The 71,397-nt window shown below is 47.4% G+C and overlaps 3 long non-coding RNA genes across 4 annotated transcripts; 2 read left to right on the forward strand and 1 right to left on the reverse strand.

Annotated features, from left to right (window-relative positions):
* Nucleotides 1-17,547: 17,547 nt before the first annotated feature.
* Nucleotides 17,548-22,171, reverse strand: LOC107968233 (uncharacterized). The gene is made up of 4 exons (XR_001709289.4): nucleotides 22,073-22,171; nucleotides 21,729-21,881; nucleotides 19,084-21,053; nucleotides 17,548-17,916 (listed from the first exon to the last, which is right to left on the reverse strand). It is a non-coding gene; the product is annotated as an uncharacterized LOC107968233 (long non-coding RNA).
* A 27-nt stretch (nucleotides 22,172-22,198) lies between these two features.
* Nucleotides 22,199-49,330, forward strand: LOC134808312 (uncharacterized). Of its 2 annotated transcripts, XR_010151003.1 has the most exons (3): nucleotides 22,199-22,389; nucleotides 23,921-24,060; nucleotides 25,519-25,831. It is a non-coding gene; the product is annotated as an uncharacterized LOC134808312 (long non-coding RNA). The 2 variants fall into 2 exon arrangements; XR_010151004.1 differs by lacking the exons at nucleotides 22,199-22,389; nucleotides 25,519-25,831 and adding an exon at nucleotides 49,177-49,330 and having other exon boundaries at nucleotides 23,972-24,060.
* Nucleotides 49,331-53,264: 3,934 nt separating this feature from the next.
* Nucleotides 53,265-56,921, forward strand: LOC134808313 (uncharacterized). Its single transcript, XR_010151005.1, has 2 exons — nucleotides 53,265-54,017; nucleotides 56,695-56,921. It is a non-coding gene; the product is annotated as an uncharacterized LOC134808313 (long non-coding RNA).
* Nucleotides 56,922-71,397: the final 14,476 nt, after the last annotated feature.

A 71,397-nucleotide genomic window follows, 5' to 3' on the forward strand; every position in this document is an offset into this window, starting at 1 on the left:
GAAGCACCACACAATGGAAGGGTTAACAGTTACTGAGCCTCAGCCTCAGGACGTGCCAGGCACTGCACTCAGTGCTTCAGATTGAGACCACCTTTGCAAAATTATGACTGAGACAGTGAAAGAGATCTAACTTAACTGACTCCATCTTGCTTCTAACCTTCAAACCGTCCTTGTTTATTCCTGGGCATAGGTTGAACTAACTTTGGGAGAAACTTAGTTTATAGCTTATAGTTTAAACAAAGACGGTAACAGCCCTTTCTCAAAGCAGACCTCCTTCTTGCCTAGGGACTAGATTGCCTTTGTAGGACTAACATTAGCCACAAGATTAGAAATTATGGTTTAGGAGTCATGCAGCTGGAGGTTACAAGATACTGACCCTCCACAAATTGCTCCTAAGATCAGTGCTTGAGATATTTTGCAGACCTTGCATTTGATGGATCAGCTGTCACCACTCAAATCAATAAATTGGCTCACCTGATCTTGTGGCCCGCACCAGGAACTGACTTAGCATGAGAAGACAGCTTCGACTCCCTATGATTTCCGCCTTGACCAATCAGCACCCCTGACTCACTGGCTTCCCCCCACCCACCAAGTTATTCTTAAAAACTCTGCTCCCCTAATGCTCAGGGACACTGATTTGAGTAATAACAAAACTCCGGTCTCCCGCACAGCTGGCTCTGCATTAATTACTCTTTCTCTATTGCAATTCCCCTGTCTTGATAAATCGGCTCTGTCTAGGCAGTGGTCAAAGTGAACCCCTTGGGTGGGTACAAGATAGGAAGTCATTTCATCCCCACCATGACTGTATCAGTCACCTAAGGCTGTATAACAAATGCCACAGACCAGTGGCTTAAAAACAGAAAGTTATTTTCTCATAGTTCTGGACGCCGGACTTTTAAGATCAAGGTGTCAGTAGGGTTGGTATCTCCTGAGGCCTCTCTCCTTGGCTTGCAGAATGGTCTTCTTCCCCCTGTGTCTTCACAAGGCGCAATCTCTGCTTACTGCAACCTCCACCTCCCGGGTTCAAGCGATTCTTCTGCCTCAGCCTTCTGAGTAGCTGGGACTACAAGCGCACACCACCGTGCCTGGCTAATTTTTGTATTTTTAGTAGAGACGGGGTTTCACTATATTGGCCAGGCTGGTCTCGAATTCCTCACCTCGTGATCCACCCACCTTGGCCTCCCAAAGTGCTGGGTTTACAGGCGTGAGCCACCACGCCCAGCCTAATCTCCTCTTCTAAGGACACCAGTCACATTGAATTAAGGCCACCCTAATGACCTCATTGTAACAAAATCTCCTCTGTAAAGACCCAATCTCCAAACACAATCGCATTCTGAGGTCCTGGGGGTTAGGGATTCCATATAGAAATTTGGGGATGGGGATGTAATTCAGTCATAACAACCTAGCAATAATAATACCACTGCTACTATCATCCTCATTGACAGGCGAGGATATTGAGGCACAGAGAGGGTAAGCTGCCAGGGCCCACGGGGAGGAAGAATCAGACCTGATCCAGACCTGGACGTGTGGCTCTGAGCCTGCGCATCACTCACAGTGCCCTGCTGCCAGGAAATGAGGGGAACTCATGGGGAGCCCGCGGGCTGGATGGGGAGGTCAGACCAAGGAAGAAGGAACACTGCATTTCACCTGGCTAACGACTGCAAAGAGCCCAGATAGTGAGTGGGTTGGGGAGCTCAGAGGAAGGGGCAGCAGGGCGGTCCCCTCCCTCCTTCCATGAAGACTTACTGCTCTCAGCCAGGCTTCTGCAGGACAGGGAGTGGCATGCCCAGGCTGGGGCTGGGGGTCCCCACTTGCTGCACCCCAGCATTCCCGGTCCTGTTCCCAGTCCTTTTCCAGAAACATTAGGGAAGGCAGGGAGCAAGGGGGGCCTATTAGGGGACAACCTTGAACCTCAAGTTCTATTGATATGAATTTGCAGCTTTACCCATGCAAATTACTCGACACGCACCTTCCCGGTGATCTCACTTGAGACACTGAGGTGGAAGGCAGTAGGCCTGCAGCAAAGAAATCGTGATTTGGTTTTTCTTTTTAATATTCATATTCTCAGCACAGCCCCTATGACTCTTCTGTCCTGTCTTTGTCTCCTTCTTCATCACTGTCCCAGGCTCTTGCTGTGTCTCCCTGGATGATCCAGTATTTCCCTACAGGCTCTGTCTGTCTGTCTCTCTGGGTTACCATTTCTTCCTCTGTCTCTGCCTCTCCCTCCGTTTTGTTTTTTTGTTTTTTTGTTTTTTTTTGACAGAGCCTTGCTCTGTCACCCAGGCTGGAGTGCACTGGCGTGATCTGGGTTCACTACAACCTTCATCTCCCAGGTTCAAGCGATTCTTCTGCCTCAGCCTCCTGAGTAGCTGGGACCACCAGCGCCCACCACCATGCCTGGCTAATTTTAGTATTTTTAGTAGAGACGAAGTTTCGCCATGCTGGCCAGGCTGGTCTGGAACTCCTAACCTCAAGTGATCTGCCTGCCTCGGCCTCCCAAAGTGCTGGGATTGACATGCGTGAGCCACCGCGCTGGCCTGCTTCTTCCTCCTTTGTTGCTAATAGGAGCAGAGCCTGGCTGCTCTGAATTCACAGTTGCCACCCCATTGCTAATTGTACCACTCAGACCAAGAGACCAAAATCACACTGGAAAACGCTTTCTTGTGCAAACTTCAGAGTGAGCCCCCCTTTCCCATTATTCTCCCCTACTCTTGCCCTAGGAACGGGAGGGGGCTGTTAGAAGCTGGTTTCTCTATGGGAAGCACTAACAGTGCCCTGGCAGCCACTGGGGGCCTTGAGTGTCAATTCCTGCCCTGGGGTCCATTCAATTCCAGAGGGAGCCAAAATATCCACACTGGGCAGAGCAGGGGATCGCCCTAACACTAAGACACAACACTATTTCCCTGTAGCATTCACAGGATCTTCCTAGCTGTGCTGTGAGGGAGGCCAATACCGTCCTCATTTTATAGGTTGGGAAACTGAGGGACAGAATGGCAAGCGAAGTGACTCGACAGAGGTCACACGGCCAGTTCACAGCAGTCAAGACTCAAATCCAGATCTTTTGATCCCAACTCCAGTGCTTCTTCCCTGAGACCTCTTGAGATGGAAACTTCAGGAAAATAAACGAACATTGGTGGAGAGAGACAAAGAGGAGGAGGATGCTTAGAATTCTGTTTCCTCGGCCGGGTGGCTCACACCTGTAATCCTGGCACTTTGGGATGCCAAGGTGGGCGGGTCACCTGAGGTCAGGAGTTTGATACCATCCTGGCCAACATGGAGAAACTCTGTCTCTGCTAAAAATACAAAAGTTAGCTGGGCGTGGTGGCGCGTGCCTGTAATCCCAGCTACTCGGGAGGCTGAGGCAGGAGAATCGTGTGAATCTGGCGGGTGGAGGTTGCAGTGAGCCGAGACTGCACCACTGCACTCCAGCCTGGGCGACAGAGCGAGACTCCGTCTCAAAAGAAAAAAAGTCTGGGCCAGGCGCGGTGGCTCACGCCTATAATCCCAACACTTTGGGAGGCTGAGGCAGGCAGATCACCTGAGGTCAGGAGTTTGAGACCAGCCCAGCCAACATGGTGAAACCCCATCTCTACTAAAAATACAAAAATGAGCCAGGCATGGTGGTGGGTGCCTTTAATCCCAGCTACTCAGAAGGCTGAGGCAGGAGAATTGCTTGAACCCAGGAGGCAGATGTTGCTGTGAGCCAAGATCGTGCCATTGCACTCCAGCCTGGGCAACAAGAACAAGACTCTGTCTCAAAAAAAAAAAAAAAAAGATTTCTGTTTCCCACATAGCCACCTCCTCTATTTCTTTGGGTTAACATGAAGAAAAGTAGCAGTGGCCTACTCCCAGAAGGGTGTAGGGTCCCCAAGGCAGGAGGGGCGGGGGAGCAGCTGGTGGGTGAACCCCTCACACTGCCCCGAATCCCATGGGGCTGGGGCAGGGCCTGTGGGCTCGGAGAGAGCTGGAGCCAGCAAGCCAGATGGCCCGTCTGCGGGCGACTGTTTATTTCCCCTTTGGCATCGCAGGGATCCTAATCCAGTCTTTTTTTTTTTTTTTTTTTGAGAGAAGTCTCTCTCTTGTCCCCCAGGCTTGAGCGCAATGGCTCAATCTCAGCTCACTGCAACCTCTGCCTCCCAGGTTCAAACGATTCTCCTGCCTCTGCCTCCCAAGTAGCTGGGATTAAGGCACCTGCCACCACGCCCGGCTAATTTTTGTATTTTTTTTTAGTAAAGACGGGGTTTCACCATGTTGGTCAGGCTGGTCTCAAACTCCTGACCTCAGGTGATCCACCCGCCTTGGCCTCCCAAAGTGCTGGTATTATAGGTGTGAGCCACCATGCCTGGCCGATCCTAATCCAGTCTTGATTAAAGGTTTTGGTCTGCTGCTGGGTGGGCAAAGGGGAGTGAAGGGAAATTAGAAGGAATGGTAAAGAGGGGGCAGCACCCTGGGCCCCCAAAGCCACATGGTAGTAGTGTGGCAATGAGTGTGGACGCCCTAAAGAGGGTCTGGGAGACCCTCAACAGTTGGAGCTGTAGGGGCCTCTCTCTTCACTGTCAGCTCTGAAAGATCAGGCAGGGATTTTTATGTAGGGAGCTGAGGCTGGTGGGCTCAGCGGGTAACGGAGTGGGGTGGGAGGCACTAGTCCATTGCTATCCATTCTGGGGATCCACCTGTGGTTTAAGGAAGCAGATCCACCTCATCCGGCCTCTCTCGCAGGCTGCCTAACTCCAGGTCTATCATTCTTGTTGCGCAGTACATAGCCTACACTCCTCTACGTGGCTGCCTTGTCTGGGAAGAAGAGGCACCTGATTTTGAGGCAAACACAGCCCAACTGATCTTTGCTCTGGAGCCTAAAGGCTGGTCTCGGTCCACTTTAGTGAAGAACTTATTTTCAGGTTGAACTAGCACATACTCAGCTCCTTTTATGTGCCAAGCTCACAGTAGGTGATCTTTCTTATCAGAACCTCCCGTCTCCCAGTGCAATTTCTGCTACTTTTTTTTTTTTTTTTTTAAACAATCTTGCTCTGTAGCCCAGGCTGGAGTGCAGTGGTGTGATCTTGGCTCACTGCACCCTCCACCTCCCAGGTTCAAGCAATTCTTGTGCCTCAGCCTCCCGAGTCACGGGAGGATTACAAGTGTGTGATTACAGCTGGGATTACAGACATGTGCCACCACACCCAGCTAATTTTCGTACTTTTTAGTAGAGACAGGGTTTCAACCATGTTGGCCAGTCTGGTTTCCAACTCCTGATCTCAAGAGATCCACCTGCCTCAGCCTTCCAAAGTGCTGGGATTACAGGCATGAGCCACCGTACCTGGCCTCTGCTACATTTTTGAGTTGGAAAGAAATTTACTTGCTTTATTGATGGAATGACCATATTTATATTCTCAATGGCAGATGGTGCATTTACAAAATTTATGTCAGTTTTGCAGTCACGTCTGGCTTGCAATGTCCTCTCTTTGTCCCTTTGAGAATGGTTGGGACATTTGGATTGGTACCCAAGACCCTCTGTGTGGCCCTGTTGATGTCCCTTCTCACCCTGGTGACTCCCTGGCTTCTAAGCAGTCACTCAAAGGGTCTCTGGGCCCTTGGCTCTTAGCCAGCCTAGGAGGAACCAATGATTCCAGGAGGTTCTCTAGCATCAGGGGCTAGGGCTAGGGCTGGAGACTTGGTGGGTACCCAAGTGAGAAAGTACCCCCAGCCCATCCCCACTTCTTTAAGGGAGACCTTGCCCTCTGAATTTCAGCTGAGATTTGGGACTCTCCTCCCTACTCATGTCTGCTTGCTGGAGTTGCCTATGAAGCTGGAAAGGCTGTGGGCCTTCTCATCAGAACTGGGTTCAGCTGTTGCTTTTCTTGCTTACTAGCTGTGGACCTTTGATAAGTTTCTTGCTGTCTGTTTTTGCATATGTGAGATGGGATTACAATGCATGCTATATTATAGCTTGAGGTTTACAGGAAGTAAAAAGCATCTTTTCACTAGGCACGGTGATTCATGCCTGTAATTCCAGCACTTTGGGAGGTCGAGGCAGGTGAGTCACTTGAGCTCAGGAGTCTGAGACCAGCCTGGGCAACATGGCAAGAATTTACATTTAAAAAATTTTAAAAATTTGCCTCTACAAAAATTTAAAAAATTTGCTGGGCGTGGTGGCGTGCGTCAGTGGTCCCAGCTACTGAGCCCAGGAGTTTGAGGCTGCAGTGAGTTGTGGTCATACCACTGCACTCCAGCCTGGGCAACAAAGTGAGACCCTTTCTCAAAAAAAAAAAAAAAAAAAAAAGATATCTTTTCCTTTCCTGAGTACCTACTGTTAACCTGGCCTGTGAGCACTTGGCATTTGTTAGGTCTTGTGACTTGTACCTGGCACAAAGTAGGTCCCCACTATTTGCTGAATGAATGAATGAATGAATGGGTTGGTGTCATGGGTGTACAATCTAGGCAGTCATATCAGAAGGGACCTGCACTTGGTTTAATGCTTTGTTTTCACCATCTTGAAATGTTTTAATAATTTTTGAATGAGGGGCTGCACATTTTCATTTTGCTTTGGGCCCTGCAAATTATGTAGCCAGTCCTGCCTCTTCATCTTATCCAGTGGACCATATCTAATTCTACCACATCATACCCATTCTACAGATGCATAAACCGAAGCTTGGAGCGGTGAAATGCACAAAAGTACTCAACCTCTAAATTGCAGACCCAGGCCCAGACATGGACCTTCATAAATGGAGCCCATTTCACTGGGGTGGTGGCCGTGTTTCTGTGGCCTGCCTGGGCTGGGCCCGTGAGTGGACAGGTTACGGCTCAACAGACTCAGTGGCCTTTCCCCTCTGGCTCTTAGAGGCCAGGGACTTGGAGGATCTCACCAGTCTATCACAAAACTTTCAGTTTTTAACGAAGCAGTGAAAATGGCCTTCTGTCTGCCTCTTTGTTTCTTTCTTATTCTGGAAGACAAGTGAGAAGGAAATGGGAAAGAAACAAAGAAGAACAAATGTTATGGAAAGTTAGTGGCACCTCCCTCCTCAGCCTGAGCCAGGCCACAGGGACAAAGGCGAATGTCAGAGAAGAGCAGCACCCCCACCCCTAACCCCAGGCCTGGGGCCTCTGGGTGGCTGAGTGTCCACAGCTCTCTGACCAGTGCTGAAAATGAAAACTCAGGACAAGCTGATCCCCACTGCCCAGAACAAAGAGAGGCTGGTGCATCTTAGTCACTGCTAATTTCTGGCAAATTACTGGGCTTGGGAGCAGGACTGCTCGTAAAGTTCCTGGTTCACCAAGCTGGAGGCAATTTATTCAAAGGGAAATAAGGCTGCATCTGCTGAGGGAACGAGGAGACAAGGGAGCCTCTTGCACGCTTGTAATGTCTGAGCCAGATCTTAGATTCACCTGCAGCAGGCCCAGCCCTTTCCCCAGCCTGGTTTTTATGCCTTTGGAGAGGTTTGCAGAAGGATGCTCAGAGGGCTGATGGGAGCTCGGGAGGGTGTGTGTGCGTTCTTTAAAAAATAATAAAGCCCTCGTCCACGCCTGAGGCTGAGCGCATCTGAAAGGAGTCGTGGGTGGGAGGAAATTGCAAATGTTTTTTTTTTCAGCCTGAGATGGAAGGCGTTGGAACTGGTTCCCAAGGAGAGGGAATGCCCTGTGGGCTCTTAATTCCAAGGTGGCTGGATTCGCACACACACTCCAGGTGCTCAAGGCAAGAAGGGAGCATTGGGTTCCAGGAGGGCATATATCTCGGGGCTGGAACCCTTGGGAGGGTAGGGGGAGACAGGGAAGAGGAGATGTCTTTGCCTTCTTAGGCCTCAGTTTGCCCCGCTGTAAAATGGGACATGGGAGGCTGGACTACAATGGTTCCTTTTAGTGTGGACATTCTGGATTCTGAACCTGGAGAAAAAGGACAGGTGAGAAGAGGAGGTTCTTCCTGAGCCCTAATATGTGGACAGCACTTCAGTTTACAAGACTCTTTAAATCCATCATCCATTCTTTTCTTTTTCACCATCATCATCATGGCAGACATACAGAAGAGGACATACACAAATGGAAAGTGTATGAATAACTGTAATTGTAATAATCATAAGGAAAACACCTGTGTAACCAACAACCCAGGTCAAGCTTGAATGACAGATGATACCAGCCTCCCCAGGTGGCCCTCCTCACTCACACTCCCTCTGTCTCCTGGGTACTCACTGCTTTACTTTCATGAAGATCATTTCCTTTTCATTTTTTAAAATTTATTTTATTTTATATTTTGTTTTGAGACAGAGTCTCACTTTGTCACCCAGGCTGGAGTGCAGTGGCGTAATCTCGGCTCATTGCAACCTTCGCCTCCCAGGTTTGAGTGATTCTCCTGCCTCAGCCTTCTGAGTAGCTGGGATTATAGGCATGCCACACTACGCCCAGATAATTTTTGTATTTTTAGTACAGACGGGGTTTTACCATATTGGCCAGGCTGGTCTCCAACTCTTGACCTCAAGTGATCCACCCGCCTTGGCCTCCCAAAGTGCTGGGATTACAGGTGTGAGTCACTGTGCCTGGCCCATTTCCTTTTTTAAAAATGATTTTGCTATGTATGCATCCTTAAATAATAAAGTTTAGTGTTGCCTATTCCTGAACTGTATATAAATGGACTCATATAATATGTGTTATTTGTGTTCAGCTTCTTTTACTCAAAGTCACGGTTGTGACATTTGGCTGTTACACAGATGAAAAAATGAGGTCCCAGAGAAGATAAACGACACATTAAAGGTCACATAACTAGTCATGGCAAAGCTGGACATGAGCCATGCCTTCTGCCCACTCCACTACCCCGAGTGACCAGCTGTTGGTGGTGACTTCCATTTCCAGCAATATGGTGGACTAGATAGCCTGAGAACAGGAGAGATGGTCCCTGTGGCTGAGCCGAGATCACAGGCCCCAGATGGGGAGCCTCTATCCCCTGTGCTTCATGGTAGGGTGCCATACCTGGAATCATCTCCCCACTGAGACAAAAAACATGACAGGGAGGTAATTCCCCAAAAGGAAATGGGAGTGAATTAGAAAGGGGATGGATGCTGGACAGCCAAAAACAACATGTCCCTTTATTTGTCCTGTGCAAATGAAGGACAGTCATTTTTAATTTTTCCTGTCTCACTTCTTAATATACAAGTTAGGACAAAGTGTCAGAATCAACCCCTAAGAACACGTCAGGCATCCTCGTCTCTCAGATCAACAGTTAGCAAATGAAGCTGATGGAAACATTGATTTTCTGAATTTCTTCTCCAAGCTTTGAATTTTCTCCTCACTCTTGCTCATGAAGCTGACACAAAACTAACAAAAAATCATGGCATTTTATGGCAGCTGGATGCCCGCAGGGCCAACTTTTCCAGCTTCTGCTTGGACAATTGTTCTTTCATGTTACCTCTGCCTTTGCCTGGACCCTCAACTTCATGCCAGAGACCTCCCCAGTCTTGAACAACACCTTGAAAAGCACTATTAATCAAACAGCTTCCAACAGGGGCATAAACTGGTTTCCTCATATCCTCTTAAGTGGAGCCCCTGGCAAGTCATTTACATCCTAGCATGCAGAGAGGGTCAGGTTTTCAGAAGAAATTAGCAGTTGGGATGAGATTTGTGGGGAGGGAGAGATTCTTGTCTGAAGAGGGGAGATAGGAAGGGAGAGGAAATGAATATCTGAACAAATTGGACTGGTAGAGCCTGGGGTGTGGGAATGGCAGCCTAGAAATCACAACATGGGGGTCAAAGTGTTTGGGGAGGGGGCAGGGTGGGCAGAATAATGGCTTGGCCCAGCCCCTGGGATAGGGCAGGTCCTCCAGGGTGCTCCTGACATAGCCTCTTCCAGGAGGGCACAGAGCTTTCTCCAGGGACCCCCCAGCCTCAGATGGAGCAGCAGGCACTGGACTGGATGTTGGGGAGCCCTGGAGACATGTGTGGCGCTGCTGTAAATATGCTCATGTCTTAGGTCATTTGAGGCTTACAACCACCCAGCACATTTTATTGGCATCATTATTTTATCTTGAAAGAGAACAGTGCTGTTCCCTTTTGACAGGTGGGAAAATAGAGGCACAACGATGCTTGAAGCTGCCCCGTGGCAGAGCCAGGATGTGAAACTCTGGCCACCTGACTTAATTTTTTTAAAAAGATTAAAAAATGAGGGGATGGGACTGGGCGATATCCACGGTCCTTTCCCATTCCACCATCCGAGTGGCTGATGGTCTTGTCTATTGGCTTTCTTGCAGTCTAGGGTCACATAGGGCAATGAAACAAACCTTACAAAAAAACAAGCTGCTTTGTAAAAGATGAGCCTGTCAGGCTAACCCGATTTCCTTCCTTGAGATCATGAGATTATGAGAGAACAGCCAGGCTGGGGGCACATCCTGCCTGGTGGCCTGTGGAGTGCGGATGTAAGCAAAGGGTCCCAGGAAGCTCCCCTGTGTTTTGTGCCTCTCTGAACCAAGCATATGCTGCCTCCTACCTCTAATGCTGGGGGAGCTCACCCTACCTCTCCAGGACACACCACCCACTGCCCAGCCCAGTGCCTGGCCAGCGCACACCATCAGAAACGTCAGTGAGAGGACTGAAGACAGGCCTCTGCCATCCTCTCGCCATTGGGCAATACCAGGTCTGCATAAGGTGGGGTCCACCCACACAGAGTCAAGTAACCCAATGCTTTCATTGGCCTGATTTAACCCTGGAGACTGCTTAAGCAGAAAAGCAAAGACAAGTCATAGAGGGTGGCACGGAAGAGCCGCCCAGTCATGCTGGAAACAAACAAGGCCCTGGGGTGAGAGAGAGGAAAAGGTGGCACCAGCTCTGGGGTTAAGCTCTGAGTGTCAGGATTGAAGTTATGGTAGCGCTTGGAGCCCTTGGGCTTCCCCGTTCCCTGGACAGATGACACTGTCAGCTTGGGAGGAGCCTGCCCAAGTCCACGTAGCTCATGGGAGGGTGGAGCGACAGTTCAGGCAGAATCTCTGGAACCAAGTCTAGTGCTCATTCCGCCTGCCCACATGCCTTCTCATCTGGTACCGGTGCAGGAAGCCATACCCTCCGCGACACTGGTTCCAGCACCCAGGAGGCCCCAACTGCAATGCCAGAACAGGAGACTCAGAAACAGGAAAGTAAGCTTGTCCCATTTTGCAAGGGAACCTTCTATGATGACTCAACAGCAGCTGCATCCCCTGAGTTCTCAGAACTCCTCCATCCAGAAACAGAGCGCCCAGGAGTAGGACCGGCTTGGCAGCTCTCTGTGCCTCTCCAGGCCAGGGGGACATGCCTGGTCATGGCCTCAGGTGCCTCGGCTAGCAGGCCCCACCTTGGCAGCCTGTGTTGTCTCTCCCGGGAGTGGATGTTTCCTAAGTGCTCCACTCACTCTCCCAGTTCCCCTGACACAGTGACACAAGTGGAATGCTCATTACACATGCATGACAGTGCTCATGACACAGGTGAGTTCATTTACATTTCACAATAACTCACTGAGGCTGATGGGGTATTGCACAATAGCATTTTACCAGTGAGGACTCTAAGGCATAGCAAGGCTAAGTGCCCTGCCTGTATTAGTTAAGCACAACTAGTAAGCGGCAAAGCCAGGATTGCAAACCCAGACAGCCTGGTTCTCAAGTCCATGACCCCAACAACTGCACTGTAAAGGAAATGAAGGAAATGAGCTTTCCCAGAGCGAGGTTCCCTCCTCCTTTCTCCTTTCTGTGGTAATTTCACTCACTCAGGCCTGCTTGCTTGCTTGCTCTTTTCTTTTCTCTTTCTTTCTTTCTTCCTTCCTTCCTTCCTTTCTTTCTTTCTTTCTTTTTCCTTCCTTCCTTCCTTGGTTTTTTGTTTGTTTGTTTGTTTTGTTTTGAGCCAGGGTCTCTCTCTGTCACCTAGGCTGGAGTACAATAGGTCAAACACAGTCCATGGCAGCCTTGACCTCCTGGGCTCAAACAATCCTCTCACCTCAGCCTCCTGGGTAGCAGAGACCCACAGGTGTAAGTCACCACAATCGGCTTATCATTATTTTCTAATTTTTGTAGAGATGTGGTCTCCCTATGTTGCCCGGGCTGGTCCCGAACTCTTGGGCTCAGATGATTCTCCCACCTCAGCCTCCCAAGGTGCTGGGATTACAGGGATGAGCCACCATGTTGGTCACCATTTCTTTTTAAGAAACCACCCCTCTTCCATCCCATGAGATCAGTGGGCGGGCACAATGCTCAGGCTGGACCAATCAGACTCTCTGGGTGCCTGTCACTTAGGCTGAATGACAAAGAAGCCTGAAGTCCCCCTCCCAGTGGTGCCCTCCAAAACCGCACTTCTGACAAAGTTTTCTGAAACTGCCTTTGTTTCTTCAGCTTTTCTTTAACTTCTATAACCTATCCAGTTTGTTCCTAATAAATGGCACTTTTTCCTCGCTTGTGAGCCAACATTAGGTTCTACAATTCAAGAACCCTATGGATATGACCATCACAGAAGTGATTTGCCTTTCATTTTGTATACTTGATTTATTTTTTAATTTTTAATTTTTGTGGGTACATAGTAGGTATATATATTTATGGATACATGAGATGTTTTGATACAGGCATGCAGGGCATAACAATCACAGCATGGAAAACAGACTATCCATTCCCTCAAGTATTTATTATCCTTTGTGTTACAAACATCCAGTTATACTCTTCTAGTTTTTGTTTTTTTAAGACAGAGTCTCACTGTGTCACCCAGGCTGGAGTGCAGTGGTGCGATCTCAGCCACCACAACCTCTGCCTCCCGGGTTCATGTGATTCTCGTGCCTCAGCCTCCTGAGTAGCTGGGATTACAGGCATGCACCACTATGCCCGGATAATTTTTGTTTTTTTAGTAGAGATGAGGTTGTACCATGTTGCCAGGCTGGTCTCGAACTCCTGACCTCAAGGGATCCACCTGTCTCGGCCTCCCAAAGTGCTGGGATTATAGGCGTGAGCCACCACGCCCGGCCTCTTCTAGGTATTTTTAAATGTACAATTAAATTATTTTGACTATAATTACCTTGTTGTGTGGTCAAATACTAGGTCTTATTTATTCTATCTATTTTTTTTGTACCCAACATTTCATATGCTCTAGTGGGCACCAAACATGTGTCCAAACAGGTCTAGATTCAAATGCAGATTCTGCCACTCATTAGCTGTTGTAATCTTGATGAAGCAACCTCACCTCTTCCAGCTTCAGATTCTTCATCTGAAAAATGAAGATACAACCTGGTTGTACCATTATAAGGAATATTCCAGGAAGAGAAAGAGCAGGTGCAGAGAAATAGAAGTACGAGAGTGTTTGCCTCAGGCCACAGTGGCAGGTTTCATGAATGGCTCCCACTCTTCAGCCCTCCCTCTGTGCACACCCTTTGCCATGTAACTTTGCAGTGCCCTCCTTATTGTAGGTGGGAGGTACTTCCCTACCTCTTGATTTTGAGATTTAACCTTAGCCACGTGTTTTGGTCAACGGGGTGATAGCAGATATGGCTCAAGCAGAGACTTGCAAAGGGCTTGCAGGACTGAGTTTCCTCTCTTGTGCCACTATCATTGCCTTCAGGTGGACATACCCAGGATAGCCCACTGGTCCCAGCAGGAGGCGGGAGATGCATGGAACAGGGGCATCCCCAACTGACTCAGCCTAAGGCAGCTGATCACCTAGATCAAAGCTCATTAGAGATGAGGAGAACCAGTCAAGCTCAGCCTGAATCAGCCAACACCCAGCTGACTGACAGACATGTGAGGAATGAGGAATGATTGCTATTTTGAGCCACAGAGATTTGGGATAGTTCATTATGGAACAACTGCTAACAGGTACATAAATTGGTACCCAGAAGTGTGGTGCTGCCATAACAAAACTTAAAATATGCAGCACTGGTTTTTTAGGACTGGGTGGTAGGAATGAGTAAACTATTAGGGGAGGCAGGAAAAATAGCAAAGAAACTGCAATTGGAGGTGGAAGAAGAGGCAACCCCATTGTGTAATAGGGAATTATTAGCTAAAATTGTTGTCTTTAGTAACTTATTGGGAAATAAGTGTATCTAATGAACTCTTGGTCTTGGGCAAAAATATTTCTAGGCAGAATACTGAAAGCATCCTTTGGCTTTTATGGTTGTGTTTGATAAGGTACTGCAAAAAAAAGAGATGACTTCAGAAAATAACTGCCTAGTTTGAAAGTAGTATTAGAAAGAATATAGAAAAGGCCCAGTGCGGTCGCTCACACCTGTAATTCCAGAACTTTGAGAGGCAGAGGTGGGCAGATCACCTGAGGTCAGGAGATCAAGTCTAACCAACATGGCAAAACCCCATCTCTACTAAAAATACAAAAATTAGCTGGGCATGGCGGCGCTTGCCTGTAATCCCAGCTACTCGGGAGGCTGAGGCACGAGAATCACTCGAACCTGGGAGGCAGAGGTGGCAGTGAGCTGAGATTGCACCACTGCACTCCAGCCTGGGCAACAGAGTGAGGCTCTGTCTCACAAAAAAGCAATATAGAGAATTTTGAATGTGTTCTGTTGATATGAGTTTTAGTACATGGGGTAGAACGGAATTCAAGATATAGGGAACCCATCAAGTTTTTAGAGTGTTATGTTGGCAAAAGGACTCCCAGCCTGCATGAAAAAATACCAAGGCTGTTTAAAATGCAAAAAGACCTCTGGGTAGGAAGCAGTCTGAAAAGACTGCCTAAAGGATGTGTTTTACAATGCCTTCAGAAGTGACTAAGGAGGGTGATAGAAAAGGAAGAACATCACAGAGGCTGGAGCAGGAGCCATGCAGAAAATGGAGATGAACCTCTCTCTGGATGGAAATCTGGGAGCTAATCAGGGAATATTACCTACCACCAGGACAAAGGCAACTGGAAACATTTTCCTAGCAGGATTTCAGAATTGCTATGGACCAGTGACGGCTATGGGCCTCTGTTTCTTCCCCTGTTTGAGTGGCAATGTTTACTGCAGGTAAGGTGGATAACTTACCCATAGATCTCTGGATTACGAGGAGCTGCATCTGAACCTGATGAGACCATGAGAAAGTGGATTTTGGCTCGATGCCATTGGTTGCTTAGGGGTTGTTTTGGAGTCTTGTGATGGGAAAAAATGAATTTTGCATACTGGAAGGACCTGGATAATTGGGGTCATGGGCATGGAGTGTGGTAGTTTGATGACATTAACAGACGCAATTCTTCACCTTTCCCTATAACTATGTCCTTTGCCATGTAACTTTGCAGTGCCCCCCTATGGTGGGCAGGGGGCAGTTCCTCACGCTTTGATTTAGCCTCAGTCATGTGACCTGCTTTGGCCAATGGGATGTTAACAAACATGACACAGCACTTGCATGATGGAGCTTGTCCCCTTGCACCTCTGACATCACCATAAGAAGAATATGCTCAGGCTAGTGTCGTGATCTATGGAGCAGGACAAAAGCAGTAGAACCACCTCAAGCTGGCTAGCTGCAGACATATGCATGAGTCCATAAACCCCTGAAGAACCACCAAACCAACCCAGCGTAAGTCAGCCGACCCCCAGCCGATGCACAGACACATAAAAAACAAAAAATACATGACTGCTGGTTTAAGCAACGGAGTTTTTTTGTTTGTTTGTTGTTGTTTGTTTTCTTTTTTGAGACAGGGTTTCACTCTGTCGCCAAGGCTGGAGTGCAGTGACATGATCTCAGCTGACTGTAACCTCCACCTCCCGGGTTGAAGCGATTCTCGTGCCTCGGCCTCCTGAGTAGCTTGGATTACAGACGTGTGCCACCACACTTGGCTAATTTTTGTATTTTTAGTAGAGATGGGGTTTCACCATGTTGGCCAGGCTGCTCTTGAACTCCTGACCTCAAGTGATCCGCCCACCTAGGCCTCCCAAAGTGCTGCGATTACAGGTGTGAGCCACTGGTCCTGGCCTAAGCAACGGAGGTTTAAAGTGATTTTTAATGCAGCAGTTCTAACTGATATAGACACAAAGTAGAATTTTTCTCCACGTGAGGCTGCTAGCCACACACAAAGATGAAATGAACTCCTTTGTCGTGTAAGAATCTCTCCAACGCTGATCACTATAATAGTAACAAAAGCTGCCACTTATTGAACTCTCATTGTTGGGCTCTGTGAGAAGTGCCACGTATATATTATCTCGTCAAATTCTTGCAACAGCCTTAAGAAGCGGGTATGATTATTTCCATTTTACAGATAAAAAAAAAAAAAAAAAGCCCTAAGGCTCAGAGAGGTTAAGAAACAAGGCCAAGGTCACGTAGCGAATAAGTGGTAGAGTTTGGATTCAAGTACAGGCTGGTCTACCTCCCAAAGCTATGCCAGAGAGGTGGCACAGGCACTGTTGTTAATGGGGTTTCTTGGGAATAAGTGGCCCCATTCTTCAGGTCAAACTATGGGTCACACAGCACTTGTTGGTTTTGTTTTTCCAGTATAATTTAATATAAGAAACTTACAGTATTCAATATAACAATTAAACACTTGCCCAGTCCGAGTCCCCTTTACTCCCCGATGCCATTCCCTCTGTTTTGGAGAACTGAAAAGATGAGAAGGAGACACCAGGATAACACAGAGGTGGAACCTGCAGGAAGCAGCAGCCACCCTTACATCAGAGAACAAAGGGAAGTGTGGGAGTTATCAGAGCCTCACAGCTGGGAGGAAGACCCTGCAGAACAGGGGCCTTGTCTGGCACCTCTCAGGGGAAGCTCTTATTTTTTTCTTTTTTTTCGAGACAGAGTCTCACTCTGTTGCCCAGACTGGAGTGCAATGGCACGATCTCAGCTCACTGCAGCCTCTGCCTCCTAGGTTCAAGCGATTCTCCTGCCTCAGCCTCCCAAGTAGCTGGGACTACAGGTGTACACCACTATGCCTGGCTAATTTTTGTATTTTTAGTAGAGATGGAATTTCACCATGTTGGTCAGGCTGGTCTCGAACTCCTGACCTCAGATGATCCACCCACCTCGGCCTCCCAAAGTGCTGGAATTACAGGTGTGAGCCACTGTGCCTGGCCAGCTCTTATTTTTGACAGTGAACAATGCCAAGGACATCAAGGAACACAGCTGGCTGGTTGTGGGGGGTAGGGTGGACTGGAAATATCCAGTCTGGAACCCCACTTTTTCCACATGCAAAGAAGATGCCCAAGGAGAAGGAATGGCAAGAGGGAGAGAATGGGAGTTGGATTGGGTGTCGGAAGACAGTCAGGATTTGGATAATTGAAGACATCTGAAAGAAGAATTTGCTCATCCAAGGTCCTGGAGCTAGGATGGGGCAGGGCTGGGACTGAGCACAGACCCAGGTATGTGTGCTTCTCCCTCCAATACTGCGTTGTGGGTAACTCTGCCCTGGCACCTCCTGCCATGGCGCTGGGCATAGGCCTGTCCACCCTCTGACACAATGCCCATGGGCACCTGCAGCCCTGGGTGAAAGCCTCCTAGGGAGGGGCAGGTGACAGAGTGGTGTCCTGAGTTGGCAGAGTGTGGTGGTCACAGCTTGGGCTCTGCAGCCAGATGACCTGGGACCAAATCCTCACTGTGGTACCCACTAGCTGCATGACCTCAGGTAAGTCACTTAACCTCTTTTATTTTTAAACATTTTATTTTGAGAGAATTTTAGATCTACAAAAGAGTTGCAGCAAGAGTTCCCGTATACTGTTTGCCCAGTGTCACCTAATGTTAGCATCTGACATTACCTAGTGCATTCATCAAAACTAAGAAATTAACATTGGTACACTGCTATTAACTCCACTCCAGACTTTATCCAGATGTCTCCAGTTTTTCCACCAATGTCCTTTTTCTGTTCTGGGATCTAATCCAGGATACCAGGTTGCATTTAGATGTCACCTCTCTTCAATATCCTCATCTATAACGTGGGGAGGATGGTAATGACGGCATCAATCCCATGGTCCTGCTGTGAGGAGCAAGCGACGGCTCACAGATGTACTGCATTAGCTGGTGCCTGGCACAGAAAAGTGTTCCATTAACTAGAGGTCACTATCCTTATGCTTAAGCCCTGTGATATTGTCTCATGCCCTCTGAGAGCCTATCTTGGAATGTGAGCCCAGGCCTTGCCCACTCATTCAGGGCCTAGGTTATTTTGTGCCCCTCTAGCAGGCTGGGTGGGGTGTCAGCCAACCCAGCCACTATCACTGAGGCCCACAGGGGCACTCCCTCTCACCCTACAAACTGGCCAGGGGTCTGGGGCATTGGCTAAGGACCTGCTTTGGAATTAGGCAGTCCTGGATTCAAATCCTGCCCTCCCCAATTAGTCCCTCTGTGAACTCAGGCAAATCAATGAATTTCTCTGAGCCTCCATTGCCCCTGCCTCCCAGGGTGGCTAGAAGAGAGGGTGGTTGACAGTAGATGTCAGCCTCAGGCAGGGTACACAGCAGCCTCCCTATTTTCTGTAGCCCACTGCCATGCTTCCCAGGGCGAGCTCTCCCCATGCTGTTCTGCAGCTGGGCTCGCCAGGCTTGGTGCCTGCTCGCACTTATGTGTCCACATTTGGACATATGGCCTGGCTAATGGGGAACCCAGTCTGCCCAGTCTGCAGTTCCGTCTCCTCTCGCTTCCTTCCCCGCCCCTTACTTGTCCCCAGCTGATGCTTCTGCAGAAAAGCCAAGCCAGGCCATCAGGACCCTCCCTGAAGGGCGGTCTAGGGTGGCACAGCCATATGCGCCACCATCCCGGTCTCCTCCCAGAGCCTCTCCAGCACCACCCTCGATTAGGGCTTCTGGTTGGCATCGTGACTTGGAAAGGAGGGACGCAGGCTGCCAGAGACCATGCTCTGCTGCTCATCTTCTCTCTGGGCTCCTGTCCCAGCTCCAGTGTCTCCTATTTCGGCTCTGCATCCTACCTTCCCACCCCCCTGGCATGCCCCAGTCCCCTCGGACCCTGAGCCTATGAAATCCTGACTACAAAAATGGTGAGTGTGTGGTAGCAAGTGTGTGAAGATTCAAAGCCTGCCTCTGTCACTTCCCAGTGGTGTGACCTTAAGCAAATCCCTTAACCTCCCTGTGCCTTATCTGTCAAATGGCAGTAAAGATTGTACCTACTTCAAAGGGTTATTGAGAGGAGTAAATTAATTAAGGCAAGATGCTTTTATTAACTGATCGCATTAACGTACCGTGCTTAGAACGATGCTGCGGAGCTGATGTTACCATTGTCATTAGCAGGGCTGATACTCAGAGAGGTGGTGGCAGCTGGAAGAGGAACTTCTGGTTTTGGTTTCAGATAAAACCAGGGCTCTGGGCCTGTATCCTGGCTCCTTTACTTCCTAGCTGTGTGACTTTCGGTCAGTCACTCAAACACCCTTGATTTCCCTGGTTTCCTCATCTGTAAAATGGGGAGGAAAGCAATAACCACCTTGTAAGTTGTTGGGAGGGTTTGATGAGATGATGCGTGAAAGTGCCTAGCACAGAGCCAGGAACAACCCGCAGGCCCTCAGTGGATACTTGGTAGATGGCAGGAGGATGGGTGGAAGTCCCTGCCTTTGCCTGCAGCATGGGATTTCAGACCTTGGTTCTCGTCCTCAGAAGGGGCTCCCCCAAGGCCTGGGCAGGGGAGGGCCCTGGTGTCTCTGGGTTCCTGTCCCAGCTGCAGAGTTCCCCAGCCGGAGCCCACAGGACCAGTCACATCCTGTTTCTCTTTTAGGCACCTTCTTTTGGGACCCAGCGCCCCAGATAGTATCCTGCTATTCATTTAGCTTATGGTGGGTGTAGGGTGGAATGTTTAGGTAAAACTTCACAAAGAGCTAGACTTCAGGTGGGCCTTGAAGAACAGTAAGTATGCCAACAGGTGGAGAGAAAGGGGCGGAGATGGTGTTTGCTGTACACTGGCTGCATTTGTGGATCCAGAGAAGGGCCTCTGCACATTTGTGCCCTTTGCAGTGAGGCTCTGCTGCTCCTCTCCACCTTCTGGATCTTGGGTGGCCTCAATACTTGCTTTAGCAGGGAGAAGAGCAGCAGAAGTGATGATGTGCCAGTCCTGAGCCTAAGCCACGAGAGGCCTTGCAGGCTGCAACTGCCACCTCAGTGTACTTAAGCCTGGGCTAGCTTCTTGGAGCATGAGAGGCCACACAGAGCAGAGCCAAGCCAGCCCAGGTGTCCCAGCTGAGGACCTGGACAAGTGGGAGAGCCCAATCTACACCCCAATCTGCCAGCTCACCACAGATGCAGACACATGAGTGAGACCAGCCAAGGTCAGAACTGCCCTGCTGAAGGAAGCACATGCTCTTAAGCCACTGGATTTGGTGGTTTATTGAGTATCACTGTGACCATAGGCAACCGAGACAGTGAAGGTAGAGAGAATGGAGAGGCAAACATGCAGAGGAGGGACAGTGTGGGGGTGCCTGGTGGGGGATGAGAAGCCCAGAATTTCTGATTCATACGGGCCTGATGGCAACCCCAAGTTCCCTCAAGCCAGGAGGTCTGAAGCCTGTGTGGCCAGTGACCTGCCCGCCGCCGAATGATGGATTAAGCGCATGTCTGATGTACCGGATTGGCCACCAGACTGCTGGTTGGATGTCTGCCAGGTTCCCTCACAAGCAGGCCTGCCTGCTATGTTTTCTCAGCCTGTTTTTTCCTATTTGCCAGAGCCCAGGTCTTTGAAACTGCTATCACAAGGCTGCTTCCACTTCCCCCCGTGGATCCTGGTGGAAGTTTCTTGATGTTGAGCAAGAACTCCCAGAAACTCCTGGAACCTGCCTCTCAGCCATGCGCGCCGGCGCAGCCCTGCTGTGTGGCCTTAGGCGCCCCTCTCCTGCCCCCGGGCCTCCCTCCACTGCGTGACCGGCCACATGGCCATGGCTGCTGCTCTGTGCCTGTCTCCTCATCTGTGAAATGAGGATACAGTCATGGACCTCATGGCGGGGGGGCGGGGGGAGGGTGGTGGTGGACGGAGGCGGGGCAGGGCCTTGGACTACTGTGTGCAGTTTGGATTCCTCCAGGCTTAAAATCGGCTTCCATCCCCAACTCTCCAGCTCCCCGTCTCCACCCAGGCCATTTGAACGATCTTGTTGAAAAGCACAGTGGTTTCCAAAGCAAATCCAAGTCTTGTGCGGCTCTGGGCTGAGGGTCCCACGCTTTTCACCCAGACCTATAATCATCACAGATGTTTAGAGGACGTGGTAAGTACAGAGCTGCATGCTTTATTTCTGCTGACCCAGGCCCCCACCCTCCTCCCTCCTGGGTACCAGGCTGCCTCCCAGGCTAGCGGGGCTGGTGCCTGTGTCTCCTCCTAACACTCCTGAGATTTGCATCCCCGCAGACGCCAGGCGCGGCGCTGCCGCAGGAGGTGGGGTGTTTAGAACCCGCTCCCCGGGCTCCCCCAGGAGCTTTGTGTTTAGTAAAGGCAGCAGTCAGTTCCCTGCTAGGCTCAGGGAAGGACGACAGCTCCCGGCTCAGTCCTCAGCCCCCAACCCCCACTCTTCAATCTCCTTCCCAGACCAATGACCCCCTCTGCGGGAGAACCTGCGGCGAAAGGCACAGCCCCAGAGCAGGGTCTGGAGTGGCAGGACCGGCAGCCAATGAAGGTGAAGGCCGAGCATTACATCATCACCGTGGTCTCCCATTGGTTTACATCCTAGGCTTCCTGACTCCGCCTCCCAGCCTTAACAATGGGCCTCTCTGCTCCCTGGCTTCTGACCCTGGTGCCAGCTTTGCCGAGAAGGCCACAGTCGGGCAGAGTCCTGGGCTAGGCGGGAGCCCGAGGTCTGGGCTGAGCCACTAACTAGGGGTGAGGCATAGTGTTGCCAGGCGTCATCTTCCTCACCTGCAAGAGGAGAGGGTTCCAGCTGTCAATCTCGGGTTCTGCCGCAGTTCACCCACCACCACACACTCGCCCACGAACGTCCTCCTCGCAGGCCCGGGGACCCTGGCCGGCCAGGGGTCTGGTCTGCCATGGGCTCCCTTTCCTCCCCAGAGCCTGGCAGGAAGTGAACATATGGAATGATGGTTAATGTTAACTGATGTTTTCTAAAGAGCACACACTGGGCTAACCTTATACATTATTTTATTCGTGTCCTAAATATTAGCCCCCCACGCAGCCCTAATTGTTCAGAGACAAGCACTGACTCTGAGGCTGGGCCAGGTTGAGTGATGGCCAAGGCCACGGACCTGGTGAGGGGGACAGTCAGGATTCGAACCCAGGCGGCTGGCTCCAGAGCCCTTCAAACGATGCCATGGGAATGGATGGGGGTCACTAGCCTCCCCATTGTGACTCGTTTGAGCTCTTAGCCCGGCGTGTAGTCTGGCGGGAGCCGTCCCGGCTGGGCTGGCTCGGCAGCTCCAGGCTATTCCGAGGAACAGTCTTCAGAGAGCCTGGGGTGCTGATGGGGAAAAGCTGTTGCTGAGATTTGACAAGTTTGGTCCTGAGATGTCAGAAAGGATTTCAGCTCTTCTGCCACCCCAAGGACCGTGGCGCGTAAATCACAGTGAGCTGGCTTATGTCAGGTCAACTGTGGAATTTGATCCTAGCGCATTGCTACCTCCTCTTCCTTGCCTGCATCTCTCCCTCTCTCAGCTCTAGTTTGAGATCAGCACAGATTCCCTGGGTGATTTTTGAGAAAACTGCCTCCTCTTTAGGACTTGGCATCCCCTAACCTGCATCAGGAAAGGGTGTCGACAGATATTCTCACACCCAGGGAGGCTGCAAGGCCCACCCTCTACCCTCCACCTGGGTTCTCTGGCGTCGAGACTTGTGCCCTAAAGTTCTGGGCCGTTGGGGTGATGTCCCAGTGGGACCAGGGTGAGGGTGCAGGTATCTGAGGGAGTAGTAGGACCAGAACCTCTAACCTTAGGGAGCCTTCCTGGGAGCCAAGCTTGGTGACTTAGAATGTGAATGTCTGACCCATATCCCACTACCGTTTGGTGGGTGCTGCAGAGGACAATGGAGAGAGATTCAACTCTGAAGAGTGGTCTTGTGGAAGAGGCAGCTGGCTTGTTCATTGTGGCACTGGCAGCCTCCCTAAGGTTCCCAGGTAGAAGTTTCTGACAGGTAGATTTCAGCTGTGTTTAAGGAAGAACTTTGAAGTTGTCAGAACGAGCTGTCTTGTGATAGTGAGCTCCCTGTCTCCAGAGGCATGCAAGCAGGGCACTTTCACTTATGCATTCAAGCTGACCTATGCAAGGCGTTGTGCTAAGTGCTGGGAGTGCAGAGGAGAATGAGACCCAGTGGGGAAACAGGCACTTGCAATGCTGCTGTGAGTGTGAGCAGAGGTCAGCGTGGGCATCTGGAGCACAGGGAGGGAGTCCTGAAGGCTGGGTTGAGGATGAGGACACAGCTCATTGCTGAGCCTTATGGTGAACCAGAAGTTTACCAGGCAGACAGGAGCTGGGGAGAGGGCTGGCATTCGTCCATTCAGGTTATGTTTTCTGAATTATATATAGAAGGACATGTTGCAGAAGAAATGCAAGTACAGTGAAGAATAAGACTGGGGAACTTTTACAATTCAGAGTGGCCTTCACTGTGGGCGGTCCGAATTGATCCCTGTATACAGGTGCTTCTGGGGTGACATTTTCCCTGCTCCATGGAGCTCCGGGAGGAGTGCGGACCAACCCCTTCTTTGCAGGCCTGTCTGTGGGGTGCCACTCCTCCTCCCACCTCCCCACTGCACAGGCAGCCCATCAGTGTCCCTGAGCTGCTCCAGAAGGATGCAGCTCTGAGGAGGCTCTGGGAGCGGCGTATCCTAGCAACCTCTGAGGCTGGCATCTGCAGGGCTAGGCCCAGACTCAAGGCTCTTTCTAATTTGCCAGCCTTCCTTAATGATAAGCTTTCCCACACGGATGTGGAGGGGGGAGGAAGAGGGGAGAAGTGGGCAGGAAGTGTTGCCTCCAACCCCATCACAGAGTAGGTCAAGCCTCGCCCACAATACTGCCGGGGATGGGGAAGGAGGGAGGGCACAGTGAGTCCGTTAACTGAATATGCCACTTGTCCATCACCATGGCCGGTTTATCACCATTTAGAGGACAATGAATCCAGGCAGTGATCCACCAATGATAACTAACATCATAAAAAGATACATGGCCGGATATGATGTTCCTTCTGACGGAAGACCACAACACCTGCTGAAAAATCAAATCTGAATCGGATCAAGCCTCTAGAGGTAACTCCCAGCTATAGGAATTAGAGAACTGGGGGGCATGTTAATATGTCAAGGTGTTTAACCCTCACCACAGGGAGGCGGCCAGATTTCCTCTCAGGAAAAAAGTTACAGGTTTCATCAACAAAGTGGAAGGAAAAGGAATAAAAGAAAAATAAAACAAAACATAAGGAGAATTTATAGATTAACAGAAGCTTAAGAGAAATATCAGCCAATTACAACATATGGACTTTGGATTCTGATTCTTGCGAACAAACTACACTACAGTGACAATAAAAATGAGATGTATTCATGAGACAATTGGGGAAATTTGAGCACTGAATGGATACTTAACATCAAGGAATTATTTTTAATTTTTGAGCAATGTGAAAATGGTGTTTGGGATTATGCTTTAAAAGAGTCTTAATTGTTGAGGGATTCATACAGAAACATTTATTGATGAATTAATGAGGCCAGGCACAGTGGCTCATGCTTGTAATCCCAGCACTTTGAGAGGCCGAGGCAGGCAGATCACCTGAGGCCAAGAATTAAAGACCAGCTTGGTCAACACGGCAAAACCTCGTCTCTACCAAAAATACAAAAATTAGCCGGGCATGGTAGCACACTCCTGTAGTCCCAGCTACTCGGGAGGCTGAGGCATGAGAATTGCTTGAACCCAGATGGAGCCTGTTCCCAGCTACTCGGGAGGCTGAGGCATGAGAACTGCTTGAATTCAGATGGAGGAAGTTGCAGTGAGTGGAGATCGCGCCACTGCACTCCAGCCTGGGCGACAGAGCAAGACTGTCTCAAATAATAATAATAATAATAATAATAATAATAATAATAATAATAAAGATGTCTGGGATGTGCTTTAAAATAATTCATTGCAGAGAGAAGAAGGAAGTAAAAGTTTAGATGAAACAGGGTTTGCCCTGAGCTGATTGATCACTGTGGTACCTGGGTGATGATGGGTGCATGGGGATCATGATACTACACTATTAATTTGAGTCTTACAAACTTGCGATTATTTCACCATTTTTGACTTTCAAAATGATTTAATGTGGTGCAAAGCAATCCTTTGGTGTATGCTGGAAATTTTTTCACAATAAAACATTCTTTTCAAGCAAAAGGTGAAGGGCAAACCTGCTTTTGCAGGAGGCTCTGCCCAGGAAAGAGGTACCCAAGACTCACACTGAAATCTGTAGGGCTGTCATTAAAAAAGCCAAAAATGACTCTTAGAGGCAGCTGTAACTTGCATGAATTATTTCTGTTCAGATAATAATAATAGTAATAGCAATAACGATGATAATAATAATAATTTACTGGTTGCTGTCAGCAAATGCTGAGCAACATGCCTGGATATGTTGGAACTGCAGAAGATGGCTTCATTAATGTCTTAGTTGCTCAATAAGGAACAATAAAAAGTTAAAGGAATCCAAACAAGCAGTAGACCAGGCATCGAATGGAAATTCTTGCTTGCAGGAGGCAGCACCCAGGGTCATTCTTGGAGCATAAACGATCCCTGCAGAACATGGGCTAGAAGACCCCACAGTGGGGCAGAGGCAGGTCCTGGACTGGGATCCCAGCAGTGAGAAGACCTGGACATCAACCCTATTTCATTGTGTGGCCTCTGCAAATCTCCCAACTTTTGGAGCTGTAGCTGCAAGCTCAGACTTGTGGTTTCCTGTACCTGGAGGAGGCCCAGGTCATTCTGTTAAGTCCCTTGTCTATTTCCTGTTTTTATCTGGATGCTGAGTTAATTATTTGATCCAGCAATAAAACTAACAAGGTTTTATTTGTTTTTAATGTCTTCTCTTTGCTGAACGCTGTGCTGGGCGCTGTAGCTGACATGGTTTTTGTCTTAACAGCTCATGAATCAAATCCCAGCTCCACCTTTTATAGCTTTAGACAAGCATTTAACCACCACTTGGGCCTGTTTCCTTACCTGCAAAGTGGGGATAATGACAGTTAATAGCTACTTCATTGTGACTTTGTGAGGATTAAATAAGATAAGGGAGATAAACTACTTAATAGGGTCTGGCACATTGTAAGCTTCAATAAATGGCAGCTACTTCTTGTATTATTATTATTGTATAAAACTATGAGTGTTCAACAATGAATATATAGTAAACTGTGATTCTGAGTGATGTATGATGTAAGATATCCTCCAGGACTGGTGTCACAGGGAAGTCTTGCACTAGACCTTGAAGGATAAGACTCAGAAACTGCTAGATGCCCCCCATTACTGACTATCCCCATTTCCTTTAATAACAAAGCTGAGACTACATTTCCTAGCCTCCCTTGCTGCTAGATATGGCCATGTGATTAACTTCTGGCCGAGGAAATGGATGCACAAGTGTTATGTGGAACTATTGGAAAGGCTGCTTAAAAGGAACTGGTTGAGTGGGAAAGAGAATCCCTTTGCCCCATTTCTTTCTACTGCTTGTCTGGAATCCTGATGTGATGGCTTGAGCCCCAGCATCCATGCTGGGGAGTGAGTTAAGGGTTTCTTAACAAGACCTTGCATATAAAAATATGCACCAGGGATGATGGAGCATGATGGGAGCCTGGGTTTCTGATGACAATGTGAAGTCACTATAACGTCCCTATCTCCTTACTTCATGTGGGTGTGAGAGAAGTAAGCTATCTTGTTGAAGTCCCCCTTTTTGCTGTTAAATGCAGCCAAGCTTACTCTCAGGGATAGTATTGAAAATATTTAACAACCAGAATGGCACGGGCACTGATGAGGAAGGGTTTAAGGTAGCAGAAGGCTTAGAACCACAGATATTTACCAACCAGTATGAAAGTATGTAAATATTTTAACAACCAGCTTAGTCATAGCAATACAAAACAGCTGAGAACCAGCTGAATACTAGCCCTGCCTAACCTTAACTAATACAATCCATAATATTTGGGAATAGCTAAAAAAAAAAAAAAAAACAAGAAGATGGCCATTCAGGCCATGAGTACAGCCTGAGTAAAGTTTAGAGGGTGAAGGGAGCTCCATGAGTTGATGTACAATGAGAACTGGAAATCAACCTGACTTGGTGGGAAGGTTCTCTTGAGTGTGTGTATGTGAGTGTGTGTGGATTATAAGAGGGGCTGGAAGATATCATTGGAAATAACACCAAAGAGGTCAAATAAACCAGACTGTGGAAGCCTGTGAGGATTTGAGGCAATAAGGAGGATTTGTGGGCTTTTGGGTGAGTGAGAGAGCAGATGACCCCTGGGAGTGAGGAATCTCGGCTTTGCAGTGCCAGGCGGTATTTCAGTTAGCACTGCAGTGTAGCACGCCATTCCTATTAGTCAAAGAAATCACAAGTCCACCCAGATTCAAGAGAGAGCAGGCATAGTTGCCATCTCCCAATGCGAGGAGTGTCAAGGTCACATTGCAGCAAAGCTCGTGGATGGAACTGCTGCAGCCATCCTTGGAAATGACAACCTGGCACAGGTGGTGTCCCTCCTCCCTGGCACCTGTCTTTTTTTTTTTTTTTTTTGAGACAGAGTCTCCTCTGTCACCCAGAGTACAGTAGTGTGATCTCGGCTCACTGAAACCTCCTCCTCCTGGGTTCAAGCGATTCTCGTGCCTCAGCCTCCCGAGTAGCTGGGATTACAGGCGTGTGCCACCACACCTGGCTAATTTTCCTATTTTTAGTAGAGATGGGGTTTTGCCATGTTGGCCAGGCTGGTCTTGAACTCCAGGCCTCAAGTGATCCACCCACCTCGGCCTCCCAAAGTGCTGAGATTACAGGCATGAGCCACTGCGCCCCATCATCTGTCTTGTTAAGAAGTCCCTCAGAGTGGGTACCTTCTCTTTCTTAGCAGTTCCAGCCTGCTCAGAAGTATTAGGAGGCTCTCTCTATCTTCTAAATGGGATATGCAGTGTGCACTGAAATTATTTATGGAAACCAACTCTATCTTTGGTGGAAAATGTCCAAGAAAAAGCATAAGCACTGAAGTAATTAGCTAATATAATTGAAACGAAGGGAATAGTTCAGACTCTTTATGTATGACTTGAAAATGAAGAGACATGCTTTTTTTTTTTTTTTTTTTTGAGACAGAGTCTTGCTCTCTGTCACCCAGGCTGGAGGGCAGTGGTGCGATCTGGGCTCACTGCAACCTCTGCCTCCCAGGTTCAAGCGATTCTCGTGCCTCATCCTCCCGAGTAGCTGGGACTACAGGCATGTACCACCATGCCCGGATCATTTTTTGTATTTTTAGTAGAGACGGGGTTTCACCATATTGGCCAGGATAGTCTCGAACTCCAGAGCTCGTGATCCACCTGCCCTGGCCTCCCAAAGTGCTGGGATTACAGGCGTGAGCCACCACGCCCAGCTGAGACATGGATTTTTTTCAGTGAGAGGTGATATAATCCCCATCACTATCCCAAATGGGATATGGAGTCACTCAGTTAGCAAAATTTTCCCGAGTGTCCACTAGATGCCAAGCATCGTGCTGGGTCCAGGTTGAAGATGAAGGTGACCTGCCTCCTACCTGCGAACTGCTGAAATGCAACGGAAATGACCAAAAAATGTGGACAGTGATGTGCTAAGTGCTCTGATGGAAGGCAAAAGGTAAGGCGTCTGGGAAGGTGGGAATGAATGGGCTCAAGGAAGCCACCTTGAGCTGAGTTTTGGAGAAGGAGACTAGTGTACCAGGAACTCAGGGGCAAAGCAGGGCAAGGACCTTCCAGGCAACCCTGATAGTTTCCTGAGGCTGGATCTTCTCAACCACGGCTGAATGTTGATCTGTCACACAGGCCCAAAGGAGAGATGGAGAGAGACAGACAGACAGATACACACACAGACACACACACACACACACACACACACACAGAGAGAGAGAGAGAGAGACTGTCTTTTATCATAGCCTTAAGATAAACAAGTCAGAAACACACCAGAGACCAATCATACAGCAACATGAGGCCATTTCATGAAGGGGCAAGCAGCACCCCCAAATCTCCATAAGCCCAGAGAGAATCATCCAATCATATTTAGGGCAATTCTGGGCCATCTGCATTTAAAATGATCTCTTGGATCTATTGTTTGAATGAGGCACATTTTAAAGGACACTATATCTTAAAGGAAAGTCAATTATCCTTACTTAAGTTTACAAAGGACCTTTTATACATACACTTTCTTTTCTTTTTTCCTCTGCATCTTCTTAGAGCAAGAAAGGAATACACATATACTTTTTATTTTATTTTATTTTATTTTATTTTATTTTATATTTATTTATTTATTTAGAGACAGACTCTCTCTCTGTTTCTCAGCCTGGAGTGCAGTGGCACAACCTCGGCTCACTGCAACCTTCATCTCCCAGGTTCAAGTGATTCTCCTGCCTCAGCCTCCTGAGTAGCTGGAACTACAGGGGCCCACGACCATGCCAGGGTAATCTTTTTTCTTTTACTTTTTTTTTTTGTATTTTTAGCAGAGACAGAGTTTCACCATGTTGGCCAGTCTGGTCTCGAACTCCTGACCTCAAGTGATTTGCCGGCCTTGGCCTCCCAAAGTGCTGAGATTACAGGCATGGGCCACTGTGCCCAGCCTGTTTTATATATTTTTAGATACAAGATCTTGCCATATTGCTCAGGCTGGTCTTGAACTCCTGAGCTCAAGTGATCTTCCCACCTTGGTAGGATCCCAAAGTGCTGAGATTACAGACATACACTTTAGTCTAATTTTCTTGTCAGACCTAAGAGGCAGTTTGTGCCCATTTTCCTGATAAGGCTCAGAAAGGTTGAGTGGCTTGTTCAAGGTCACTCCATTAAAATCAGAGATGGGACTCCAACCTAGTTCTTCAGAAATGTTTTACTTTATTGGATAATTAATTTCTGTGGAGCAGCTGATTCTTTTGTGCCAAATCAATGACAGGTGAATGAATTCAGGGTGACATTATGGAGAGGAGGAAGCAGTGTTCTTTCATCATGTTGACCCCCCAGAGTCACTCTGGGCTTTGACAATCCGGTGGTAGGAAGAGGAAGAAAGAGTGTGGAGCATTCGAAGGGAGATTTTCTGGGCAAGGTTGGGTCATGATGCACATCCCATCCACTCCCATTCTGTGGTCAGGACTGTCATGTAGCCCCATTGCAAGGCCAGGGTGCCTGGGAAATAGAGTCCCCAATTAGCCAGGCACTTCTCGGCCACCATTTACACTAAGGAACAGGCATGTGAGTGCTCAATGTTCCAAAGCTCATCTCTGCTGCAAGACAACACTTTCTGAGTGCTTATGATCTACCAGGCAACATTCTAAGAGCTCCACTTTTTTTTTTTCTTTTTGGAGACAGGGTTTCACTGTCACCCAGGCTGGGGTGATCATAGCTCACTGCAGTCTCGAACTCCCAGGTTCAAGCCATCTTCCCATCTCAGCATCCCAAGTAGCTGGGACTGCAGGTGTGTGCCACCACCCCTGGATAATTAAACACAATTTTTTTTTGTAGAGATGGGATCTCCCTGTGTTGCCCATGCTGGCCTCAAACTCCTGGCCTCAAGTGATCCTCCCTCCTCAGCCTCCCAAAGCACTAGGGTTACAGATGTGAGCCACTGTGTTAATGCATTTAATCCTCACAACACCCCCCTAGGTGGAGGTATTTCTGTGAGTCCCATTTTAGGATGAGGAGCCTAAGGCACCGAGAGTGGTTGAGAAACTGGACTCACACTGAGATCCCTGCTGGAACTAGGAGCCCGATGGGCCCCACCCCCTGCATTCCTCCATGATTTTTCCTCTGCGATGCCTCCTGTCTCGGCCTCCTCCTCACCATTCCTTTAACCCTGTTCCAGGTCACACTGTTTCATGTCTCCTGCATCCTCCTTTCCCTCAGCTTCTCCCCTTCCATCCACTTCCCGCTATGCTGCCAGGGATCTTAATGAAAGTCAAGTGTGATCCTGTCCCTGCACCTTCTTACCAGCACCCATATGTAGCCTCAGGATCAAGTGCAGACTCCCCTCCTTGGCATCCTAGGCTGATGCCATTTGGCCCCAACCACGTCTTCCTCCTAATCTCTCACCACCCTGTGTGCACCAAATATGCTAGGCTGCAGTGCCTCTGAGCTTCTACCATCCTCACAAAGAGCCTAATTGTGAATCTAGGCCTTTGCAATGCTGTTCCTTCTTTCTAGAATGTTCTTCTCTTCTTGCATTTGCCAAATTCTCAGTTCCTCAAGATGACGCTCAGAAGCCGCCACCCTGTGCCTCCCCTCTTGGCTTCCCCAGCCAGGTCCATCCCTCCCACCTCTGTGCTCCTGGGGTTGGAGTTTTCCTGCAGACGGAAGCCCTTCCCACATGGCCTTGTTGTTGGCTCTTTACTTGCGTATCTCCCTCCCCAGACCAGGAGCAATTTTAGATCAGGACAGATCTTACCCATTACCATGGGACCCAGAAGCGGGGCTGAGCCCTCACACTGGCATATCAGGAGGAGAGGGGCCTAGATTCCATGGCCTGCTCTGCCCCTGGCTAACTTTAGAGCCTGATCAGTGCCTCGCCTCTCTGTGAGAGGAGAGCATTTGTCCAGTCTGTGGTTTTGGACCCTGGGAACCACCCCCAGGGATTCTGACTCAATTGCTCCCAGGCAATTCTAATATGAAGCCAGGGTTGAAAACCACTCTGAGTGCTTCCACCTCCTTGATGTGCACACAAGTCCCCTGGGCCTTGTCTAAGAGTCGTTTCTGGTGCAGTAGGTCTGGGGTGGGGCTGGTGTGTCTGCATTTCTCACAAGCTCCCAGGTGATGACAGTGCTGCTGGCCCACTGACCACCAGTGGAGTAGAAAGGACTTAGCCAATCTCTCCCATCCTTGGCCTGGCATTCAATGCCACTGAGATGGGAAGAGGAGACCTGGAGGCCTGCAGTTCAGGAAGGAGGGAAGGAGAGGTGGAGGGAAGTAGTGAGGCTGAGGATGTAGTCATACCTGAGTAGGGTGTGGGCAAGCAGCCACCCCCAGGGCGAGAGGCAGGAAGAGCAGCGTGGCCCCTGCCCTGTTCATTCACAAGCTCCCTGCTCCCTCCCAGCTGCTTAGGATTTCAGTCCTCATCAGGCCATCATTCCCATTCCAGCATCTGACTCTCATGATCCTGGCCCATGGGCCACATAATGACTTGTCTTTTGCAAGATCGATTTTGTTCTGTTATTTACTAATTGCTTAGTTATTATTTTGATGGACGGAACAAGGCACCCAGCCCTCTGGGCTCCTGTGAAACAAATTGACTTCTAGCCCACACCACTTGGATAGATAATAGATCCTCCCATTGGAAAGCCCAGGCAGGTGTATGAGGACTCCATGTTCCCTGTGTCCCTTGCTCCTGAGGACAGATCCTGTATTAGTCTGTTCTCACACTGCTAATAAAGACATACCTGAGACTAGGTAATTTATAAAGGAAAGAGGTTTAATTGAGTCACAGTTCCGCATGCCTGGGGAGGCCTCAGGAAACTTACAATTATGGCAGAAGGGGAAGCAAACACGTCCTTCTTCACATGGTGGCATCAAGCAGAAGTGCCCAGCAAAAGGGGGAAAAGCCCCTTATAAAACCATCACATCTCATGAGAACTCACTATCACGAGAACAACAGCATAGGGGTAACCACCCCTATGATTCAATTACCTCCCACTGGGTCCCTCCCACGATATATGGGGATTATGGGAGCTACAACTCAAAATGAGATTTGGGTGAAAACACAGCCAAACCATATCCGACCCCCTTCGCCTTACATCAGGTGGGCTTTTGTGGAGTAGCTACCCCATCTGGTAACCTCTATAGCTGAGGTCAGAGCTCCTCCTTGGGGACCCTGATTGCTAAGGGGGCAGATGTCCTGAGCTCCAGCAGGGGAGAGAGAGGGAGACTGGCTCAGGAAAAGAGCTATCCAAGCCAGAGGGAAGCAGACAAATAGAGAAAAGGCCTATCCAAGGCCAGACCCTCCCCTGTCCCCACCACTGTCTTATGGGGTCTTCATGTCTACTGGCATTATTATTGCCTCCACCATCAGGCTCGGGGCTCCAGCAGCATCTGAATTTGATTCATCCCTGTTATCCCAGGAGCCAGTGTAGGGCTTGATGGAGTTGATGAGGTCCTGTACATCCCACAGGAGAAGAATGACCAAGGCCTAGAATTCCAGTAGCTGTACCCAGCCTAGCATTTGCCACTCATCCACCATGCATGTGATGTGTTTGACTCTTGCTCCCAGTAGCTCACATTTATGACGCATGCTTCCTATGCTAGGTTATACTCTGGTGTGTTGTTTATTCATAGCCAGTATTTCCACTTGATGAGATCCTATGGGATTTTGCAACTTATGTAACAAACTCTTAGCATTTGCTGTGAGCTGAATACCATTTTAGGTGTTTATTTATCTAGTCATCATAATGGTCCTATGAAGTAAGTATAATCATTATCCACATTTTATGGAAAGCTGAAGCACAGAGAGATGAAGTAAACCTGCCAGGAAGTGAGGAGGTGGGATTCAAACCCAGGCTCCCTGGCTCCTGAGCCTGTGCCATCGCCCTCAGCTAAGCTGCCTCTCCTGGGTTTTCTCATTTCCAACCATTCTCTCTGTTTTGGATGTTGTATGCCTGCCTTGATCATCATAAAGTAGTCTCCAAACTTTTTGATCATACACTCCATCAGTAAACATTTTGGAGCATGTTTTCCTCCAATATATGTATGGAATGCCTGCAAATTATATACAAGCACCACTGTCAGAAATTAATATCTCAAGGCTTGGTATGCATTTAGTGCAATGATGGAAATAAATCCACATTTCAAATAGTCCCCTTAAGAATCTCAAATTCGAGGGCAGGAAATTGTTCCAGATTTGTCACTGGTTTTATTTCATATTCTGTCATTTGCTTTATTTTTTTTCTCCTGTGCTTAAGTAACTAGTACTGTCTTCACTTCGTAGGTCCTTTGCAGGAGTCCTTTTAAGTCATCTATCCAGTAGGTGAGGGCTGATTTAATGAAGAGTAGATACTTTGCAAACCCAGTTTCCTGGACAAACTTGAACTGCCTTACAGCACTAATGAAGGAAGCTCATTAACTCCTTCACACTATGGCCATCTGACCCAGGATTACCTCAATATCAATTTGTAAATGAAATATGAGTAAATCCTCATTTCTTTCCTCATTTTTACACAAAGATATGAATAAAAATTCTAATATTATCTTCCTGCCCCTGGAGTGCACAGGCCCCCAATTACAGACTATTTCTTTGTCCTTCTCATGTTTATTAGCATAATTTCTATGGGTTTCAGGGGTTGTTACATGTGATTCAAACATTTTCACACAGGTTAAACCCTTGGGTAACCAAACATTTTTAAATATCCACAGAAAATTATTTGATTAAATAAATACATGCTCAGGAACACAAACAATTCTCAGAAGCACTTTTATGTGCGGTGTTAAGTTCCAAACAAGTGATCCATGTTTAGCATTACACATGGTACAAATTCTAAGCTTGATTTTAACAGATTGAATAAACAAATGCTCCAAAGGGCTTAACGATTCCTTCAAGCAATTCCCACTTCCCTGTGGCTTGGTGGATCATTTACAAGGTAACAGGCCTGGGTCTTAGGTGAGCTTGGATGCTCGAGTGATCATCCGCTGGAGCAATCATGTGATTAGTGGGACCAGCTGGACTTGTATCTCCCAAATAAGCATTTTAAGCAGAGAGATTTAATAGGGGAAGTGCCGAGTCTCAGAGAGACTAAAGCCCATACTGATAGTTAATGGTGGATTTAACTCCCCAATGCATCCATGTGTTCTTATTGTTCAGCTCCCACTTATAAGTGAGAACATGGAGTATTTGGTTTTCTCTTCCTGTGTTAGTTTGCTGAGGATAATGGCTTCCAGCTCCATCCATGTCCCTGCAAAGGACATGATCTCGTTCCTTTTTATGGCTGCATAGTATTCCATGATACTACATTTTCTTTATCCAGTCTATCATGATGGGCATTTGGGTGGATTCCATATCTTTACTATTGTGAATAGTGCTGCAGTGAACATATGCGTACATCTATCTTTGTAGTAGAATGATTTCTATTCCTTTGGGTATGTGCCCAGTGATGGGATTGCTGGGTCAAATGGTATTTCTGCTTCTAGATCTTTGAGAATTTGCCACACGTCTTCCACAATGGTTGAACTAATTTACACTCCCACTAACAGTGTAAAAGTGTTCCTTTTTCTCTGCAACCTCACCAGCATCTGTTGTCTCTTGACTTTTTAATAGTCACCATTCTGACTGGTGTGAGATGATATCTTATTGTGCTTTTGATTTCATTTCTCTAATGATCAGTGACGTTGAGCTTTTTTTCATGTTTATTGGCCACATGAATGTCCTCTTTTGCAAAATGTCTGTTCATGTCATTTCCCCACTTTTTAATGGGGTTGTTTGTTTTTTTCTTGTAAATTTGTTTGTGCCTTGTAGATTCTGGATATTAGACCTTTGTCAGATGGATAGATTGCAAAAATTTTCTCCCATTCTGTAGGTTGCCTGTTCACTCTGATGACAGTTTCTTTTGCTGTGCAGAAGCTCTTTAGTTTAATTAGATCACATTTGTCAATGTTTGCTTTTGTTGCAATTGCTTTTAGCATTTTTATCATGAAATCTTTTTACCTATGTCCTGAATGGTATTGTCTAGATTTTCTTCTAGGGTTTTTATAGTTTTGGGTTTTACATATAAGTTTTTAATTAATCCATCTTGAGTTAATTTTTGTATAAGATGAAAGGAAGGGGTCCAGTTTCAATTTTCTGCATATGGCTAGCCAGATTTCCCAGCACTATTTATTACATAGGGAATCCTTTCTTTATTGCTTGTTTTTGTCAGGTTTGTTGAAGATCAGAGGGTTGTAGGTGTGTGGTCTTATTTCTGAGTTCTCTATTCTGTTCCATTTGTCTATGTGTCTGTTTTTGTACCAGTACCATGCTGTTTTGGTTACTGTAGCCTTGCAGTATAGTTTGAAGTCTAGTAGTGTGATGCCTCCAGCTTCGTTCTTTTTTTGCTTAGGATTGTCTTGGCTATTCAGGCTCTTTTTTGCTTCCATATGAATTTTAAAATAGTTTCTTCTAATTTTGTGAAGAATGTCAATGGTAGTTTAATGGGAATAGCATTGAATCTATAAATTACTTTCAGCACTATAGTTATTTTCATGATGTTGATTATTCCTATCCGTGAGCATGGAATGGTTTCCTATTTTTGTGTCCTCTCTGACTTCCTTGAGCAGTGGTTTGTAGTTCTCCTTGAAAAGACCCTTCATTTCCCTTGTTAGCTGTATTCCTAGGTATTTGATTCTCTTTGTAGCAATTGTGAATGGCAGTTCATTCATAATTTGTCTCTCTGCTTGCCTGTTGTTGGTGTATAGGAATGCTAGCCATCTTTACACATTGGTTTTGTATCCTGACACTTTGCTGAGGTTGCTCGTCAGCTGAAGAAGCTTTTTGGCTGAGATAATGGGGTTTTCTAGATATAAGATCATGTCATCTGCAAACAAAGATAATTTGACTTCCTCTCTTCCTATTTGAGTACCTTTATTTATTTCTCTTGCCTGATTGCCCTGGCCAGAACTTCCAATACTGTGTTGAATAGGAGTGGCGAGAGAGGGAATCCTTGTCTTGTGCTAGTTTTCAAGGGGAATGCTTTCAGCTTTTGCCCATTCAGTAAGATATTGTCTGTGGGTTTGTCATATATGGCTCTTATAATTTTGGCTCTTATAATTATGTTCCTTCAATATCTAGTTTATTGAGCATTTTTAACATAAAGGGATGTTGAATTTTATCAAAGGCCTTTTCTGTGTCTATTGAGTAATCATGTGGTTTTGTCTTTAGTTCTGTTTATGTGATGAATTATATTTATTTATTTGCATATGTTGAATCAAACTTGTAACCTGGGGAGGAAGCCAATTTGATCTTGGTGGATAAGATTTTTTGATGTGCTGCTGGACTCAGTTAGCCAGTATTTTATTGAGGATTTTTGCATCGATGTTCATCATGGATATTGGCCTGAAGTTTTCTTTTTCTGTTGTATCTCTGCTGGGTTTTGGTATCAGGATGATGCTGGCCTCATAAAATGAGTTACAGAGGAGTCCCTCCTTTTCCATTGTTTGGAATAGTTTCAGTAAAAATGGTATCAGACTTTCTTTGTACCTCTGGTAGAACTCAGCTGTAAATCCATCTGGTCCTGGGCTTTGTTTTTGGTTGGTAGGCTATTTATTACTGCCTCAATTTCAGAACTTGTTATTGGTCTATTCAGGGATTCAATTTCTTCCTGGTTCAGTTTTTGGAGGGTGTATGTGTCCATGAATTTATCAATTTCTTCTAGATTTTCTAGTTTATGTGCAGAGAGGTGTTCATAGTATTCTCTGATGGTTGTTTGTATTTCTGTGGGGTCAATGGTTATATCCCCCTTATCATTTCTGATTGTATCTGTTTGGTTCTTTTCCCTTTTCTTCCTTATTAGTCTAGCTAGTAGCAGTCTATTTTATTAATTAAAAAAAAAAACCAGCTCCTGGATTTGTTGATTTTTTTAAGAGGTTTTTGTGTTTCTATCTCCTTCAGTTCCACTCTAATCTGGGTTATTTCTTGTCTTCTGCTAGCTTTGGGGTTTGTTTTTTCTTGGTTCTCTAATTCTTTTATTCATGATGATAGATTGTTGATTTCAGATCTTTCTAGCCTTTTTTTTTTCTTTTGGACACAGGGTTTCTCTCTGTCACCAAGGCTGGAGTGCAGTGGTGCGATCTCGGCTCACTGCAACCTCAACTTCCCAGGCTCAAGCAATCCTCCCACTTCAGCCCCCCAAGTAGCTGGAACTACAGGCATGTGCCACCATGCCCAGCTATTTTTTTAATATTTTTTGTAGAGACAGGGTTTTGTCATGTTGCCAAGCTGGTCTCAAACTCCAGAGCTCAGGCAGTCTGCCCACCTTGGCCTCCCAAAGTGCTGGGGTTACAGGTGTGAGCCACTGCATGTGGCCTCTTTCTAGCTTTTTGATGTGGGCATTTAGTGCTATAAATTTCCCCCTTAACACTGCTTTACCTGCATCCCAGAGATTCTGGCATGTTGTCTCTTTGTTCTCATTACTTTCAAAGAACTTCTTGATTTCTGCCTTAATTTCATTATTTACCTGGGAGTCATTCAGGAGCAGGTTGTTCAATTTCCATGTAGTTGTGTGGTTTTGAGTGAGTTTCTTAATCTTGAGTCCTAATTTGATTGTGCTGTGGTCTGAGAGACTGTTATGATTTCAGTTCTTGTGCACTAGGCGAGCACATTTTAAGCCTCTGCTCACTTCCTGGCCACTAATATGCCAATGTTACTTGGGCAAGCCCAAAGTCAATGGGTGGGAAAGTTTCTCCCTCCCACCATGAGGCTATAGCAAAAGTGGGAACAAGTCCCTTTTTCATTCATCATAAGCAGTGGTTTGAGTCCACAAGGACCAAATCCCCAGCTACCTGAATGGACCTGAACTTGTGGCTGCTCCCTGCCCAAAGGAGGGGGCTGGTCTCTGAAGAATTGCAGTTCTGCCTCTAACAAGGCCTTTTTTTAAAAAATATATTTTTGTTATGAAAATGTCCAAGCACACATTAGAGAGAGAGTAGTCTAAAGAACTCCCACACACTCATTACTTAGTTTTAACATTCTGTCATATTGCTTCATCTGTTAGTAATTAATATAACCATAACACTATCATTACCTCTGATATTGACATTTAATCACTTGATACCATCTAATATGTTCAATTTCCCCCAATTGTCTCAAGCCTTTTTACAGTTGTTTGTTTGAATTAGAATTCAAACAAGGTCTACACACTGCTTTTGGTTGACATGTCCCTTAAGACTCTTTCAATTTGTATCACTTGCCCCTCCTTCTGAAAATGCCATTTATTTGTTAAAGAAACTTGGTCATTCACACCATGCAAGTTCCCACAGTCTGGATTTGGTGTTCAGCATGTTTCTCTCTCCTCCATTTTCCTGTAAACTGGAGGTTGATCTAAAGACTTAAGTAGATTCTGGTGTAGTATTCCGGGGAATAATGGAGTCACAGGTGGTGCTGTGTACCTGAAGGCACCATATCAAAAGGTGCTCCAGCCCTAGAATCAGCCACTTCTCAAGGAACTCTGGATTCTTCTAGTGGGAAATGCTACTTAAAGATCACAATCAAGATGCTAAATATGTTTATTGCTACTGGGGTATTATCACTTCTAAGGCTATTCAGTACACAATGCAGTATGTATATATATATATATATATATATATATATATATATATATATATACACAATGCAGTATATATATATACACACACAATGCAGTATATATATATATAAACCATATATATATATATAAACCGTATATATATATAAAAACCATATATATATATATGGTTTAGAAAGAGGAAAATAAATCCTGAGTTATACTGATGAAATAAATCTTGAGTTATACTGACATTTCAAATTCAAAGTTCCTCTTGCCTAAAAATGGATCTAGCACTATGGGATGTTAACCGCTATTCTCTTTGGATTAATCTGCCTTGCACTCTTTGCTGACAGCTATGGGTGACAGGATTAGGCATGTACAGGATCATGGGATATGGGGAGATTTTTCTCCCCAAAAGAGGGAAAATTGAGAGCTGATGAGACTGCTGGAAAAGATCCTTTTGCAACTGACAAGCAGCTGCCTGAACTTTTCAGTGTCACTGCAATGGGTGGGTCTTTCTCTGGCCTTCCTGAGCTCTTGGCCTTCCCCATCCTGCTGCAGACAATGCTTTTTTCTCTCTCATTTCCCTTTCCTATCTTTTCTGTTTCTCAGGGCAACCATCCTGCCAGAGACCACATGTGGAAAAATGTCCTTGGGAGCTTGACCTTGTAAACATGTGGTGGTACTTCCTCCTGGTCTCTGCCATCCGGGGACAGGAATTTTGGGGTTCATAGCTCCAAAAATTATTTGAGTAGTTAAAAGTCTTCAAAAGCTCAAAATTGGCTTTTCTAGACTCCTTCTGGGGAGAGCAATGGCAACTGCCCAATGTTGTAACTCAGGAGTTAAGGCTTTGCCATTTTACAATGGTGGCTCGTGTTCAGTCCTGGCTTAGAGAATGAGTCCTTTCTGGTTTGATATCTGTGTAATCTTGATCATTTGGTTATTCTCTTCCCCTCCACAAACCATCTTGAATTTTTCTTTCTCTGAGCACAGAAATATTGGCTTTTTGGCCTGGCTAATGCTGGGCAATAAGAAATTTAAAAGGATTTTTAAAAAGAACACTATGCACTATGGTGAAAAGTCAGCTTAATGAAAAGTGGATATTCACACTCTAACGTCTGGGACTCCTTGGGAAAAACAGGAGACATCACAGACCCCGTTTTAGGAAAAAACTCAGTTTTCCTCATGAAACCCCAGGATTGAAAGCAGATAAATCCCTCTCAAAATCTAAGGCTCTGTTCTGTTTTGCATTGCATTATCTGATGGTTTTAACTTTTTGGAGTATCAGAAATTACTTTGTATTATAAGAGAGATTTGATGTGTAATAATTAAGTAGGAAATTAAGTAGGAAATTACTTTTGGGGCTAGCTAATGGCAGTTATGGGGGAATACTCAGCTCTGCACATTTGGATCAGAGAAGCATGCTCTTGGCCATCTAGCAAGTATGGAGACGTCCCTACCCCCCACTGAGAAATAAGACTCCCATGGGGATGGGCTGATTCCTCTTTTTGGAATTCAGGATCTGGTATAAAAATGGTATAAAAATGGGACCCTTAATTTTGGGCGATCTGTTTTGCCTTCTAGCTATGCCTGCTTATTAGGCCATAGAAACGATATGCTTTCCTGGCCCTGTTCCTCCAAGGGCTCCATTCTGAAGCCAGTAATCCACTTTAAAAAGTGACAAATGAAAAATCTTACAAGTACTAAATCTTACAAGTACTAAATCTTCTTCTGTCTATGTATTTATATGTGTTGTGTGTGTGATATGAAAGAGCTTTAATTAATTGGCTTAAAAAATAAGAGCTTAAATAAAATATTTTATCAGAGAAGTAAAAAGTGTAATGCCTTTTAGTTCATGTAACTTAAATAAGCTTTGGAAAATAAACGCAGTTTTAAAGATTATTGGTAAAATAAAAATATCTTCAAAATTTAGACATTTCATTTAAATCAGGCAGGTCAGATACTAAGTTTTTCAAATGCTTTAAGGTCATAAAATGCTTCTTTGTCTTTTGAAAATTGTTCAATTTACCTAATTTGGGGCATTGGATTCTAGATAAGGCCTGGGAACATGTGGAGAGCCATGCCCCCTAGCTATGCTGAAAAGAGTCAGCCCTTATCTGCACTTCTGACTGGTTCCTAGGTTCCACATCTAGTACATAATTAAAATCCCTTACTTACCAAGGTTTTTCAAAAATAAAAGTCACTAAGAGTTAACATTGTAATATGTAATTGAGACTACTGGAGAAACAGTTTTACAAGCAAGGTGTGTAAGAAAAGTGAAATGTGTTTTGGTAAAAGATTATAAGAAGGCATGGAAATGTAGATTTTTCTGCCTAGATTAAAGGGTTAAAGGGTTGTGTCAAGTTAGATAGGGTAAAGCTGAAGGTTTAAGCCAGTTTTGGAAGGTTTGTGAAAAACTAATGTTGTAAAAGAAATTCTGTGTGTGAACATATTGGCTAAAGTTAAAGGGGTATTATTCAGTTTTTTCATAAAGTGAGCATTGAAATAAAAGCACAGCAGGTTTTCTTTAGAGCACTGATCTGCTCTTCAACAAAAATTTGTAAAGGGTTATAAAAGATTTATGAGAATCTTACCTTATGGTCAAACTGATTAAACTGGATAGATTTGTCTATAAGGTTTTATTAAGAATTGGGTTAGCATCAATAATGCACTAATGCAAAGGTGAAATTGGGCTCATTTAGTATAAGAATCATACAGGAAGCATTGTCAAATATGAAATGATGTTTTGCTTTCTTTGGGCTGTATTCGTATAAATATGGTATTGGGATGTCTTCCAAAATTATGGAAAACTCCTATAATTTTAATATGACTTGGTGTATGATATCAATAACTGTACTTATTATGTAAAATTGTTGTATGCCACAGAAGTAACAAAAATTTCTTTGTTAATTGTGGCTTTAATAGTGGCTGTCCTAAAACTTTTTGTCATCTACTGACAATTGTCTTGTTTTTGTCCTCTTCAAAAGGTGGTTTTATAATCAGCTATAGGAATTTTACAGGTGCTCTTGAATGCAGGTTTCTGATAACTTTGGAGATTGTGACACTAGAATAAAGGAAAAACCTTTCAGGATTCGTGGAAAGCTAAAATGTTCATGAATATCAAGCAGAACAGGAGTTAACTGCATGAACTGCATTAACAGAAGATTGAAGTAATCTTTTTGACTTTTTGCTTAAAATGTTCCTGATGCTTCGTTTTGTTTTTGAGTCAAGGAAACTTTTCTTTTGAGCTATTTACAGCTTTTAACAATTGAGAAAAGTATACTTCTGTGAACAAAATTTGGAGCATATTTGTTTCTCTCTACCTGATTTCTCAAAAATTTGGAAACTACTTGTTAGTATTCTTAATTTATGGCAGTATAGTTATTTGCATAAGTGCAATAAGAATCTGTTTTCTTTTGTAACAGTATACAATTGGAGAAACTGGTTATTTTACCAAGGCTTTGACTGGAATGGCACGCTTTCCTTTAGGGAATCAAAGTTGACTTGCAGAGCCAATAGAAGCCCTTTGGGAAAACTGGCCTCATATCTTGTCTCCACAGTCCCTGTACAGGGTTCCTGACCTGTGGTAAGTAAAAAATGTTAATTTCTGACAGGCCCAGAAGCCCCAAGTTATCTTGGGACTTCAAGACGAGAGGAATTTACCCAACTCATAGGTATTTGATGGTACAAATCCATGGCTGGGCTCAGCTTTAAAAAAAAAAATAATTCTTATCTGAGATTCCTTCCATGGAACAAGATTCCATCAAAGCCAATTTTAAAAGCCTATGTAAAAAATTATTCTTGCTGCACTTTATACAAACAATCAGGCCAAGTATAATAAAGTAAATTGGTCTTACCATGATTTGTCTTTAGTAAAAATGGGAGACTGAAGAGAGAAAAAATTGTATTTCAAGAACTATGGTACACCTGTTAGATTCTAGTCTCATCAGTTGTTTTTGGGTTTTTTTCCCTGCAATTTAGACTGACCCTGCTTATTTCTGTGAACCAACCAGTGATCTCTGGCTACTGCTCAGAAGAAACAGAGGGGTGGGTAACATAAGAATCTGAAGCAATATTTTATTTCTGGGCACATTGGAATCAGCCTGTGACCCCATATCAGCTTGGTTCCAACAGCTGTCCAGTTCATAGAAAGCCTTCTAATTTAGTTTACTTGGAATAATTTTGCTTATTTTGCTTTACTGTTGTGAAATATGTTGCTGTTGTGCTCTTTGTGTAAGAATGCAGGATAAGCTTAATGAATGTTTTCTTAAATTATATATTTATTAATCCAGACATCACCTTTCGTTGGAGTTATGAATAGCCCTCACCATACTGATGATTTCTGACTGAGCTCCTCTCTACCTTGAATACAAGCAACCCTAATAGTTAGGCAGGAATATCATTGCCCCTATTCAGCCTAAAGAAGTTACAGAAGATGGATCTTTGTCTCTCTACAACCATTAGGATTAAGAGTTTTCTTATAAAAGGGAGGGAGGAAATATGTCAGAGTTGTTTGAACCAGAGTGACTCTATCTTGAATAGGGCTGGGTAAAATAAGGCTGAGACCTGCTGGGCTGCATTCCCAGTAAGTTAAGGCATTTTTAGTCACAGGATGAGATAGGAGGTCGGCACAAGATACAGGTAATCAAGACCTTGCTGATAAAACAGTTTACAGTAAAGAAGCCAGCTAAAACCCACCAAAACCAAGATGGCAACAGGTGGTTGTCCTCCATACCACACTCTCACCAGCACCATGACAGTTTACAAATACCGTGGCAACATCAAGAATTTATCCTACATGGTTTAAAAAAGAGAGGAACCCTCAGTTCTGGGAATTGCCCATCCCTTTTCTGGAAAACTCATGAATAACCCACCCCTTGTTTAGTATATAATCAAGACATAACCATAAAAATGGGCTACTAGCAGCTCTAAGTGATCTGCCCACCTTGGCCTCCCAAAGTGCTGGGATTACAGGTGTGAGTCACCACGCTTTGCCTAGACACTGTTAAAATTGCATTTGAACTTCAAACAATGTGGGGACTAGGTATGCTGACCTCTGTAGAGTTAAAAATCCGAGTATAACTTTTGACTGCCCAAAAACCTAATCACTAATAGCCTACTGTTGATCAGAAGCCTTACTGATAACATAGTCAATTAATACATATTGTGGGTTCTATATGTGTTATATACTGTATTCTTACAATAAAGTAAGCTAGAGAAATGTTACTAAGTAAATCATAAGGAAGAAAAATATATATTCAAGATTCATTAAGTGGAAGTGAATCACCATAAAGGTCTTCATCCTCATGTTGAGGATGCTTCTTCATGTTGAGTAGGCTGACAGGGAGGAGGAAGACAAGGGGTTCGTCTTGTTGTTTCAAGAGTGTCAGAGGTAGAAGAGGTAGAGGAGGAGGAGGAAGAAGGGGCAGGAGAAGCGGGGACACTTGGTGTAACTTTATGTAAATATATTGTAATTTTTGTCTGACATTTTTGCTTTTATATTTCTCTAAAAATGTCTCTATTTGGTACCAAGTCTTCTTCCACTGTTTGCTTTAGTCTCAGGGCTTCATATCATAGACAGGTCCATGTTGTAAAAGAAGTAAAAAGCAGTGTTGAATAATCAGAACCCTTCGGTCAGATTGCCTAATGTCCATTGTTTTGTGGCACTGGCTCTTCTATGTCTTTTTCCTCATTGTCTGGCACTGGTTCAGAAGCACTCCTCTCCATCAAATCGTCTTCTGTTCATTCCTCTGTCTGTTAGCTTCTTTTTGTTGTTGTTTTCAGGTTTTTGGGAAAGATCTGATTTTAGTTGAAAAAGCAGAGGAAACCCCATACAGTGCCCTGTTTTAGGCTTTAGCCCTATCACTCTCATGAGCCTCAGTTTTACAAGGTGCAGACCCTAAGGTGGTTCCCACCCCCACGAGACACCTGTTAGGGTGAGGTGAGAAACCAGCTGGGGGGAGCAGAGCCACTTATGGCCAAGTGGAATCATTCCGAGGGGTTGGTTAGTAAGCAGGAGGGTGAAAGGGGAGAAGAAAACTACACACAGGGGTTGAGCACCTCCAGCCAAAGAAGGCAAGGCATACAAATCTCTTACCACTAGGGAAAGTATCCCAGTCCGAATCACATGGAACCAAAATATGTTACGGGTGGCGAATCCGTATCCATAGGAGTCTGCAGCAACCTCAATTCTTGCCTCCTCAGAGGAAAGAATTTGACTGAGGGGCATAAGGCAGAAGGAGAGACTGAGGCAAGTTTTAGAGCAGGAGTGAAAGTTTATTAAAAAGCTTTAGAGTGGAAATGAAAGGAAGGAAAGTACACTTGGAAAAGGATCAAGCAGACAACTTGAAAGGCAAGCTCCTGAATTTTTCCAAGATGCATATCTTGAAACTCTTCAACCCCTCTCACCCCCTACCACCTTTCTTACCATATTCACAATATCAATCATGATTTTCTTTTTTTTTTTTCTTTTTCCTTTTTCAGACAGAGTCTTGCTCTGTCACCCAGGCTGGAGTGCACTGGTGTGATCTTGGCTCATTGCAACCTCCACCTCCCGGGTTCAAGTGATTCTCCTGCCTCAGCCTCCTCCTAGATAGCTGGGATTACAAGTGTGTATCACCATGCCCAGCTAATTTTCTTTGTATTTTGAGTAGAGATGGGGTTTTGCCATGTTGGTCAGGCCGGTCTCTAACTCCTGACCTCAAGTGATCTGCCTGCCTCAGCATTCCAAAGTGCTGGGATTACAGGTGTGAGCCACCGTGCCCGGCCCATTCATGATTTTCTTGATTGGACCTGTTATAAATTCTATGAAGTCATGAAGTCATGCACAACATCTGAACACAGTTTTCTCCAGCAGGAATTTATTGTTTTAAGCACCGTGGCTTTCACAGCTTTTTCTATAATAACAATGGCATCTTCAATGGTGTAATCTTTCTAGACTTTCTTTTTTCTTTTTTGTTTTTTTTTGAGATGAAGTCTCATTCTGTACCAGGCTAGAGTGCAGTGGCACAATTTCGGCTCACTGCACCCTCCGCCTCCTGGGTTCAGTCGATTCTCCTGCCTCAGCCACCCAAGTAGATGGGACTACAGGCGTGCGCAACCATGCCCAGCTAATTTTTGTATTCTTAGTAGAGACAGGGTTTCACCTTGTTGGCCAGGATGGTCTCGATCTCTTGACCTTGTGATCCACCCACCTCGGCCTCGCAAAGTGCTGAGATTACAGGTGTGAGCCACTGCGCCCAGCCTCTTTCTAGACTTTCATAATGTTCTACCAGCTTTTTTTTCGGCATTGTTGGCAATCATTTCCATAGAGCACTGCATGTGATGAACCTTGAAGGTCCTTATGACTGCCTGATTTAGAGTCTGAACTAGAGATGTTGTGCTTGGGGGCAAGTAGAACACTTTGACTTCAGTATTGAACTGATGGGGTTCTGGATGGCCGGGGCATTGTCCAATATCAAATGTATGTTAAAAGGCAGTCTCTTACTGGCAAGGTACTTCCTAACTTCAGGGACAAAGCATCAATGGAACTAGTCCAGAAAAAGGGTTCTTGTTGTCCAGGCCTTCTTGTTCTACAACCAAGAAACTCGCAGCTGGTGTTTATCCTTTTCCTTCAAGGCCCAGGGGCTAGCAGCTTTATAGATAAAGGCAGTCCTGATCAGAAACCCAACTTATTTGCACAGACAGTAGACTTAACTTATCCCTTCCTGCCTTAAATCCCAATGCTTGCTTCTTTTCCTTACCAATGTCCTTTGTGACTCCCCCCTCCCCCAGAATAGGGCACTTTTGTCTACATTTAAAACCTGTTCAGGCAGTTATCCTTTCTCCTCAATGATTTTCTTAATGGCACCTGGGAACTCTTCTGCTGCCTCTTGATCAGCAGAGGTTGCTTCTGTTATGCTGACATTTTTAAAGCCAAATATCTTTCTAAAATTATCAAACCATACTTTGCTGGGATTATATTCTTCAGCTTTAGATCCTTTGCTTTCCTTTTTCTTTAAGTTGTCATATAACGACTTCACTTCTTCTCAAACGGTATTAGAGTTGACAGGTATACCTTTCTTCCAGCAATCCACACCTATATAAAAGCTGCATTTTCAACATGAGATAAAAAGTTATTTCACAAAAAATGCAGTTTTTATGCCTGCTGGTGTAGCTGCAGTGAAGCTTCACAATTTTCTCTTTATTTTTAATATTATTTAACTTCTGAGATGGAGTCTCACTCTGTCTCCCTTGCTGGAGTGCAGTGGCATGACATGGTTCACTGCGGTCTCCACTTACCAGGCTCAAGTGATCCTCCTGCCTCAGCCTCCCGAGTAGCTGGGACTGTAGGTGTGCACCACCACACTTGGCTAATTTTTAAAATTTTTTCTAGAGACAGGGTCCCCCTATGTTACCTGTGCTGGTCTTGAACTCCTGGGCTCAAGCCGTCTTCCCGCCTCAGCCTCCCAAAGTGCTGGGATTACAGGCATGACCCACTGTAAACCGGACTCCTTTTCTTTTTCTTTTCTTTTCTTTTTCAATGGTCCTTACACTGGATTAATTTATCTTGGAATGGTGGGTAACTGCAGCTACTTACCTCAATCTATGGTACATATCAAGCAACTCAACTTTCTCTTGTAATGTCATGACTTTTCTCGGCTTCTTCAAAGCACTTCCAGTATCACTAGTGGCACTTCATATGGAACCCATTGTGCTATTCAAGGTGTACAATATTGCACTAAACAATGAAAAAGATGCAAGAACTGAGAGATCACTTTGTACTGCAATATGCAATTTACTGGAGAGATGAACTGCTTGCAATACTTGAGCTCATTGCAATAGCAACAGGAGGTGGTGGCTATAAAATTATTACAGTAGTGCAGTGTGTACTATAGTTAATTTTATGCAGTTGTGATTTAATACTGCATCTTTACACTGTTTACATTTCTCTCAACTGCAAATGGCATCATATATGATCTGTGTTTGTGTACATTTTGATAAATTTTAACTTTTTGTAATAGATTTGTATATCTTTTAGGGTAGTAAATGATAAAAAGATCTATCTACATATATTTTATGCATTCATGACAAACTTAATTTTTCTGCAAATAGAGAACATAGAGATTGGTGTTACCTCTTCCTCTCCAATTCTTCTGCCTCTTCTTGCTTTCTCTTGTCTAATTGCTTTGGCTAATATCTCCAGCATCATGTTCAACAGTCATGATGTGTTATTTTTTAATGTGCAGTTGGTTTTTGTTTGCTAGTACTTTATTTAAGATTTTTCTATCTGGGTTTATTTAAGATCTATCTGTGATCAAGTGAGGTTAGTGGGGCCTGTTTTTAAACCCTTCTCTGGTACCCACAGCCCATGTGTGGGTGACAGCATGAACTGCAAAGATTCTCACGAAATTCACCTTGCATGTTCTTCCTTCCACACTGGCTGCTGCCACCACCTTCAAAATCTACTCCTCTGTGCTTCCTTTTGCCTCACCCTCTGTTGGTCTTTCAGACTCCTCCTTTCACCTTCATGTCTGCTTTCTGCTCTTTCCCCTTCCTGGGGAAGCTTATGATATCGGGAAAGTGAACAAGCCTTGGACCCACACAGACCAACATGGTATTGAATCACAGCTCAGCCACTTGCCAGGTCTGAGGCTTTGCACAGGTTGAAGAATCTTTTCAAGCCTCAGCTTTCTCATCTGTGAAATGGGAATGCTAACAACGCCTCACTTCACTGGGTTGCTGTTAAGTGTAATACAATTTAAAAAGATAATACAGTGAACAGCTGTTTGTTAGAGCTGTTCACCAAGCCCAGTTCTTCTTCCTGGACATAGGCTTAGATAACATTTCCCACCCTTCTTTGCAGATGGTGTGGGAGAAGCCTGCTGTGTGCTAGCCAGTGGAATGTGATCAGAATGATGTGTACCACTTTCTGGTAAGGCCTACAAAGAGCCTCTCTCATGAAATTTTCCACGTTCTTTTTCCTTTTGCTAGTTTGACACAGACAAGCAAGGTGAAGATGGTGGAGCCACAATGTGGAAGGAGGTTGGATCCCTGAATCACCACTGGAAGAGAGTCACCTGCTAATCAAAAACATGGTTTTGGATTTTACCTGAAAACTTATAAACTTCTATCATATTTGACCCATTGTCCATTTCAGGGTTTGTTTGTTGTAGCAACAAACATTATCCTAATTAATACTGTGCTCAAGAAATGTGACTTCTTCCTCCCACTTTCCTCTTTCTCATCCCTCTTGACCCAGCTCAAAATGCCAGCTCCCTGGTAAGTCTTTCTCCCACCTCTTCAGGTAAAAGTCATCATGTGGTCTTTGGTGCTCTCAGAGCACTTAGTGCAAGCCCTTTCTCGATCACAAACTGGGTTGTGAATTCTTTGTTTACCCATCTTTCTGGCCATCAGTGCAGTGAGGTGTCTGGTCCAGAGCCAGTTCTCAGAAGGGGTTAGTGGGCTGGATGAGGGATGAGTATGTCGTGTGCAGATGTATTAAGCACATGTTCTGGTTAAAAATTGATGTGTACAAAATCTCTGCAAAAGGGTGTAGCAGTAATACATTAACCATCTTTTCCAACCTTAAGTTCAAAGCGAACTGTCGACCTAGTTACAATGTTGGGTCACTGCCAGGGACAGCTCTTCGTAAAGGCTCCTGGAACAAAAGACGTGGATTGTATTTCATGGGCCCTTTATTTCCTACCATGTTAGGTTCAAGTCTTGGCTCTGTCTGGAACTAGCTATGAGGCCTTTGGCGTGTTACCTCCCTGAGGGTTCATACAGTTGTGATCTGGTGGGGAGGGAGACCACTCCTTACCTCAGGTGGGCCTAGGGAGGCCAAGCTGCAGGGAGCTGAGGCTGGAGGAGGCAGCCCTGGAGAAGGGCTGGAGGAGGGCTTCTTTGAGGTTCCATGTGGCATTCATGTCCACAGACCTCTGAAATGCCAGACTGTGGGCCTAGGCCTCAGCTCTCCCTGCTCAAGAGCTTGGCCCCAGCTATCAAGCTGCTCCAAACTCCTGGAAGGCAGGGCCACATCAAGACTTCCTAAGGCCCTGCATTCCAGAGAGATTCTGGTGCTCATCACCACCCCACAAGTCAGACAAAACTAAAACAATACTATAATGGAAATACCATAGTGCAACCGAGTTCTGATTTTTTTCATGATTATTACTTTGATAGTGCTTTTGCAACATTACATATCACTATCTTTCGAAAATATTTTCTTTTTCCTCATTTATTTTTTGGTGCCCCTGTTTGCTGTCATCTTCAGCACCTGCTGGGCCTCCCGTTGGAGAATCCAGGAGGCAAGTGATACCTGTCTTAAGACACCTTGAAAATCTTGCATTCTTGGTATCCGTGGGAGCGAAGCCCAATTCCTGTCCGTGTGGGCAGGTGCTGATACCTCACTCGCACGTGGCTGGAAAGGAGCCAAGTCTCAGAGCTGCGGAGCCGCGGCACTTTTCCTGGGTTCCTGTGGTGCATGGAGGGGGCAGAAAGTCTTGCAAGCTGCTGTGTGTGTGGGGTGAGGGTGTGACAAAGGGCGCTGGGGATGGGGACAGGAGGGGAATGGAGAGGCTGAGCTGGGAGGAAAGCGAGCAGGGAGGGGCCTGTGGAAAATGCCACTTGCGTCATCCCTTGGGCTCTGGGAGAGGCAGCAAAATGTGGAACAAGCCCAGGTGCTTCCTGGTGTAGGGGTCTCAGAGGGGTTGGCTGAGGCGGTGGCTTGGTGGGCTGGGGAGGTGGGGCTTGGCACTGGAGACAAAGAGCCCCTGGCTGGCCTCGGAATCTTTCTTCTTATGTCCCTATAGTGGCAGGGAAGCAGCATAGTTAAAAAACATGCACTTTAGAGCCAGATTGTCCAGATCCACATCTGAGCTCTGTGGTCACCAGCTCCACCACCTTCAGAAAACCACTGAACGTTTCTGAGACACGAGTTGTTTCAAACTAGAAGGGTCAAAAAGGCCCCTCAGCCCAGCAACCTCATTTCACAGAGAATGCTGCTGAGGCCCCACTGGGGAAGGAGCTCTCCAGAAGCTCCAGCTAGGAGGAGGCAGAGCTGGAGCCTGAACCTAGGACCTCTGACTCCCGTCTGAGTACTTCATTCAGTCCATCACTGTGAATATTGGGCATAAACAATCTCCACCCACTGATTCTCCCCATTTAACCATTCCCCCCAACCATCCATCATGCATCCACAAATCACCAAATTCCTCCATTTCTCCATTCGTATAATCCACTCCTCTACCTGCCCATCTATGATCCATCCATCCATCCATCCATCCACCTTCCCATTCCTACCTCTCTCTATCCAGCTATTCCTTATTTACCCATCTGCCATCCATCTATCCATTTATGCATCCACCTATCCCTCCATCCAACCACTACCATGCCCAGCAACCCAGGAGAATGACTATTGGGTATATAACCAACAGCTTGCCATAGGATATGAGAATCTTTTTTTTTTTTTTCGATATGGAGTTTCGCTCTTTTTACTCAGGCTGGAGTGCAATGGTGCGATCTCAGCTCACTGAAACCTTTGCCTCCCAGGTTCAAGCAACTCTCCCACCTCAGCCTCCCAAATAGCTGGGATTACAGGTGTGTGCCATCAAGCCCAGCTAATTTTATATTTTTAGTCAAGATGGGGTTTCTCCATGTTGGTCAGGCTGGTCTTGAACTCCTGACCTCAGGTGATCCGCCCGCCTCGGCCTCCCAAAGTTCTGGGATTACAGGGGTGAGCCACCGCGCCCGGCCAAGAATCTTCAGTTACTATATTTAAATCATTTTTTCTCGATTCAAATCAGTGTTTACTAATTTGCTATTAAGTTCATAGTGTTCTAAGCACTGCTGGGTAGGGGTCAGGATTCAGAAAGAAAACCCATTAAAACGTAAAATATTGTTTTCTAAAGAAATGTGACTATTAACTGCAATTCAGGAATGTGGGTTAGATCTTGGACTAGGAAAATAAAAGAGCTATAAAGTACAGTATTGGGGCAATTGATTAAATTTTAATATGGATTGTGAAATAGATAATAGTATTTTGCTGGAACGTTTAATTTCCTGATTTTGATAACTGGGCTATGGTTATACAATAGTACGTTCTTTTTCTCAGGAAATTCCCACAGAAGTATTTAGGGATAAAAAGGCACTATATCTCCAAATTACTTGCAAATGATTTCAGAAAAAAGATATATTATATATATATGTACGTATAATACACACACTGCAATGTACAATGTAAAATGTATGTATATATTAAAATATATGATTATATAGTTATATATACATATATTTTATATGTATGTGTGTATATATACATATAGGTAGAGAGAGAGTGAGATGAAGAAAATGGGTAAAAAGTAAGCAATTGGTAAATTTTGGTCCAAGATATAAGAGAGCTCCTTGTACTATTCTTGCAAATTTTCCACCGTTTGAAATTTTGTAAAATAAAAAGTTGGCCAGGTGTGCTGGCTCACGCCTGTAATCCCAACATTTTGGGAGGCTGAGGCAGGTGGATCATTTGAGGTCAGGAGTTCGAGACCTGCCTGGCTAACATGGTGAAACTCCGTCTCTACCAAAAATACAAAAAAATGTGTGGTGGCGGGTGCCTGTAATCCCAGCTACTCGGGAGGCTGAGGCAGGAGAATTACTTGATCTTGGGAGGCGGAGGTTGCAGTGAGCCGAGATCGTGCCACTGCACTCCAGTCTGGGCGACAGAGCGAGACTCCATCTCAAAATAAAAAAGTCAATCTCCCAAATCCCGAGTCCCTTTCCCAGGAGTTTAAAATTAGAGGAGACACGCCTGGCAAGCCCAAATGCCTCTGAAGGTAAAGAGGACAAGACATACTTATCTATGGTGTTTATGTCCCACCCCCGGCTCCAGCAAGGTACACAGTGAAGAACTAGAGGGGAGAGGGTGGGAGACAGACCGTGGGAGTGGGGCTGGGGGTAGTTTGCAGGGTGGGCTGGCAAGAGCTGCAGTAGGCGTGGCAAAGGACCTTCTGAGAAGTCAGCTGAGGGTCAAGAATTCCACTGATTTTCAAGAATCAGAAAAGGATTGAAATGTAATTTTAAGTTTCTTTTGGTTGCCAGACTATGAGTCTTTGAGTGCAAATTCATGCAAAGACTGGTCCATGTGGAGCCTTGCATTTTATTCAGGTTACAAATATATAGCTCTTCTCCATCAGTTAGTACTATGACAAAGAGATCCCTGGGGAATGAGCTGGTCAGAGAAGCTCTGCCTCCAGCAGGAACTGGAAAACTATTGGAAGCAGAGATGTAAGTGACAGCTGGCTGGGCAGCGAGGAAGAGGAAGCCTTGTGAGTCCAGATGAGAAAGGGGAAAGGCATGGAGAAGACGAATATTTATGTGCACTGTCCTAGGCTCATATACATACCTTCGTGTCACTTAATCCACACAATATCCCTGCTAACTAATTATTATGAGCTCCATTTTACAGATAAGAAGACTGAGTCACAGAGAGATCCCCCAAGGTCATACTGCTAGTAAATAGCAGAACCAGGAATTGCATGATGCCAAAGACCCCAGTGCTATCCTGACTCAAGGAAGAACATGTCATGGGAAGATGGTAGGGAGAGGTGAGATAGGGATGAGCCCAAGGGAAGGCCTTGGATGCCAGAAGCAAGAGCCCAGACTTCACCAACATAGATTCTAAGAAAACTGCTAGCAGAGAAGGGAGCTGGTGGGCATGGAATGTTAAGAAGGCCAGGGGTCATAATCTCACCCAGCCACCACAGCAGCTGTCACCAAGACACCCACCTCTCAGAGAGCCTTGCTTGCAGACCCCTTCATCTGATGGATTCTCCTGAGAGGTAGGAACTGCTTCCTTCTCCATGGCACCAGGCACATTTAGATTCAGAGAGGGATGTGAATTCCATGTGGGCAGGCTCCAGTTGTGACCTTGCCAGCTGCTGCTTCCTGTTCTCTCCTGATACAGGATGGGGGACAGCCCCCCCTCCTCCTTGCAGACTGGATGATAATTGAGCACGCACCAGCTGCTCAGTGAGCCCAGCCTCCCTCTGCTTGGTGACTTGGACTGCAGCCTTGCCCACCTGGCCAGCTCGGAGCCCAGACCAGACCCTGCCCAGTGGGCAGAGGGCTGAGCTTGTGACACAGGGGCCCAGGGAAGGCCGAGGTCTGGCAGGAGGAGGGGAGCAGTGAGATCCAGAAAAGAACCACTTGGGATTTCAGCAAAGTAGAAGGATGATTTTCCCAACTGGGCCAGGGCTCTTCTGTCTTCTTCTGTCTGTTAGAGGCAGATCATGATGAGGCCCTACAGGATGGCTGAGCCACAGGAGGGAAGAAGCCTGGGTCTCCAAAGGACCATGTAAAGGACAGCTGACCCCCACCCTCAATACCTACCCTGGGACTAGTGTGAGTGTGAGCAAGAAATGTGCTTCTGCTGCAGGGAGATGTTACCTGCGTGGGCCTGTTTGTTACAGCAGAATGCCTCCCCTAATACACAGTCTGTGTCATCATGGGGTCATGCAAATAGCACCCAGCTCCTGATTCAAAAAATAAGCCACCCGTTCGCTGTCATCTTGGACAGTTGCTTTGCTGAGACCCAATTTTCCCATCTGTGAGGAAAGAGGATCAGTTAGGTGATTTCCAAAGGTCCCTTCTGTTCTGTGATTCTGTTTTCTAAGAGGGGGACAGCAGTCTTTGGGAATAAAAACCCAGCCAAATATTAGACAAAATGTCTGACAGCATCCTGACTGATAAGATGGCCAAGTGGAAGCTTGCAGGCTGCAGGTGGAGATGGGTCACAGCAGGCTGAGTAATGACGCTTAAGGAGTATTGATTAGTATGGATCAATAACAGCCCAGCAAGGAAGTCCCTAGCGATGTGTCACAGGACTCTTTTATTTTACTATTTCATAAGACAGGGTCTCATTCTGTCACCCAGGCTGTAGTGCAGTGGCACAATCATGGCTTACTGCCGCCTCAACCTCCTGGGCTCAAATGATCCTCCCACCTCAGCCTCCCAAGTAACTGAGATGACAGGCACAGGCCAACACACCTGGCAAATTTTTACAAATATTTTTGTAGAGACGGGGTCTCGCTGTGTTGCCCAGACTGGTCTCAAACTCCTAGGCTCAAGTGATCCTCCCACTTTGGCCTCCCAAAGTGCTGGGATTACAGATGTGAGCCACTGCTCCCGGCCCCACAGGGTTCTTTTAAAGTCAACAACTTGAATGAACCTACAGAAAAGAAATTGAAATGTATACAAAACACAAAACAGAGAGGGCTAATGCACAAGTGGATGAGAGACCCATGATGAGAAGACCATGATTCAAAATGGTCTTCATAAAGCAAGAGATTGGGACAAAGGTGACAAAGGCAAACAGAACCAAAGATGAATGCGAGTCCTGCAGAACTCAAGGGCTGGGGGAGCTTGTCTTGGCAACAGGCCTTAGCAGCAGGCTGTGCAAATGTGACCTGGGCATCTCTGTTGCCCACGTGGGTTCTTGGGAAGCCAGTACTGGGCCATGGCTACTGAAGCCCATGGCATTTGAGGCTGCACTGAGCAGTCACACATGGGGTCCAAGGAGGGGAAAGAAGGTTTCCATCCTAAATGGTCATCCCTGAGGTCCCCTGTGCCACGGAGGGGACCACTAATGCTTTAGAACGAAAGTCAGAAATGTTCTGTACAGGACCAAGTAGTAAACGTTTAAACTTTGGGCCATACAGGTTCTGTTTTAACTGTTCCACTTGGCCTTTGTAGCTCAAAAGCAGCCACAGACAACAGTAAACAAATGCGTGTGGCTATGCTCCAATAAAACTTTATTTACGAAAACAAGTGGTGGGCCAGATTTGGCCCTTGGGCTGTAGTTTGTTCTCCCAACTTTGGAAAAAAGGGCAGACATCAGGGTGGCGAGGGTTCTGGAGGTGGAGGCCAGTGTGGATGGGTAAAAGAACCAGGTGGGGCTCAGTGGGGAGAGGTAGGCATGCCCCCTCGGTGGCCCCAGATGGAGAGCCATGTGGGGGAAAGTGATAAGGGGGCTTATTTTCATCCATGCCAGGGAAGACCCCCATAAAACAACAAAGGAGTGATTCTGCATTATCCGAGGCTAGGGATGGGGGAACTGGGCCGGGTGATCTTCCACACCTTGGCCTCTGCCTCCTGGAATGGCCCTGTCTTCCCATCCTTCCCTGTCCCAGCACTGAGCTGGGACTTTCTGCCTACATAGTGAGGCATGAATAATACCCTGGAGGCACAGCCGCAATCCCTTCAATGATGAGGCTCGAGAAATCAAGGAGGCATTTGTAAGGCTGGCTTGATGAGAGACTTCAGCAAGCCCTGCGGGGCTGGGGAGGCCTCTGGCTGCCGATTACCCTCCCTACCATATGGGTGATGGAAAGCTGGCTCTTCAGGTGGGAGGCCTGGCCCAGAGCTGGGCTCTCAGAGCCTGGTTTGTGCCTTGAGGTTCCCCCCTGGTCCAAATGGTAGTAGGCAGTTGGATGAATTAATTTCTCTGGTCCTTTCCAGCATAGGCATCCTGGGACCGCGGAGCAGCCACCAACGACTACAGATGAAACACAAGCCTCGCCGGTCACTTTTTGCTGGCCGTTGGAAGGAAGCTGATGAGTGGGAGTGGAACCTCCAGGTTTCCTGGGGCACCATTCTGGATCCCCTCATCTCAGCTCTGTGAGGTCATGGCTAAGCCTGAAACAGGTCCCAACTCATTCAATCTTGCCATAAATCTATGAAATGGGTGTCAGCCATGAGGCTTTGGTTGCAAATAAGAGAAACCCCAACTTAACTGTCATATGGAAGCAGAGAAGCAACTGACTCTTTGCCGGAGGCTTATGTCATGACTCCAAGTAGTGAGGGGGTGGCTGTTCAGGTCAAAGGATTAGCAACAATAACTGGCTTAAACAACGAAAAACTGCATCTATGATCTTAGCAACAACGTTCAGTAACATTAGGTATCACCAGGGAGGAGGACGCCACCTCCCTGGTGATAACTGATTGGACCAGAGGGAAGCCCCAGTCCCAGGGCAGCCAATCAGCAGCCTGGCAAGCAGCCAATGAGATGGCCTGGAGGGGGAGTTCTGCCCAATCACAATACCAATAAATAAGAGGTCCAGGCTGGATCTCTGTCTTGGAGATTTGAGCCGGAGATTTGAGCGAGAGATTTGGAAGAAATGTGAGGCAATCTGTAGAAGGAGCAGAAGACAAAAATCACACTGAAGGCAGTGAGTGGAGGAGCTTGTGCTGCAGGATACAGAAGCCAGGAGGGAGTGAGGCGCAGGCAGAGCCAGCCTGGCGAGGACTCAGCCATGTTTAAAGCCACGAATGGAAGGTTCTCTGTCCCCAGAAGTGAAGCAGGACTTTCCCAGTCCCCAGTTTGTTCTGGTCTTTAGAAGCTGGCGAGTGGCCAGCCATGAAGGCCATGCCAAGTGACTGGCATGGCTGAGTTGCTATCCTTATATGTGGCCTCCCATCTGCCCCTCGCCTTCACTGGAGAGGCAGCAAGGAGGACATTGAAGCCTGAAATTCTGAAGAATTTTCTTGCAGGATTATGGTGTGGCATAAGCCAGGCTTCCTGGGCCAGGTTCTCTCTCTACAGGGCATCTCTGGGGAATGTGTGAGTGCTAGGAGTGGTACCTAGGTCTCTAGGCCCCCTGGACTTTCCAGTGCCATCCCTAAACTGGGGAGTCTTTCCTGAGCCTGAATGAGAGTGCTTTGGTCGGCTAAGGCCAGGGAATCAGCCCCAAAGCAGTGTTTCGGGAGGAATGGGCTGCCAGCCTCATCCTCTGCCCTGGCCCAAACCAGGATTGTCAGTATGGGGTGTAGACAGAAGGAAGAGAGAGTGGGGAGGCCCAACGGGGTCTCCAGAGTATGGGCCACCTGTGCCTCTTTTCTGCCTCCCACCCTCACCTGCATTTCACTGGGGGCCCCTGAGTTTCTCAGACAACAGAGACCATCCAAATACCTTGTAACTGAGGGTGCAGTCATTGGAGTCCCATCAAACTCCCAAGTCCACCATCTACTGTGAGTCAGGCAAGTCACCTAACCTCCCTGAGCCTCCATTTTTTCATCAGTGAAATGGGAGTGATCATAGTGCCTCCTACACAGAGCAGGGGAATTAAATGAGTCCCCACTTGTGAAGCGCATGAACCTGTGCCTGGCACACGGCACATGTGGATTAGACACCTCCTGTAAGCAGGGGCTCAGGGAAGGGAGCCAGGAAAGAGGGATGTAGAGAGGACAGGGGGCAGAGAGAAACGTTAAAAGAAGAAGAAGGAGGGGAGAAGGGTGTGAAGAGGCCAGAGAGGAAATGGGGCTCCCTGGGGTGTTGGCCTTGACCTCTCAGGCCTGGCTCAGGTCTGACTTTCTTGTTCTTTCTTCCCCCATATAATCTCTCTCTGGAATGCTGAGAAATTCTGCTTCCACCCCCCAGCAGTTGCCATGGTGATGAAAACCTGGACCCAGTGGAAAGTTCTCTGTGCTCTTGGCAACAAGGCTGCAGCACCCTGCCTCCCCCCGCCTGCCTGTGCGTGGGCGGCCAGCTCCGGATGCTGCCAGGATTTGGGGCCAGCATGGCCTGTCTGCAAGACCCAGCCCTGCCCCCATAGAATCTAGGATGGGAGCTTCGGCATATCTGGTGCTGGGGGCTCCCAGAGAATATCTAGCCAGTCCCATTTTACGGTTGGGGCACTGGGCCAGAGAGGATCGGTGGCTTGTCCAAAGCCGCACAGACCCCCTGGGGTCTCCCTCCTGGGCTCAGCTGTGATCAGGTGGGCACGGAGCACCCGGAAACATCGCAGACAGGGGACTAGCCACATGGCAGACCAGTCCCAGAAAGCAGGCCAGCTGCTGCAGCCAGGGAGATGCAGAAAACAAAGGGACTCCAGGAAGCTGGACACTGCCTTCCTCTTCTCTCCCAGACACAGTGGTGGGTGGGTGCGAAGGAGTGAATGCTTGTGTCCCTCTACAATTCACATGCAGAAGCCCCAGGCACCAGTGTGATGGTATTTGGGGTAGGGCCTTTGGGGGTGATTAGGGCATGAGGGAGGAGCCCTCACAGTGGAATTAGTGCCATTGTGAGAAGAGACAGGAGAGATGATCCCTCTACCACGCCAGGGTGCCTGCGACCAGGGAGAAGGCCCTCCGCAGCCCGACCATGCTGGTACTCTGATCTTGCAGACTTTAGAGCTGCAATAAATCCATACTTATTGTCGAAGCTGCCTTGTGCACGGTAATGAGTTACAGCGTCCTGAGCTGACTCAGACAGTCAATTTGTTGGGGTGCTGAGTTTGCTCCACTCTCAGCAGCCCCAGCTCTCAGACTAAGTGGAAGGGCACAAGCCAGCCATTTTTTTTTTTTTTTTTTTTGAGACAGAATCTCACTCTGTCGCCCAGGCTGGAGTGCAGTGGCATGATCTCAGCTCACTGCAGCCTCTGCCTCCTGGGTTCAAGTGATTCTCCTGCCTCAGCCTCCTGAGTAGCTGGGACTACAGGCGCAGGCCACCACGCCCAGCTAATTTTTTTTTTTTTTTTTTTTTTTGAGACGGAGTCTTGCTCTGTCGCCCACGCTGGAGTGCAGTGGCACAATCTTGGCTCACTGCAAGCTCCGCCTCCCAGGTTCACGCTATTCTCCTGCCTCAGCCTCCTGAGTAGCTGGGACTACAGGCGCAGGCCACCACGCCCAGCTAATTTTTTTTTTTTTTTTTTTTTTTTTGAGACGGAGTCTTGCTCTGTCGCCCAGGCTGGAGTGCAGTGGCGCAATCTCGGCTCACTGCAAGCTCCGCCTCCCAGGTTCACGCTATTCTCCTGCCTCAGCCTCCCGAGTAGCTGGGACTACAGGCACCCGCCACTGCGCCCAGCTAATTTTTTTATTTTTTAGTAGAGACGAGGTTTCACTGTGGTCTCAATCTCCTGACCTCATGATCCGCCTGCCTCGGCCTCCCAAAGTGCTGGGATTACAGGCGTGAGCCACCGCGCCCAGCCAATTTTTGTATTTTTAGTAGAGACGAGGTTTCAGCATGTTGGCCAGGATGGTATTGATCTCCTGACCTCGTGATCCACCCACCTCAGCCTCCCAAAGTGCTGGGATTACAGGTGTGAGCCACTGCTCCCAGCCAAGCCAGCCTTTAGCAACCTCCCTGCCAGGGTCCTGGGGGCCCCTATTTGTTTCCCCTCCTCTTTTTCCTCCTCCTCAGCAGGCTGAACGTTGGTCCTGAAGTTTGCTTCCAGCAGAGGCCAACTGCCTCCCTTTAAGGCTGGTAGGTCCTTAACCAGCTCTCTCCTGCTTTCTGCCCACCCAACTCCTTCTGTGTTATTTTTCTTTTATGTATCCCATGTGCTATGGTCTGAATGTTTCATGTTGCCCGAAAGTTTATATGTTGTCGTCTAATCCCCATTGTGATGGTATTAGGAGGTGGGAGCCTTGGGGAGGTGATTAGGTCATCAGGCCAGACCCTCATGAATGGGATCAGTACTCTTATAAAAGAGGCACTGAAGAGCTCCCTTACCTCTTCCACCATGTGAAGACACAGCAAGAAGACAGTTGTCTGTGAGCCAGGAAACAGGCCCTCACCAGACACCATAGCTGCCAGCACCTTGATTTTGGACTTTCCAGCCTCCAGAATTTCTGTTGTTTATAAACCACTTAGTTTATGATAGTTTACTATAGTAGTCTGAATGAACTAAGATACCATGTTTTCAAAACTTCTCTTTCTCTGTTTCTTCTTGAGTGAGGGACTCACTCTGTTGCCCAGGCTGGAGTGCAGTGGCACGATCATGGCTCACTGCAGCCTCGACCTCCTGCACTCAGGGAATCTTCCAGTCTCAGCCTCCCGAGTAGCTGGGATCACAGGCGCACACCACCACAACTGGCTACTTTTTCATATTTTTGTAGAGATGGGGTTTTGCCATGTTGCCCAGGCTGGTCTTGAACTCCTGGGTTCAAGTAATCCACCTGCCTTGGCCTCCCAAAGTGCTGGGATTCTAGGCATGAACCACCACCCTGGCTGTCTCTTAAGCAAACAGCTATATTGAGTAACGACACACACAATAGCCCATTTTTGATCATCAAAGCCCCACAGAATCCAGGCTTTGCCTACCCCAGAGACACGGGACTCTTCAGGTTCTTATATGGTCATGTGATGGATATGTGGGACAGTTTCATAAGCTGAACACTGTCACTAGTGCAGGGCCTACTGTCCGCATCCCTCAGAACCCTGCAGGTGAAGGTTCCCAAGATGACATCAATGGAATTTCCCACAGGACCCACAGGCCCATATTGGGATGGGATGTGGGTTGTCCCAGGAGCTCTGGCCATGGATCAGACTGAGGCCAGACTGGGCCATATCATGCCTACCACAAACTTCCCATGGGACTCAACTGCTCAGACATTTTGGGAGTGTGACATGTCCTTGTGGTTCTTGCCAAGAATCCAGTTATTGGAAAGAAGGGGCCTCCCACCCTGTTTCTGATGATAAAACTTGGACAATGAAACTACTCACTGGGTGCTAAGGGCTTTCTCTTGTGCCATCTCAGTGGCCCCAGAAGCTGTGGCCCCCAAAATACAGACTAAACCCATGGGTTCTAATTTTTCATGGAAATTGGTGTTGGGATATTTCCCTAGAGATGTCTTCATTACACAGGAGCATCAGTTTGATCTAGAGACGGGAAGTGATGGCACAGGCAGGGGATGGCTACAGTGTCCAGAGCCCAGTTCCATCTCTGTCACTCCTGAACTATGTAATCATAGAAGAATCACATCACTCCCTCAGCCTCAGTCTCCAAATCTGTAAAATGGAGCTCAGATTATCAGCCACTATAATTCCTCCACCAGGTCATATACTCCTTTGGGGAAGGACTGTGCTCTTGTTCTCTTCCGTGTTTCCGACACAAAGGCTACCAGAATAGCCCTGGCTTAATCAAAGGGTAGGCACAGATTGTGAGAGAATTCTTTCCCCTAGACCATCCACCACAGATTCATTTCATTCATGAATTCATTTTTCTGTTCAACCAAAATTTAATGTCATTATCTATATGCTGGGGACACAACAGTGAGGGAAACGGACTGAGAGCTTACAATTGACTGATAGGACCCAAAAGGTGGTCACTGCACACTGGAATGTGGGACATATAGGATGCTGCCTGAACACGAAGGAGGAGACCTACCTCAGTTCTGCAGAGTCCAAGAAGACTTTCCCGAGAAGCTGACAACTCAGCTATGACCTCAAAGATGAGATGGTTTAATGTAAGCCAGAAAAGCAGGTTTAGAATTCCAGGAAGTGGAGAAGTAAAAGTATGACATGGAAAGGGACGGGGGAGGGAGAGGAGCCTCTGGGACCACACAATCCCCCCTTCCCCCGCCAACTACTTCGCTAAGAAACCACCTCACTCACCCTGAGCAGGGACTAGTGAGGTTCAGGACCATGGAGAGCACCACAGTGATCTTACAGGCACCATTTTGCTCTTGCTAATTACCTAAAGGGCCCCGCTCGGGTTAAAGCCTGAGGAGACGAAGGACAGGGTCTGGGGGTGCGGAAACCACCAGGCTGGGGGCCAAGGAGGGAGAGTCCGGGGGCCAGCTAAGTCTGGGGAATCAACTGTCAGCTCTCCAACTGCATGAAGGCTGTAGTCACAGACCCAAGGGGAGCCTGGTGAGTCACACTTAGGCCTGGGAGCCCAGGAACCCTGCTGGGCACAAGGAAAACAGTGGGATGATGGAGACAGGTGGTTCTCTACGGTCTTTGTTACCCAGACTGGAGTGCAGTGGTGTGAACATGGCTCACTGCAGCTTCGACCTCCCGGGCTGCAGTGATCCTCCTGCCTCAGCCTCCCAAGTATCTGGGACTACAGGCATGCACCACCACGCCTGGCTAGTTTTTGTATTTTTTGTAGAGTCGGGATTTTACCATGTTGGTCAGACTGGTCTGGAACTCCAGGACTCAAGCGATCCGCCCACCTCAGCCTCCCAAAGTGCTGGGTTTCAGCAGCCCAGGGAACAGGCCCAGGGGATGAGCTGCTGCAGTGGGATCTGTGGTAGTGCTCCTTGTCTCCCAACCCTCAGCAAGAAGAGTCCTGATCCAACCCTGTCCAGAGTCCAGCTGAGGCCTCCACACAGACCCCACTCTGGCCAGATGAAAGCCCCTGTCAAAGAAGGGGCAGGTTGGGGGAAAAGCAAAAAGAATGTCCCCCAGTCCAAACTCCTGGACCCCCTCCATGAGGGAGGGGTTCCCCCTCTTCTCTTCCTGGAAGAGAAGTGTTTATCCCCAGGCCCAGTGCACCAAGACCACCAGCAGAACCCACAGCCCTTCCTGGAAGAGTTGGCAGCTCTGAGGCACCACTGCTCCTGTGGCCTGTGGCCCCTCTCTCCTCCCCTCCCCTCCCCTCTCATCCCCTCCCCTCTCCTCCCATCCCCTCCCCTCTCCTCCCATCCCCTCTCCTCCCCTCCCCTCCCCTCCCTTCCCCTCTCCTCCTCTCTCCTCCCCTCCCCTCTCCTCCCCTCCCCTCCCCTCTCCTCCCCTCCCCTCTCCTCCCCTCCCCTCTCCTCCCCTCCCCTCTCATCCCCTCCCCTCTCCTCCCATCCCCTCCCCTCTCCTCCCATCCCCTCTCCTCCCCTCTCCTCCCCTCCCCTCTCCTCCCCTCCCCTCCCCTCTCCTCCCCTCCCCTCCCCTCTCCTCCCCTCCCCTCCCCTCTCCTCCCCTCCCCTCTCCTCCCCTCCCCTCTCCTCCCCTCCCCTCTCCTCCCCTCCCCTCTCCTCCCCTCCCCTCTCCTCCCCTCCCCTCTCCTCCCCTCCCCTTTCCTCCTGTCCCCTTCCCCCCTTCTTTCCCTTCTGCTCCCCTCCACACCCCACATGTTACTCTCCCAGCTCTGGGGAGCCAGGCCCTCCCCTCTTGCCTCCTCGTCTTCTCTATTCTACTGGTTCCAAACCATCCCCTGGCTCAGCCTGCCATCCCCCACCCTGCTCCTGCTGCGCACCCTCTGCCTCCTCATTCTCCCCTCCCCTATCTAGGCTAGGTGGACTCAGGCACCCCAGGCCCTCCTTAGCAAAGCCATCTCTCCTAGGTGCAGTGGTCCCACCTCCCAACCCCATCACTTCCCCCCACCCCATATTAACTGTAATTTTGTAAGAATAATGACTTGTTGGTTTAATAAATCTCTAGTTATTGTAATATTGTAATGATAATTTAAAAAAACACACAAAGTGTTGGGATTACAGGTATGAGCCACCGTGCCTGGCCTGGCCTTTTTTCTTTCTTTTTTTTTTTTTTGAGACGGAGTCTCGCTCTGTCACCCAGGCTGGAGTGCAGTGGCATGATCTCGGCTCACTGCAAGCTCCACCTCCGGGGTTCATGCCATTCTCCTGCCTTAACCTCCCTAGTAGCTAGGACTACAGGCGCCCACCACCATGCCCGGCTAATTTTTTTGTATTTTTAGTAGAGATGGTGTTTCACCGTGTTAGCCAGGATGGTCTCGATCTCCTGACCTCGTGATCTGCCCGCCTCGGCCTCCTAAAGTGCTGGGATTACAGGTGTGAGCCACTGCACCTGGCATGTTTTTTTCTTTTAGAGATGGGGGTCTCACTCTGTCACCCAGGCTGGAGTGCAGTGATGTCTTCATAGATAACTGCAGCCTCCAGTTCCTAGACTCAAGCAATCCTTCTGCATCAGCCTCCTGAGTAGCTGAGACTACAGGCACACACCACCACACCCGGCTAATTAAAACTTTTTTTATATAGAGACAGGATCTTGCTATGTTGCCCAGGCTGGCCTCAAACTCCTAGCCTCAAGCAATCCTCCTGCCTTGGCCTCCCAGCTAGTTCTCTACTGTTTAAAATCAGAAGCCCTTTGATAATCTGATGAATGGTAAATAATACATTTAGAAACTTATAATAAGGCCAGGCATGTTTTCTCATGCCTGTAATCCCAGCACATTGGGAGGTCTAGGCAGGCGGATCGCTTGAGCCCAGGAGTTTGAGACTAGCCTGGGCAATATGGCGAAACCCCATCTCTACTAAAAATACAAAATTTAGCCAGGCAAGGTGGCACATGCCTGCTGTTCCAGCTACTTGGGAGGCTGAGACAGGAGGATCACCTGAGCCTTGGAAGGTCAAGGTTTCAGTGAGCTGTGGTTGCACCACTGCACTCCAGCCTGGGCAACAGAGTGAGAAAGAAACTTAACAAGTAAGTAAATGTATGGTGTGGTATGTTAGAAATGGATAAATGCTGTGGGAAAAAAGGAAAACATTCTCCCCCTGAAAAACAAGTGACCTCTGGAATATATGAACAAAGTTGGTTTTTAGCCCTCCTGAGCCCTCCATGGATACAGCTCAGAACCAGTGCCCCTCCAGGTTATGACCTTCTCTACATGGGAGTGGGGAAGAGGGAAAGAGGGAATGGGCTGAGTCTGCCTGGACCCCCAAGCCAGGTGTGGGGGGACCTCTGCCCCGACCAGCTGCAAGGGGCATCCCCAGGGCCCTAGCTCCTGACTTGCAGCCCCTCCCTTGCCACCGTATTTACCAATTGAGCAACTATACTGTATCAGTCACAAGATGATTAAGATGCTGAAGGTGATCAGGATGCTGGAGGTGATATTAGGATGCTGGAGGTGATATTAGGATGCTGGAGCTGATATTAGGATGCTGGAGGTGATATTAGGATGCTGGAGGTGACATTAGGATGCTGGAGGTGATATTAGGATGCTGGAGCTGATATTAGGATGCTGGAGGTGGTTAGAATGCTGGAGGTGGTTAGGATGCTGGAGGTGATATTAGAATGCTGGAGGTGGTTAGGATGCTGGAGCTCACATTAGGAAGCTGGAGGTGATTAGGATACTGGAAGTGATTAGGATGCATTGGTCAGCAGAAGTAAAGTTAATGCCCCCAGACAGCTCATATCCTAGTGGGTGCAGACAGATAATAATGAACAAAGTAATTTAAATTATATAGCACATTAAAAGTGATTAGTGCTCTGGGAAAAACAGAAAAAGCTTAGCAGGGTAAGGGGGTGGGGAGTGCGGGGATGGGCTTGGGTAATGTGTTTCGGGGTCAGGGGGCTGCAATTTTTTAAACAGAGGTCAGAGTGGGCCTCACTGAGAGAGCGACCCCTGAGCAAAGACTCAAAGGGGCTGAGGGGCTTGGTCATGCAGATGTGGGGGAACAGGGCTTCAGGCAGAGGGGACAGCCAGTGCAAAGGCCAGAGGAGGGGAATGTGGCTGGCGTGGAGGAGGACCCAGCACAGGAGGCGTGGTTGGAAGGAAGTGAGGGGGCAAGGGGACCAAGCCATGCGGAGCCCTCATACAGACTGGCTTCTGCTCAACGTCACAGCAGGGTTAGAGCAGAGGAAGAACATGATCTGACTTAGATTTAAAGGGCTCTTGTGGCGAGAATGGATTGTGGAGGAAAGGGGATTGGTTAGGAGGCTCTAGCAGTTACCCAGATGAGAGGTGACGGCTTGGACCAGGATGACGGCCAGGGCCGTGGAGAGACAAGTCAGACTTGGGATAGATTCCGAGGATAGGGACAGCAGGATGTGTGGATGGATCAGAATGGAAGACAGAGGGGATTGAAGGATGACTTGGAAGTCTTGGCCTGAGCTACTGGAAGCATGGAGTTGCCATCCCCAGAGATGGGGAGACTGCAGAAAGGGCAGCCTGCGGGACAGAATGGGAGTTGGATTTGGATGTGTTCTGTCTGAGGTGCCCACTGGACATCCCAGGGAGACACTGAGGAAGGATTTGGAAACAGGATTCTGGATTTCACAGCCCAGAGTGGCTCAAATGGGACCCGCCCTTAGAAGGCCACCTGAACCCAAGGCCCGTCAGAGCTGGGACATTCTCCTCCACCACATTTGCATCACTGCCTACGTGCGTCCAGGGTGGGTCACCACTGTCTTCCCAGGCAGCTGAAAGAAGGATAGATACTGAGTGGAAGGATAGAAGGATAAAGAGTGGATGGATGGAGGGATGGATGGATGGATGGATGGATGGATGGATAGAATGGGCATTAGACTGGAGGGAAGGAAGGATGGAAAAATGAAAGAAAGGAAGCAAGGAAAGGTGAATAAATAAAATAATAGTTGGAATCTATTAGTTTATTTGTGTGGCTGGACAGCCCTGACTGAGGCGTTCTTCCTACACCAAAGGGACTTCTGTCCCACGGGCCTCAGGGCCACAAGGAGAAACACACAAGGAGAAATGTTGCAGCCTCAGAGAATGAGAGGCAGAGAGGAGATAGGAAGTTCCCAGTGCCTGTCTGGAATACTTGGTGAGACCAGGGGTCCCCAACACACCCAGGGCTTCCCAACAAATGCCCCCTTTCTCTTAAGCTGGCCCCAGGGGCTTCTGCTACTGCTACCAGAGACCCCTGCCCGGCCAAGCCACGTACAGACAGAGAAGCCATGAGGATTCCAAGAGAGAATGCATCAAATGCTTCTCCCAGTGCCTGGTGCAGAGAAAGTGCTAGATGCAACGAGATAATCACCTGGACCCTGCAAGCATCCAGGAAGGTGCTGGTGGGGAAGGAGACCCTTGAGTTAAGTGCTAAGAGATGGGCAAGAGTTAACCTAAGAGGAAGAGATGGGGAAAGGAATTCCAAGAATTCCCCTCCAGCCCCCAGGTCCGCAAGCCATCTCGTCTTCATACTGAGCATGTCCAGCTCCTGCCAGCCCCTCTCCCATAGCCAGTGGTCCTGCTCTTCTTTAAAAGGTAGTGCCCGGGGCAGAATCTTGCGAGGGGACATAGCCCAGCATTGATGCCGCAGAGACTGGAGCTGTGTGATATTGGGCAAGGTACTGAACTCCTCTGTGCTTCACTTTCCTAGTCTACAGACAAGGGGTTGGTAACAGGACCTGCTTTGTTGACTTGTTGAAGATTAAGTGGGCTCATGCCTGCCTGGATCACGCTTGGAAAGACTCCAGACATGGTGGGCTCAGGGAATATGAGCACAGTGGGGGCCTGGTGCAGGACTGGCCTCAGCTCCTGCTCACCTGAGCAAACCCTGGCAGGTCCACCCCAGCTCAAAAGCCTGGTCCAGTCCGTAAGCCCAGGCGGCTCTGCTTTATGGAGAAGGACATGGAGGCAGCTCAGAGTGGCCAAATAACACATCTCAGACCCCACTGCCGGCCCAGGGCAAACTCAGCCAGAGACCCAGCTCTCACTCAGCAGACGACCAGTGGCCAAGGAATCGAGTGAGGGTGTGGTTGGAACCTAAGCTGCAGCCGGAAGCAGAGGAGACAGCAGGATTGGGGGACTGGGGAGGAGAGAGGAGGCAGGTTCTGGCCGGAAGAGGGAGAACAACCACGTCCGGAAGGGCAGTGGAAGCTCCGGCCACAGACACCTGGCTGTCCCTTTGGGTCCCCCACAGTCCCCTCTTGCTTCGGCATTCAGTCCGGGGCTGCAGCAGAAAAGCCATTTGCTGAGTCACCCAGCAGCATGCACGGCCCGGAGCTTCCTCTGGCTATCAAGAGTCCCCACTCAGTTCCACTTCCCGGCCCTGCAGCCCCAGGGGCCTTGGCGGCTGCTCCCGACTGTCCACCTGCTGACTGCGCATCCCTGTGTAGGCCACTGCACCTCTGTAAGTCTCAGGCTCCGGAACTGTCCAGCGGGACTTGCTGTCACCAGAATGCAGGTGCCAGGAAGACAGGGATGCTGGTGACCTGTTTGCTGTGTATCCAGGGCCTACAGTGGAGTCAGGTACATGGTGTTCAGAAAGTGTTTCTCAAGTAAATGAAAGAATGAATGGGCCAGACGCAGTGGCTCATGCCTGTAATCCCAGAACTTTGGGAGGCTGAGGGAGGCAGATCACTTGAAGTCAGGAGTTCAAGACCAGCCTGGCCAATGGTGAAACCCTGTCTCTACTAAAAATACAAAAAAAAAAAAAAAAAAAAATGAGATGTGGTGGTGGGCACCTGTAGTCCCAGCTACTTGGGAGGCTGAGGCAGAAGAATCACTTGAACCCAGGAGGTGGAGGTTGCAGTGAGTCAAGATTTCGCCATTGCATTCCAGCCTGGGCGACAGAGCGAGACTCCGTCTCAAAAAGAAAGAAAGAAAGAAAGAAAGAAAGAAAGAAAGAAAGAAAGAAAGAAAGAAAGAATGAATGCCTAGCCTGCCTAGCCTTGGTCAGTACTGGAGACCAGGGGAGCTAACAGGCAGCAAAAGCCAGTGCTACAGATCTGTGTGCCCACTCTTCCGGGGTGCCCCCAGGCCCCAGACTCTCCTTAGCTGAGCCTAGACTCACCCCGCCCTCTGACCCCTGCTTCTCTTTCATGTTCCCAGCTCCAGCATCATCGCCCCTGGCCACCCGCAGGACCCCCCTCAGTACCACCGCCCTCTTCCTGCCCATCACTTGCTCCTGCTGCCACCCACACCACTCTCCACTCTGCTCACTCTCCCTCTGAGCTCCAGCACCTTCACCAGTGCAAGTCATCTCCTCTCTTACCTCCCAGGGTGACCTTCCCCCTGCCTACAGTCACATTCCTCAGCCCTGAACATTCCTTCCTCCCCTCCCAGCCAGGGGGGCCTTACTTCTAGGGCTCCCCTTGTCCTCAGGACAAAGTCCAAATTCCTCACGTGGCTCACGGAGACTGGGCTCTGGCTCTCCTCTCCAGACCCTCCTCTCCACCCTCTATCCTGTTAGCACACAACGTGCTCTTCATCACCTCCCTGCTCTCCCATGCCTCTGTGCCTTTGCCCGTTCCCTTCCTTCAGCCTGGAATGCCTTCCTTATCTGCATGATAAACATACATTTCCCACCTCCCCCAAGAGCACCCAGGGAACCCATTATGACCATCTGAGGGCTGGCGACTCCACCCTAACTTGCATTACTTCTTGGAAACACATCTATTATATTGCATTTCTCAAGTTGTACTTAAGTATTTGAAGTCTTTCTTCCCTATGAGATGTTTCTAGAATAGGCTTATGGTTTATTCAGATTGAAAAATTTGGACATGCATAAAATGTAAATATTTAAATATAACTAGTATCCAGTTCAAGCAGGTACTCATAAATATGTAATCAATGAATGTATGATGGGTAGAAAGGACGGGTGGACCAATGGAAGGAGGAAAGGAAGAATGATTGGCTAGATTGAATGATGGATGGATGGAAGTGAGGAAAAGGAAAGATGGATGGATGGTTGAATGGATATATATGGAAAGAGTATGAAAGAAAGAAAGGAGAGTTGAATGGGAGGAAAGGAGGATAGATATTGAGTGGAAGGATAGAAGGATAAAGGATGCAAGGATGAATGGAGGGAAAGATTGACCATTAGAATGGAGGGAAGGAAGGATGGAAAAACGAAAGGAAGGAAGGGAAAAGGGTGAATAGATAAAAGAATAGTTGGATTCCATTAGTTGGATAGTTGGATTCTATTAATAGTGAGATAAATTAATGGAAGGATGAAAGGAAATAAAGGATGAAATGATGGATGGATGTTTGGATGGACTGATGGAAGAATGAAAGGCTGAAAGGAACAATGTAAGAGGTTAGAGAAGGAAGAAGGGAAGGATGGGTGAATTAATGGCTGGATGCCTGGATTCATGGCTAGACGTGAGAGTTCTTATACCCCTTCAGCTGGTCAGCTCCCTCAGAAGGCAGTCTGGAACTCCCAGGTGGCCCCTGCAGCCGGCCTCCATTGCCAGATCTGCTACATTTATCTTGTATATTTTGACTTTAGTCAATAAACAAATAATCTATTTGTGGTTATTAAGGAAAACTAGAATGCTAGAGGCCAGTTAGCCTAATAGATTCAAGGTGGTTTCAGAGGACATGGGCTCAGCCTGTCGAGGTCATGTCCAGGTCCTGCGATACCTAATGAGCTCAGCTCAGCTAACTCCACCCAGAGCTCTGCATTCTGCTTTCCACTTCCCATCTCTCCCTGGAGGCTCGTTCAGAGCAAGGTCTGCCTGACCGCTAACCTAGGGAGAGATTTTTCATGGAACGCATGAGAAAGGGAAATGACCTCAACCAAGGGTTGAGGCTGGGGAGGCCTGGGCAGGGGCGGCTGCCTTTCCATACCGAATGTGACCCTGGGCACATTCTGGAGCAGGAAGAAGAGATCTGGCCCAGTGCCAGCACCCAGGCACCCTGCCAGGGCCATGACACAGAAAATGTTGGGCAGCATTGGTCTGGGTGCCCAGGGAACCCTTGGGGGAGGTGAGCAGGCAGGTCAGGGCGCCCTCATTGAACCCAGAACAGGGCCTGGGTGTGGAGGAGTCTGTGGCCCCTTTGT

The sequence above is a fragment of the Pan troglodytes genome, chromosome 15 (genome assembly GCF_028858775.2).
Source record: "Pan troglodytes isolate AG18354 chromosome 15, NHGRI_mPanTro3-v2.0_pri, whole genome shotgun sequence".
NCBI classification, from domain to species: domain Eukaryota; kingdom Metazoa; phylum Chordata; class Mammalia; order Primates; family Hominidae; genus Pan; species Pan troglodytes.